At 37.3% G+C, this 59,090-nt stretch overlaps 1 protein-coding gene across 1 annotated transcript; it reads right to left on the bottom strand.

Annotated features, from left to right (window-relative positions):
* Positions 1-10,149: 10,149 nt before the first annotated feature.
* LOC128553265 (uncharacterized) lies at positions 10,150-53,967 on the bottom strand (the record flags this gene model as incomplete). Its single annotated transcript, XM_053534394.1, has 3 exons — positions 53,724-53,967; positions 25,959-26,134; positions 10,150-10,299 (listed from the first exon to the last, which is right to left on the bottom strand). Coding segments are annotated over exons 1-3 (337 nt in total), but the record flags the coding sequence as incomplete, so codon positions are not given.
* Positions 53,968-59,090: the final 5,123 nt, after the last annotated feature.

Raw genomic sequence — 59,090 nt, forward strand, 5'->3', positions numbered from 1 at the left:
GATCGCACGTGACCCAGTTTCGAAACTGACCTAGATATCATCAAGGTGAACATTCAGATCAATTTTCATGGAGATCCATTCACAAGTATGGCCTCTAGAGAGGTCACAAGGTTTTTCTATTTTTAGACCTGCTGACCTAGTTTTTGTCCGCACATGACCCTGTTTCGAATTTGATCTAGATATCATCAAGATGAACATTCAGACCAACTTTCATACAGATCCCATGTAAAATATGGCCTTTAGAGAGGTCACAAGGTTTTTCTATTATTTGACCTACTGACCTAGTTTTTGATGGCACATGATCCACTTTCGAACTTGACCTAGATATCATCAAGAAGAACATTCAGACCAACTTTCATACAGATCCCATGAAAAATATGGCCTCTAGAGAGGTCACAAGGTTTTTCTATTATTTGACCTACTGACCTAGTTTTTGAAGGCACGTGACCCACTTTCGAACTTGACCTAGATATCATCAAGGTGAACATTCTGACCAATTTTCATGAAGATCTCATGAAATATATGGCCTCTAGAGAGGTCACAAGGTTTTTCTATTTTTAGACCTACTGACCTAGTTTTTGACCGCACGTGACCCAGTTTCATACTTGACCTAGATATCATCAAGATGAACATTCAGACCAACTTTCATACAGATCCCATGAAAAAAATGGCCTTTAGAGAGGTCACAAGGTTTTTCTATTATTTGACCTACTGACCTAGTTTTTGAAGGCACGTGACCCAGTTTCAAACTTGACCTAGATATCATCAAGGTGAACGTTCTGACCAATTTTTATGAAGATCTTGTGAAATATATGGCCTCTACAGAGGTCACAAGGTTTTTCTATTTTTAGACCTACTGACCTAGTTTTTGATGGCACGTGACCCAGTTTTGAACTTGACCTAGATATCATCAAGGTGAACATTCTGACCAATTTTCATGAAGATCTTGTGAAATATATGGCCTCTAGAGAGGTCACAAGGTTTTTCTATTATTTGACCTACTGACCTAGTTTTTGATGGCACGTGACCCAGTTTCGAACTTGACCTAGATATCATCAAGATGAACATTCTGACCAACTTTCATAAAGATCCAATGAAAAATGTGACCTCTAGAGTGGTCACAAGCAAAAGTTTATGGACGGACGCACGCACGGACGGACGACGGACGACGGACACCGCGCGATCACAAAAGCTCACCTTGTCACTTTGTGACAGGTGAGCTAAAAATCCAAAAATCCATTCAGTGGTACATAACAAGAAATGTTTTTTTGTTTTTTTTCCCTATTTTTAACTTTGGTGGTTCCTAAATGGGCCAAGCAAAAACATTATAGAATGAATCTGTAAGTGGTCCATACAAGGAATTGCAACAGACTAAGCTAGAAGAACTATAAACATCCATTAGTTGATTCATGCACAAAAGTTTTCTATTTTTAGCTCCGACAGCCCATAAAAAAGTCCAAGTGCAGCCATTTGAATGTATTTTAAACAGCACCAAACAATGATGCTACAGTGGCTCCATCCTGTGGCTCATAAGAAGAGGTCATTTAAAGTTTCTTCTTCTATCTTTATCTATGGTGGCACCTGCTTGCTTCTCAAAGGGGACAAAAGTTTTGTTTTTTTCAGTTTCAGATAGATCCAAATAAGGATGTTAAAGACCACATTTGATGGAGATCCATCATCTGGATAATTTATAGGTTTTAGCTATGGGCCCCTGAAATAGTCCAAGAGGAACCATACAGCCCACCCGTGTATCAAACTCACAACCCTGTGATCCGTAGATCAAAGCTCTCCCTATTGAGCTAAGTGGATTGGTCATCCAAGCTTGATGAAGATTCACTGAGTTAGTTGGCGAGTAAAAGTTGTTAAAAGATATCTCTATTTTCAGTTAGAACAGCCATAAGCCCCCATTTGAACAAATGTAGGAGAGGACGTTATGATGATGCTGATGAAGATTCGTAGAAGTTAGCTCTAGGGGCCCCTAACCCATGGCCCATAGTTTTAAATGAATAAGAACGATTTGAATTGACCGAGTAGAGGGTCACCCAACAAACACTATGTATGTAACTATTTTAAAATTTGGCCAGCACTTTCAGAGGAGATTGGATTTTCAAAGTTTTCTATATAGCCATAACGAGAAAACTAGTCCTTCCCCCTGAAAGCCATGTTTTTTTAGCAAAAAAAGTATTGTTTGATACAATTTGGTAGAGGGTCAAAGTGAAAGTGTTCTAAATTAAGGCCAACAGTTTAAGAGAAAAAGTATTCCACACAGCCATAGTATCTATTAGCAGCAATGTTTTAATGAAACAGAATGAATTGAATGACTTTAACAGAGGGTCAACCAAAGAGCATTTTCAAATCGAGTCAACTGTTTCAGAGGAGATTTTCCAAGTTTTCAATATAGCCATATAGAGAAATAAGTGTCCTGTCCTCTGGAGGCCAAAAAATTGTTTGAAGCAATTATAGGTCAATTCAGAAACATCCTGCTGTAAAAATATATTTTCAGAGAAAAAGTTTTCCATAAAGTAATATAGCAGCAATGATTTTAATGAAACAGAATGATCTGATTAATTAAGCAGAGGGTCACCCCAAGGCGCATTTTCAATTCGAGCTAGCAGTTTCAGGTGAAGATTTTCAAAGTTTTCCATACAGCCACACAGGGAAAACTAGCCCCAACCCCCTGGTGCCCATGTTTTTTTAACGAAAAAGAACCATTTGAAAAATTTGGTACAGGGTCACTAAAATTACTTTAAAATTGAGCCAGCAGTTTCAAAGAAGGAAATTTTCAAAGTTTTTCATTTAGCCATATTGGGAAAACTAGCCCCACCCGCAGCAGCCATGTTTTTTTTACCAAACAAAATGGTTTGAAGGAATTTGGTAGAAGGTCAGCAAAATAACATTTTTGTGAAATTATTTCAAAATCAGGCCGGCAGTTTTTGAGAAGAAGATTTTACAAGTTTTTTATGGTAACCATGATTCAAGATGGATGGCCTAGATTTGAAAAACATCTGAAAGGAAACCACTCAAGGAACATTCCTGTGAAGTTTGGTTGAAATTGGCAGAGTGGTTTAAATGGAAAGATGATGGACATCCCACGATACTACTTTTGCTTTGGTGAGCTAATAACACAAGAGATCACAGAGTGATCTTGGCGCCCACTGAGCCATTTTTGAATGTTCCAAATTTCAAGACTAGCTCAAGGTCAAAATCAATGTCAAATTTCATTTCAGTACACAACACTGTGCATGTGGTCCATGCATGTGGTCCAAATTTGAAAGCTGTAGCTTGAGAAAGTAGGTCACAAGATCAATTTCAGGGTCAAAGTTCATTTCGGTATACAAAACTATGCATGCTTCAAATTTGGAGGCTGCAGCTTGAGAATTGTGAAAGTAGGTACTAGGTAAAAATCAATGTCAAATTTCAATTCAGAACACAAAAATATGCACGTGGTCCAAATTTGAAGCCTGTAGCTTCAGAAATGTGGAAGTAGGTCACTAGTTAAACCTCAAGATCAAAGTTCATTTCGGTACACAAAACTATGCATGTAGTCAAAATTTGAAGGCTCCCAGTGGGCATTCGACGTCGTAACGACGTTGATACGACGTCGGATATGGACGTCGATTCGACGTTGTGTTTTGGTTGAAAATGTAAGTTGTTTAGACGTCGAAACAACGTCGACACCCGACGTCGGGATTCCAACGTGTAAACAACCTATTTTTCATAATGGTTTTCTTCTAGAAGCTATAATTAAGCGCCAATACCAAAGTTTTCTAAATCAGGACTTTTATGTGAAACTTCCTTTGATTCCAATTTCTCTAGTGATAACTTTGTTGGATTTAGAAAGTATAACTGTTGACTTGTTTTTCGTTGTTTACAACCGGAAATGAATACAGCACGTGGGTTTTTGGCGCGTTAAGTAAAAAAAGTTGTTGTTTTTCATATTTTTAAAGTTTCTGTGATTCATTTAAGTTTAATTCATGATAAAAATGAGTTTAAAAAATATCTAATTTAAACAAGAGGACCATGATGGTCCTGAATCGCTCACCTCTTACCACATGACCCAGTTTTGAGTATGACGTCGTTTTTTCTATTATTTGACATAGTGACCTAGTTTTTGAGCTCATGTGACCCAGTTTTGAACTTGACCTAGATATTATCAAGATAAAAATTCTGACCAATTTTCATGAAGATCTATTGAAAAATATGGTCTCTAGAGATGTCAAAAGATTTTAATAATTTTAGACCTACTGACCTAGTTTTTGACCGCAGTTGACCCAGTTTCAAACTTGACCTAGATATCATCAAGATGAACATTCAGACCAACTTTCATACAGATCCCATGAAAAGTATGCCCTCTAGAAAGGTCACAAGGTTTTTTTATTATTTGACCTACTGACCTAGTTTTTTATGGCACGTGACCCAGTTTCAAACTTGACCTAGATATCATCAAGGTGAACATTCTGACCAATTTTTATGGAGATCCATTCACAAGTATGGTCTCTAGAGAGGTAACAAGGTTTTTCTATTTTTAGACCTAATGACCTAGTTTTTGAACGCACATGACCCTGTTTCGAACTTGACCTAGATATCATCAAGATGAACATTCAGACCAATTTTCATACAGATCCCATGAAAAATATGGCCTTTAGAGAGGTCACAAGGTTTTTCTATTATTTGACCTACTGACCTAGTTTTTGATGGCATGTGACCCACTTTCAAATTTGATCTAGATATCATCAAGATGAACATTCAGACCAACTTTCATACAGATCCCATGAAAAATATGGCCTCTAGAGAGGTCACAAGGTTTTTCTATTATTAGACCTAATGACCTAGTTTTTGTCCGCACATGACCCAGTTTCGAACCTGACCTAGATATCATCAAGATGAACATTCAGACCAACTTTCATACAGACCCCATGAAAACAAGAGCTCGTCGAACACGAAATGCCCCCCTTGATGCATTTAGTAATTGCACAAGGAACAGAAATTATATGCACACTGTAAATAAGTATATGTAAACCATGTGACCCACAGGGCGGAGCCATATTTGACCCTTGGGGAATAATTTGAATAATCTTAGTAGAGGATCACTAGATGATGTCATATACAAAATATCAAAGCCCTAGGCCCTGTGGTTTTGGACAAGAGGTTTTTCAAAGTTTTTTCCTATATAAGGCTATATAAACCATGTGACCCTAGGGGTGGGGCCATATTTGACGCCAGGGAAATAATCTGAACAATCTTGGTAGAGGACCACTAGATTTTGCTACATACCAAATATCAAAGCCCTAGGCCCTATGGTTTTGGACAAGAAGATCAGAAACCATTTAACTGTTCCTGGCCAATGTGACCTTGACCTTTGACCTAATGACCTCAAAATCAATAGGGGTCACCTGCTGGTCATGACCAACCTCCCTATCAACTTTCGTGATCCTAGGCCTAAGCGTTCTTGAGTTATCATCCGGAAACTGTTTTACTGTTCAGGGTCACTGTGACCTTGACCTTTCACATACTGACCTCAAAATCAATAGGGGTCATCTGCTGGTCATGGCCAACCTAACTATCAATTTTCCTGACACTAGACCCAAGTGTTCTCGAGTTATTGCCTGGAAACCATTTTACTGTTCCTGGTCTCTGTGACCTTGACCTTTGACCTCAAAATCAATAGGGGTCACCTGCTGGTCATGACCAACCTCCCTATCAACTTTCGTGATCCTAGGCCTAAGCGTTCTTGAGTTATCATCCGGAAACTGTTTTACTGTTCAGGGTCACTGTGACCTTGACCTTTAACATACTGACCTCAAAATCAATAGGGGTCATCTGCTGGTCATGACCAACCTCCCTATCAACTTTCATGATCCTAGGCCCAAGTGTTCTTGAGTTATCATCCGGAAACCGTTTTACTATTCAGGGTCACTGTGACCTTGACCTTTGACATACAGACCTCAAAATCAATAGGGGTCATCTACTGGTGATGACCAACCTCCCTATCAACTTTCATGATCCTAGGCCCAAGCGTTCTTGAGTTATCATCCGGAAACCGTTTTACTATTCAGGGTCACTGTGACCTTGACCTTTGACATACAGACCTCAAAATCAATAGGGGTCATCTACTGGTGATGACCAACCTCCCTATCAACTTTCATGATCCTAGGCCCAAGCGTTCTTGAGTTATCATCCGGAAACGGATAGGTCTACATTACGACCGACCGACCGACCGACCGACAGACATCTGCAAAACAATATACCCCTCCTTTTTCAAAGGGGGGCATAACTAGAGAGGTCACAAGGTTTTTCTATTATTTGACCTACTGACCTAGTTTTTGATGGCACGTGACCCAGTTTCAAACTTGACCTAGATATTATCAAGGTGAACATTCTGACTAATTTTCATGAAGATCTTGTGAAATATATGGCCTCTAGAGAGGTCACAAGGTTTTTCTATTTTTAGACCTACTGACCTAGTTTTTGAAGGCACGTGACCCAGTTTCAAACTTGACCTAGATATCATCAAGGTGAACATTTTGACCAAGTTTCATGAAGATCTTGTGAAATATATGGCCTCTAGAGAGGTCACAAGGTTTTTCTATTTTTAGACCTACTGACCTAGTTTTTGAAGGCACGTGACCCAGTTTCAAACTTGACCTAGATATCATCAAGGTGAACATTTTGACCAAGTTTCATGAAGATCTTGTGAAATATATGGCCTCTAGAGAGGTCACAAGGTTTTTCTATTTTAAGACCTACTGACCTAGTTTTTGAAGGCACGTGACCCAGTTTCGAACTTGACCTAGATATTATCAAGATGAACATTCTGACCAACTTCCATAAAGATCCCATGAAAAATGTGACCTCTAGAGTGGTCACAAGCAAAAGTTTACGGACGGACGCACGCACGCACAGACGACGGACACCGCGCGATCACAAAAGCTCACCTTGTCACTTTGTGACAGGTGAGCTAAAAAGATGAAAAAAAGTACAATGTTTACTTCAGAAAAATCGTCTCCTAGCGGTGACTCATACTTTATCAAGGGAGGTGAACTAGTGAATGCAGTTCCTGGAGAAATTGCGATGCAGCTTTTATCCATTTCCGATTAATTTATTAATTAAGAAAATGACTAAATTTTATTGTAAAACGTTAACCAGGTCCACTTGCAACAATTACAATTTCGACCAAAATTCAACGTCGATACAACGTCGAAACCTGACGTCGTACCGATGTCGCACTTTCGATGTCGGGAAGACATTGTATTTTGGTTGTCGACGTCGCGACCTAATAACAACTTAGAACCGACGTCGTTTCAACGTCGCATGCCCGCTGGGCTGTAGCTTGAGAAATGTAAAAGTAGGTCACTAGGTCAAAATCAAGGTCAAATTTCATTTCAGAACACAAAACTATGCATGTGGTCCAAATTTGAAGCCTGTACCTTCAAAAATGTGAAAGTAGGTCACTAGGTCAATGTCAAGGTCAAAGTTTTTTCGGTACACAAAACTATGCATGTGGTCCAAATTTGAAGGCTGTAGCTTGAGAAATGTGAAAGTAGGTCACTAGGTCAAAATCAAGCTCAAATTTCATTTCGGAACACAAAACTATGCATGTGGTCCAAATTTGAAGCCTGTACCTTCAAAAATGTGAAAGTAGGTCACTAGGTCAATGTCAAGGTCAAAGTTTTTTCCAGTGCACAAAACTATGCATGTGGTCCAAATTTGAAGGCTGTAGCTACAGAAATGTGAAAGTAGGTCAACGGTTCAAAATCAAGGTCAACTCATGTCAAGGTTCATCTTGCCACTCAAAACTATACATGTGGTCCAAATTTGAATGTTGTAGGTTATTGACAAGAAGATTTTAAAAGCTTTTCCCTATATAAGTCTATTTGCACCATCTGACCCCGAGGGCGGGGCCATATTTGACCCTAGGGGGATAATTCAAACAAACTTGGTAGAGAACCAGTAGATGATGCTACATTACAAATATCAAAGTCCTAGGCTTTGTGATATGGACAAGAAGATTTTCAAAGTTTTTCCCTGTATGTCTATGTAAACCATGTGACCCCCAGGGCGGGGCCATATTCGATCCTAGGGGGATAATTTGAACTATCTTAGTAGAAGACCACTAGATGATGTCACATACAAAATATCAAAGCCCTAGGCCCTGTGGTTTTGGACAAGAGGTTTTTCAAAGTTTTTCCCTTTATAAGTCTATATAAACCATGTGACCCCCAGGGCGGGGCCATATTTGACCCCAGCGAAATAATTTGAATCATCTTGGTAGAGGACCACTAGATGATGCTTCATACCAAATATCAAAGCCCTAGGCTTTGTGGTTTTGGATAAGAAGATTTTGAAAGTTTTTCACTATATAAATCTATGTAAATTATAACAAGAGATCACAGAGTGATCTTGGCGCCCACCATTGCGCCATTTTTGAATGTTCCAATTTCAAATCTAGATCAAGGTCGAAATCAAGGTCAAAGTTCATTTCGGTACATGTGGTCCAAATTTGATCTGTAGCTTGAGAAATGTGAAAGTAGGTCACTAGGTCAATTTCAAGGTCAAAGTTTATTTCTGTACACAAAACTATGCATGTGCTTTAAATGTGAAAGTAGGTACTAGGTAAAAATCAAGGTCAAATTTCAATCCAGAACACAGAACTATGCATGTGGTCGAAATTTGAAGTAACTTGAGAAATATGAAAGTCGGTCACTATGTCAATTTCAAGGCAAATTTCATTTCGGTACACCAAACTATGCATGTGGTCCGAATTTGAAGACTGTAGCTTAAGAATTGTGAAAGTAGGTCACTAGGTCAAAATCAAGGTCAAATTTCATTTCGGAACACAAAACTAGGCATGTGGACCAAATTTGAAGCCTGTACCTTGAAAAATGTGAAAGTAGGTCACTAGGTCAATGTCAAGGTCAAAGTTCATTTCTGTACACAAATCTATGCATGTGGTCCAAATTTGAAGGCTGTAGCTTAAGAATTGTGAAAGTAGGTCATTAGGTCAAAATCAAGGTCAAATTACACTTCAGAACACACATTTTTTGCATGTGGTCCAAATTTAAAGTCTGTACCTTAAAAAATGTGAAAGTAGGTCACTAGGTCTATGTCAAGGTCAAAGTTTGTTTCGGTACACAATCCTATGCATGTGGTCTAAATTTGAAGCCTGTAGCTACAGAAATGTGAAAGTAGGTCACTAGGTCAATGTCAAGGTCAAAGTTCATTTCTGTACACAAACCTATGCATGTGGTCCAGATTTGAAGGCTGTAGCTACAGAGATGTGAAAGTACACTAGGTCAATCTCAAGGTCAAATTTCATTTTGGTACACAAAACTATGCATGTGGTCCAAATCTGAAGGCTGTAGCTTGAGAAATGTGAAAGTAGGTCATTAGGTCAAATTTCATTTCGGAACATAAAACTATGCATGTGGTCCGAACTAAATGTGAAAGTAGGTCACTAGGTCAATGTCAAGGTCAAAGTTTATTTCAGTACACAAATTGGTGTCCATGTGGTCCAAATTTGAAGACTGTAGCTACAGAAATGTGAAAGTAGGTCACTAAGTCAAGATCAAGGTCAACTCATGTCAAGGTTCATCTAGCCACTCAAAACTATACATAAGGTCCAAATATAATTTTTGTAGGTTATGACAAGAAGATTTTTAAAGTTTTTCCCTATATAAGTCTATATAATTAAACCATGTGACCCCCGGGGCGGGGCCATATTTCACCCCAGGGAAATAATTTGAATCATCTTGGTAGAGGACCACTAGATGATGCTTCATACCAAATATCAATGCCCTAGGCTTTGTGGTTTTGGATAAGAAGATTTTGAAAGACGGACCACGGACGCACAGTGATTTGATCATCAGATGGTGGGCTAAAAATAAACAAAGGGCCATAACTCATTCAAAAATTGTTGAACCAGTCTGATTTTCAGGGGGACACAACTAGGCTACCAATACATCATTCTGACAAAAATTGGTCAAAATCCCCCTAGTAGTTTCTGAGGAGATGCGATAACGAGAAATTGTTAACGGACGGATGGACAGACGGACGGACCACGGACGCAGAGTGATTTGAATAGCCCACCATCTGATGATGGTGGGTTAAAAATATGAAAGAATGATGTCAGGAAAAATGACCTATACTTACTAATGTCTGTACGCAGTCTATATACTAGCACTGCCATGAATATCAAACAAAGAAATAGGATCACACATACAGCTACAATGGTCCAAGTCTTGTGAGCGTCAGGGCTATGGCTAGCTGCTGCAGTTGTTGCCTTTGTTGTACTCTCTGTTACTGATTAAAAGTAATAAACATGACATTGGTACCAATGAAACTTGTATTTTAACCTTTAGCCTGCTGGCGGCAAGTGATTCAGCCTTTGCGACCAGTGCAGACCAAGATCAGCCTGCACATCCGTGCAGTCTGATCATGGTCTGCACTGTTCGCTATTCAGTCAGTACATTTTCAGTAAACACCCCTAGTAATTATAAATGGTATTGCCCAAACTGAATGATGGACCAGTCCATTATAGAAATTTAGCAGGCTAAGGGTTAATTCCACATCTGCAAAGTTAATACCAATGTTTGTTAATGCAGAGACTGCATATCAACCTAATGTATCGCAATCATTATGATGCTGAATTTACATAAATATACCAATGTTTTAACTTGTGCCTGGGTTTGCATTCTAAAATTAGCTTCCTATCAATACCAAACATCTTACTTAAACATAATTTCATGTTTAAATTAGTGGGGAAACTGATAGAAAACCCATGTATTGTACTTTATCATATAAAATACAAGTAATGTGGTGAACAGTTGTGTCAAGTTTTTTTCAAAATCCTTCAAAGGGTTCAAGAGTTGCAGAGCAGATGCAAAATTGCTAATGGACAGACAGACAGACACCGGTGTCATAACAAAATATGCTCCATTTGGGCGTAACAATTCAAGACAGTCATGTTGACTCTATATTGCTCACCATAATTTCAAGGTACACATAAAACAAGAGGGCCATGAAGGCCCTGTATTGCTCACTTGACCTATTGACCTAAAGATCATAAAGATTAAAATTCTGACCAAGTTTCATTAAGATATGGTCATAAATGTGGCTTCTAAAGTGTTAACTAGCTTTTCCTTTGACTTGACCCGGTGACCTATTTTTTGACCCACATGACCCAGATTCGAACTTGACCTTAAGATCATCAAGATTAACATTCTGACTAAGTTTCATGAAGATACAGTCATAAATGTGGCCTCTAGAGTGTTAACAAGTTTTTCCTTTGATTTGACCTAGTGACCTAATTTTTCACCCCAACTGACCCAGATTTGAATCTGACCTAAAGATCATCAAGATTAACATTCTGACTAAGTTTTTTTATTAAGATATGGTCATAAATCTGGCCTCTGGAGTGTTAACAACCTTTTTCTTTCATTTGATCTGGTGACCCAGTTTTTGACCCCACATGACCCAGACTTAAATTTGACCTAAAGATCATCAGGATTAACATTCTGACTAAGTTTCATGAAGATAAAAACATAAATGTGGCCTCTAGAGTGTTGACAAGCTTTTCCTTTGATTTGACCTAGTGACCTAGTTTTTCACCCCATCTGACCCAGATCTGAATCTGACCTATAGATCATCAAGATTAACATTCTGACCAAGTTTCATTAAGATATGGTCATAAATGTGGCCTCTGGAGTGTTAACTAGCTTTTCCTTTGATTTGACCTGATGACATAGTTTTTGACCCTACAGGACCCAGATTCAAATCGGACCTTAAGATCATCAAGATTAACATTCTGACTAAGTTTCATTAAGATATGGTCATAAATCTGGCCTCTGGAGTGTTAACAACCTTTTTCTTTCATTTGACCTGGTGACCCAGTTTTTGACCCCACATGACCCAGACTTAAATTTGACCTAAAGATCATCAGGATTAACATTCTGACTAAGTTTCATGAAGATAACAAGAGATCACAGAGTGATCTTGGCGCCCACCAATGTGCCATTTTTGAGTGTTCCAAATTTCAAGACTTACTGACTAGCTCAAGGTCAAATTTCATTTCCGTACACAACACTGTGCATGTGGTCCAAATTCGAAAGCTGTAGCTTGAGAAATGTGAAAGTAGGTCACTAGATCAAATTGAAGGACGAAATATGAAAGTAGGTCACTAGGTCAAAATCAAGGTCAAATTACACTTCAGAACACACATTTTTTGCATGTTTCGGTACACAATCCTATGCATGTGGTCTAAATTTGAAGCCTGTAGCTACAGAAATGTGAAAGTAGGTCACTAGGTCAATCTTAAGGTCAAAGTTCATTTCGGTACACAAAACTATGCAAGTGGTCCAAATTTGAAGGCTGTAGCTCGAGAAATGTGAAAGTAGGTCACTAGGTCAAAATCAAGGTCAAATTTTATTTCGGAACACAGAACTATGCATGTGTTCCAAATTAGAAGCCTGTGCCTTCAAAAATGTGAAAGTAGGCCACTAGGTCAATGTAAAGGTCAAAGTTTGTTTCGCTACACAAAACTATGCATGTGGTCCAAATTTGAAGGCTGTAGCTTGAGAAATGTGAAAGTAGGTCATTAGGTCAAAATGAAGGTCAAATTCCATTTCGGAACACAAAACTATGCATGTGGTCCAAATTTGAAGCCTGTACCTTCAAAAATGTGAAAGTAGGTCACTAGGTCAATGTCAAGGTCAAAGTTTTTTTCAGTGCACAAAACTATGCATGTGGTCCAAATTTGAAGGCTGTAGGTACAGAAATGTGAAAGTAGGTCACTAGGTCAAAATCAAGGTCAACTCATGTCAAGGTTCATCTTGCCACTCAAAACCATGCATGTGGTCCAAATTTGAATGTTGTAGGTTATTGACAGGAAGATTTTAAAATCTTTTCCCTATATAAGTCTATATGAACCATGTGACCCCCCAAGGGCGGGGGCCATATTTGACCCTAGGGGGATAATTTGAACAAACTTGGTAGAGAACCACTAGATGATGCTACATTACAAATGCCAAAGCCCTAGGCTTTGTGGTTTGGACAAGAAGATTTTCAAAGTTTTTCCCTATATAAGTCTATGTAAACCATGTGACCACCGGGGTGGGGCCATATTTGACCCTAGGGGGATAATTTGAACAATCTTAGTAGAAGACCACTAGATGATGTCATATACAAAATATCAAAGCCCTAGGCCATGTGGTTTTGAACAAGAGGTTTTTCAAAGTTTTCCCTATATAAGTCTATATAAACCATGTGACCCCCGGGGCGGGGCCATATTAGACCCCAAGGAAATAATATGAATCATCTTGGTAGAGGACCACTAGATGATGCTTCATACCAAATATCAAAGCCTTAGGCTCTGTGGTTTTGGACAAGAAGTTTTTCCCTATATAAATCTATGTAAATTATAGAAATAAACAAAGGGCCATAACTCAATAAAAAATTGTTGAACAAGTCTGATTTTCAGGGGGACACAACTAGGGTACCAATACATCATTCTGACAAAGTTTGGTCAAAATCGCCCCGGTAGTTTCTGAGGAGATGCGATAACGAGAAATTGTTAACGGACGGAAGGACGGACGGACGGACGGAAGGACGACGGACCACGGACGCAGAGTGATTTGAATAGCCCACCATCTGATGATGGTGGGCTAAAAACATAAATGTGGCCTCTAGAGTGTTGACAAGCTTTTCCTTTGATTTGACCTAGTGACCTAGTTTTTCACCCCATCTGACCCAGATTTGAATCTGACCTATAGATCATCACGATTAACATTCTGACCAAGTTTCATTAAGATATGGTCATAAATGTGGCCTCTGGAGTGTTAACTAGCTTTTCCTTTGATTTGACCTGATGACCTAGTTTTTGACCCTACAGGACCCAGATTCAAACTGGATCTTGAGATCACCACGATTAACATTCTGACCAAGTTTCATGAAGATACAGTAAAAAATGTGGCCTCTGGAGTGTTAACTAGCTTTTCCTTTGATTTGACCTGGTGACCTAGTTTTTGATCCTACTTGACCCAGATTCAAACTGATTCTTGAGATCACCACGATTAACATTCTGACCAAGTTTCATGAAGATACAGTCAAAAATGTAGCCTTACAGTGTTAACAAGCTTTTTCTTTGATTTGACCTGGTGACCTAGTTTTTGACCCCAGATGACCCAATATCAAACTCGTCCAAGATTTTATATAGGGTAACATTCTGACCATGTTTCATTAAGATTGGGCCAAAATTGTAACCTCTAAAGTGTTAACAAGCTTTTCATTTGATTTGACCTGGTGACTTAGTTTTTGACCCCAGATGACCCAATATCAAACTCGTCCATGATTTTATTGAGAGTAACATTCTGACCAATTTTCATTAAGATTGGGCCAAAATTGTGACCTCTAGAGTGTTAACAGTCAAATTGTTGACGACGACGGACAGACGGACGACGGATAACGGACACAGGTCGATCGCATGAGCTCACCTTTGAGCACTTCGTGCTCAGGTGAGCTAAAAATCTATAAGAAGGTCTTTTGGAAGCACAAAAGCACAAAACCGAGAAAAATAATAGTGGACCTTGTTTGACTAAGTCTGTTCTTGATAGGAAACGGAAAGTGCAACACCTTTCACATCCCAAAGCGCGGCACAAGAAACCGAAAGTAAATTGGGGTGGTGTTAATGTGTGCGTGTGTGAGAGGTGTGTGTAGTGGGGGGAGAGGGGGGGGAGGGGGGGAGTAATGTAGCCTGTTGTACTTAATCTTGCGATCTTGACCTGTGACTTACTGACCTGGTTCATTATGTGCTCTGCACATTGTCTCATTGCAACCTACTTGTATGCAAAGTTTAAGGTCAATACCTTGAATTATTATTAAGTTTTGCTCTGGACACAGAATATGAGGGTCAAATTTGACCTTCAAGTTCCATTTGTGACCTTAACCTTTGACCTACCAATCTGGCACATCATCTAATCGCCATCTACAAATATATCAAGTTTAAAGTCAAAACCTCAAATGGTTATTGAGTTATGCTCCAGACACAAAGTTTAATAGGTGGACAGACAGACTGACAGCGGAGGGCATTCCTATATATATAGTCCCGCCCCCCTGTTCCAGAATCAACAGGGTCATCTACTCTGCATGTCCAATCATCCTATGAAGTTTCAACATTCTGGGTCAAGTGGTTCTCAAGTTATTGATCAGTGTTTTCTGGTTTAACGTCTTTTTCAACAATTTTTCAGTCATATAAACGACGGTGTCTACTTGTAGCAGTGAGCACAATGCCCAACTTTATAGTGCTGCCTCACTGGAATATCACGCTGTAGACACGTGGCATGATACCCCACCCAGTCACATTATACTGACACCGGGCTGACCAGTCCTAGCACTATCCGCTTAATGCTGAGCGCCAAGCGAGGAAGCTACTAGTACCATTTTTTACGTCTTTGGTATGACGCGGCCGGGGATTGAACCCATGACCTCCTGCACTCAAAGCGGACGCTCTACCACTAGGCTACCGAGGTGGTCAGAAATGGTTTTCCTAGTTCAGGTTCCTGTGACCTTGACCTTTGATGGAGTGACCCCAAAAACCATAGAGGTCGTGTACTCCATAAGCCCTGCCTATGAAGTTTGAAGGTTCTAGGTTAAATGGTTCTCCAGTTATTGATCGGAAATAAAGTGTAACAAACGGACAGACGGATGGGCAGGGCAAAAACTAGACCTATCAGGCTATCACTGAAGGTGATGAATGTACCCCCCACACGCACTGACACAGTACATTGCAATTTGACGCACACAAGACTGCATAATTATGTGGACTGTAAGTATAAAGACTCTATGTATATAGCATAGTAACAAAAAAAACAAAGTCCCATAACTCTGCAGAATATTTATCTAAAAGAACGTAACATGCACCATGCACAAGTAGAGTTAGTACTGATCACTTGTGTGAAGTTTCATTAAATTGTGTGCAAGGGTTTGGGAGATTAGGCGCGCACAAGACTTCATATGCAGACTGTATGTATATAGTATATTAACAAACAAGAGGGTCATGATGACCCTGGATCCCTCACCAATGTAATCTATATGAGCTACATGTTTCAAATGTCAAACTGATGATGTTTAGAATTTTTTTGGAAGATTTTCCAATGTACATTAAAGTAACCCCTGGGGCAAGGCCAATTCTACCACGGGGGTCATGATTTGAACAAAGTTTGTAGAAGTCTACTAAGCATATAGATCAATGTTACATATCAAATATCTAAGATCTAGGCCTTCTGGTTTATTTTAGCAAATATATGAAGATTTCCCTATGTGGGTGGTTTTCAAAATAATGAAGCAAAAGTGTGACATAGGGGTTAAAAATTCAAACTCATTTTTTATGGTGGTCACCTATTTTTTATGATAGCAAATACTTCAGAGTTGAAGGAAATAACTTTAGGAAAGTGTTGAGAAATGCCAATCAGAAAATATTTCAGCCTTTAATTCAAAAGTTCAGTGAATTTCCAGTAAGATGGGTGAAAAATGTTGCATGGTTTTATGACAAGGAAATATGTATAACAGTATTTTTTTCAACATAAATGATATGTAATGGGTGTATGTGTATGGTCTGAATCTTATTTAATCATATGTTTGTGGACATTGGTTTTTAAAATCACCCTTTCTGCACAAATCTGACATGAAAATAAAACTTTACCTAGAAAAGTTGTTGCTGAATGCAATATAACTAACATATAATTATAAAACCTATTTTTTTTCTCACATTTTGCATGTTTATAAACCACATGCAAAATTTCAAGCATGTCCAGTAATTCTAATTTCTAGAATTGTCAACTCAAAATTGAGTTATTTTACAGATGCACAGGGGACACTTACTGAAGATTGTGTAATATTCATCCATTATTAGTTTTCTATTTATAAAAAGACTAATGGTAATCAACTTTAGACAAATGCTATTGAAAAATTAGTTTATTCCACAAAATAACTACAAAATCGAACATTTTCACTACAGAAACACGAAAAAATTTAACAGAATGTAATGCTTTAAATGAAAAATAAGTGACTTTAAACATAACTAACACGTTGAAATCATTTAGTTTACATGAACTGCTTATTCAGAGTAGAAAAATGACAAAATGCCATGCATGATAAAATGGAATAGTAAAATTCATACATACTTTTTAATTTTACTAAAAAGGGTGCACAGGGGACAAATTGTGTCAAAATTTTATTCATAGAATATGTTAATGGTAAGTAAATTCTTTTAACTACACAATATTTACTAGTGAACATTTACATATGTAGGTAAACTTAAGAGCTTAAGATGCAATAAAATTGATGTTTTCACTTTTAAACTTGAAAATTGGCAACTTAAGAAAAAAATGCAAACAATGAATTTTAAATTGTCCAGGGTTTCTTATATAATGCTAAATTATCAAGTAATGCCTAAATTTTGCATTCACACTGCTAAGAATATAGAACTTCCACCACAAATTACTGGAATGCTATGATAATTGATATATGTAAAAAAAAAGGGTGCACAGGGGACATCACTTTTGGCTTTGTGAATATTTAGCAGCCTGTAATATGTGAAGTTGAATGCTGCTTTTGTATCTATTGTAACTCCCTTTCAAGGAAAATAAAGTAAAAATCCCATTTTACTTAAAGAATAAAAGAAATCTGACACTTAACAACTGAAAAGGTGCACAGGGGACATTTTTAGGTGTATAGAAATTCATCAAGTTTCTGAGAAAGTTGATTTATTAAAGAAATAAATCATACTGTGTCTTCACAGCTGAAAGGATAAAGATCTTAGAAAAACATTAAGACTTTAGAAAAGTAATAAGGTTATGAAATTGTAGTGTTCAACATTTTAATTTAGTATTTTTTCCACTATTTTTTGTGAAGGGGGTTCCATCACAAGATGTGAAATCTTGGTAACAATAAGATGTATGTAATGAAAAAGAAGTATTTTATTTAAATGTGCAGAGTTTAAGTTACATAAAAAAGTCAAAGCTGTAACAATAAAGCATGATTTTAAAAAGTAAACCACAGTTGAAAACTATACTTCATGTAAAATGTCACACTTTTTTGGGTGCACAGGGGACAAAATTGGCTATATAATTTGATATAACTTTAAAACTGCTTGAGCCATCAAGATAAAATTGCACACACTTATTGATTACATTGATTTGGATATAATTTGCTCCAAAACAAATTCTAAAACTGAACTGAATTAAAGTAAGGTGAGGGAGAAGAAAAAGCTTCATTATTTTGAAAACCACCCATGTACAATCAAGTAACCCCTGGGCCTGGGTCAATTTGACCCTGGGGGTGGGGGGGGGGGGGGGGGGTCAAGATTTGAACAAATTTTGTAGAGGTCCTCTAGGCAATGCTATATTTGACATATCTAAGCTCTAGGCCTTCTGGTTTATTTTTAGAAAATTTTGAAGATTTCGCTATGTACAATCAAGTCACCCTATGGGGCAGAGTCAATTTGACCCCGGGGATCATGATTTGAACAAATTTTGTAGAAGTCTACTAGGTAATGCTACATGTCAAATATCTAAGACCAAGGCCTTCTGGTTTATTTTTAGAAAATGTTTGAAGAATTTTCCTATGTAAAATCAAGTGACCCGTGGGGCGGGTTCAATTCTGGCCCCTGGAGTCATGATTTGAACAAATTTTGTAGAGGTCCACTAGGCAATGCTACACGTCAAATATCTAAGTTCTAGGCCTTCTGGTTTATTTTTAGAAATTTTTAAAGATTTTTCTATGTACAATCAAGTAACCCCATGGGGCAGGGTCAATTTGACCCCAGGGGTCATGATTTGAACAATTTTTGTAGAGGTCCACTAGGCAATGCTACATGTGAATATCTAAGCTCTAGGCCTTCTGGTTTATTTTTAGAAAATTTTTGAAGATTTTCCTATGTAAAATCAAGTAATCCCCTGAGGCGGGGCCAATTTTACCCCGGGAGTCATGATTTGAATAAAGTTTGTAGAAGTCTACTAGGCAATGTTACAAACCAAATATCTAAGCTCTAGGCCTTCTGGTTCATTTTTAGAAAATTTTAAAGATTTTTCTATGTACAATCAAGTAACCCCATGGGGCTGGGTCAATTTGACCCTGGGGGTCAAGATTTGAACAAATTTTGTAGAAGTCTACTAGGCAATGCTCCATGTCAAATATCTAAGCTCTAGGCCTTCTGGTTTATTTTTAGAAAATTTTTGAAGATTTTCCTATGTAAAATCAAGTAATCCCCTGGGGCGGGGCCAATTTAACCCCGGGAGTCATGATTTGAATAAAGTTTGTAGAAGTCTACTAGGCAATGTAACAAACCAAATATCTAAGCTCTAGGCCTTCTGGTTTATTTTTAGAAAATTTTAAAGATTTTTCTAAGTACAATCAAGTAACTCCATGGGACGGGGGGGGGGGGGGGTCGTCATGATTTGAAAAATTTTTGTAGAGGTCCACAAGGCAATGCTACATATGATATATCTAAGCTCTAGGCCTTCTGGTTTATTTTTAGAAATTTTTTGAAGATTTTCCTATGTAAAATAAAGTAATCCCTGGGGCGGGCCAATTTTACCCCGGCAATCATGATTTGAACAAACTTTGCAGAAGTTCACTAGGCAATGCTACATGTCAAATATCTAAGCTCTATGCCTTCTGGTTTATTTTTAGAAAATTTTGAAGATTTTTCTATGTACAATCAAGTAATCCCATGGGGCGGTGTCAATTTGACCCCGGGGGTAATGATTTGAACAAATTTTGTAGAAGTCTACTAGGCAATGCTACATGTCAAATATCTAAGATCTAGGCCTTCTGGTTTATTTTTAGAAAATGTTTGAAGATTTTCTATGTAAAATCAAGTGACCCCTGGAGCGGGGTCAATTTTGACCCCGGGGGATATGATTTGAACAGATTTTGTAGAGGCCCACTAGGCAATGCTACATGTCAAATATCTAAGCTATATGCCTTCTGGTTTATTTTTAGAAAATTTTGAAGATTTTTCTTTGTACAATCAAGTAACCCTATGAGGCGGGGTCAATTTTACCCCGGGGGTTACTATTGGAACAAATTTTGTAGAGCTCCATTAGGCAATGCTACATGTGAATATCTAAGCTCTAGGCCTTCTGGTTTATTTTTAGAAAAAATTTGAAGATTTACCTATGTAAAATCAAGTGACCCCTGGGGCGGAGTCAATTTTGACCCAGGGGGTCATGATTTGAACAAATTTAGTAGAGGTCCACTAGGCAATGCTACATGTCAAATATCTAAGCTCTAGGACTTCTGGCTTTTGAGAAGAAGATGTTTTAAGATTTTCCTATGTAAAATCAAGTGACCCCTGGGGCAGGGTCAATTTTGACCCCGGGGTCACGATTTGAATAAATTTGGTAGAGGTCCACTAGATAATGTTTCACACCAAATATCTAAGCTCTAGGGCTTCTTGTTTTTGAGAAGAAGATTTTTAAAGTTTTTCCTTTCGGTTGCCATGGCAACCAGAGTTCTGCATGGAATTCAATTCTTTGAATAATTTTTGTAGAGCTTCACCCAAGGAACATTCCTGTGAAGTTTGGATGAAATTAAACCTAGCGGTTTATGAGGAGATGTCGTTTAAAGTAAAAGTTTACGGACGCCTGACGCTGGACAGTGAGTGATCAGAATAGCTCACCCTGAGCCTTTGGCTCTGGTGAGCTAAAAACAAAGTCCCATAACTGTGCAGAATTTTTTTCTGAAAGAACCTAACATGCACCATGCACAACTTGGGTTACTACTGATCACTTGTGTGAAGTTTCATTAAATTGTGTGCATGGGTTCAAGAGATTATGCGCGCACAAGATTGCATATGCAGACTGTATGTATATAGTATAGTAACAAAAATCAAAGTCCTGTAACTCTGCAAATTTTTTTTCTGAAAGAACCTAACATGCACCATGCACAATACTGTTGTTACTGATCACTTGTGTGAAGTTTCATTAAATTGTGTCAAGGGGATGAGGAGAGTTGGTGCGCACAAGATTGCATATGCAGACTGTATGTAGTATAGTATAGTAACAAAAATCAAAGTCCCATAACTCTGCAATTTTTTTTTCTGAAAGAACCTAACATGCACCATGCACAACTACAGTTGTTACTGAACACTTGTGTGAAGTTTCAATAAATTGTGTCAAGGGGATGAGGAGAGTTGGTGCGCACAAGATTGTGTCTACAGACAGACAGATGGACGGACAACCTGAAACCAGTATACACCCCACCCTTACAAGTTTGTTGTTGGTGGGTACAACAATATATCAACCCCCATAAACTAGAATGTATCTGTAGGACACAGGGTGTGCCCCCCACTGTTACATTTGTCATAAATAAGGGGAAATAATTCAAATGTTTGCAGTCTTAATGGGGTATAGCCTAAACAAACATTTTATGAAAAGGATTCATTATTCTAGGCCATATACCTTTTAAGCTATGAGCACCACAAACAACAAGAGGACCATGATGGTCCTGAATCGCTCACCTATCCCCACATGACCCAGTGTTGAACTGAGTATGACGTCGTTATTTCTATTATTTGACATAGTGACCTAGTTTCTGAGCACATGTGACCTAGATATCATCAAGATAAAAAATTTAGACCAATTTTCATGAAGATCCATTGAAAAATATGACATCTAGAGGTCACAAGGTTTTTCTATTATTTGACCTAATGACCTAGTTTTTGAAGGCACGTGACCCACTTTTGAACTTTACCTAGATATCATCAAGGTGAACATTCTCACCAATTTTCGTGAAGATCTCATGAAAAATATGGCCTCTAGAGAGGTCACAAGGTTTTTCTATTTTTAGACCTACTGACCTAGTTTTTGACCGCACATGACCCAGTTTCGAATTTGACCTAGATATCATCAAGCTGAACACTCTCACCAATTTTCATGAAGATCCATTGAGAAATATGGCCTCTAGAGAGGTCACAAGGTTTTTCTATTTTTAGATCTACTGACCTAGTTATTGACCAAACGTGACCCAGTTTTGAACTTGGCCTAGATATCATCATGGTGAACATTCTGACTAATTTTCATAAAGATCCCATGAAAAATATGGCCTCTAGAGAGGTCACAAAGTTTTTTGATTTTCAGACCTACTGACCTAGTTTTTGATCGCACGTGACCCAGTTTCAAACTTGGCCTAGATATCATCAAGTTGAACATTCTGACCAATTTTCATGAAGATCCATTGAGAAATATGGCCTCTAGAGAGGTCACAAGGTTTTTCTATTTTTAGACCTACTGACCTAATTTTTGACCCCACGTGACCCAGTTTCGAACTTGTCCTAGATATCATCAAGATGAACATTCTGACCAACTTTCATAAAGATCCCACAAAAAATGTGACCTCTAGAGTGGTCACAAGCAAAAGTTTACGGACGACGGACGCTGCGTGATCACAAAAGCTCACCTTGTCACTATGTGACAGGTGAGCTAAAAATCCACTATTTTGGCTATTTCAAGGGCCATAACTCCATAATAAGCACTAAGATTCTCTAAGCACTAAGAAGAACAAGAGGACCATGATGGTCCTGAATCGCTCACTCTTCCCACATGACCCAGTTTTGAGTATGACGTCGTTTTTCTATTATTTGACATAGTGACCTAGTTTTTGAGCTCATGTGACCCAGTTTTGGACTTGACCTAGATATTATCAAGATAAAAATTCTGACCAATTTTCATGAAGATCTATTGAAAAAATATGGTCTCTAGAGAGGTCACAAGGTTTTTCTATTATTTGACCTATTGACCTAGTTTTCGAAGGTACGTGACCCTGTTTTGAACTTTACCTAGATATCATCAAGGTGAACATTCTCCCTAATTTTCATTAAGATCTTATGAAAAATATGGCCTCTAGAGAGGTCACAAGGTTTTTTCATTATTTGACCTACTGACCTAGTTTTTTAAGGCACGTGACCCAGTTTCATACTTGACCTAGATATCATCAAGGTGAACATTCTGACCAATTTTTATGGAGATCCATTCATAAGTATGGCCTCTAGAGAGGTCACAAGGTTTCTATTTTTAGACCTACTGACCTAGATTTTGACCGCACATGACCCTGTTTCAAGTTTGACCTAGATATCATCAAGATGAACATTCAGACCAACTTTCATACAGATCCCATGAAAAATATGGCCTCTAGAGAGGTCACAAGGTTTTTCTATTATTTGACTTACTGACCTAGTTTTTTATGGCATGTGACCCACTTTGGAACTTGACCTAGATATCATCAAGATGAACATTCAGACCAATTTTCATACAGATCCCATGAAAAATATGGCCTCTAGAGAGGTCACAAGGTTTTTCTATTATTTGACCTAATGACCTAGTTTTTGATGGCACGTGACCCACTTTCAAACTTGACCTAGATATCATCAAGGTGAACATTCTCACCAATTTTCATGAAGATCCATTGAAAAATATGGCCTCTAGAGAGGTCACAAGGTTTTTCTATTTTTAGACCTACTGACCTAATTTTTGACCCCACGTGACCCAGTTTCGAACTTGTCCTAGATATCATCAAGATGAACATTCTGACCAACTTTCATAAAGATCCCACAAAAAATGTGACCTCTAGAGTGGTCACAAGCAAAAGTTTACGGACGACGGACGCTGCGTGATCACAAAAGCTCACCTTGTCACTATGTGACAGGTGAGCTAAAAATCCACTATTTTGGCTATTTCAAGGGCCATAACTCCATAATAAGCACTAAGATTCTCTAAGCACTAAGAAGAACAAGAGGACCATGATGGTCCTGAATCGCTCACCTCTTCCCACATGACCCAGTTTTGAGTATGACGTCGTTTTTTCTATTATTTGACATAGTGACCTAGTTTTTGAGCTCATGTGACCCAGTTTTGGACTTGACCTAGATATTATCAAGATAAAAATTCTGACCAATTTTCATGAAGATCTATTGAAAAAATATGGTCTCTAGAGAGGTCACAAGGTTTTTCTATTATTTGACCTATTGACCTAGTTTTCGAAGGTACGTGACCCTGTTTTGAACTTTACCTAGATATCATCAAGGTGAACATTCTCCCTAATTTTCATTAAGATCTTATGAAAAATATGGCCTTTAGAGAGGTCACAAGGTTTTTTCATTATTTGACCTACTGACCTAGTTTTTTAAGGCACGTGACCCAGTTTCATACTTGACCTAGATATCATCAAGGTGAACATTCTGACCAATTTTTATGGAGATCCATTCATAAGTATGGCCTCTAGAGAGGTCACAAGGTTTCTATTTTTAGACCTACTGACCTAGATTTTGACCGCACATGACCCTGTTTCAAGTTTGACCTAGATATCATCAAGATGAACATTCAGACCAACTTTCATACAGATCCCATGAAAAATATGGCCTCTAGAGAGGTCACAAGGTTTTTCTATTATTTGACTTACTGACCTAGTTTTTCATGGCATGTGACCCACTTTGGAACTTGACCTAGATATCATCAAGATGAACATTCAGACCAATTTTCATACAGATCCCATGAAAAATATGGCCTCTAGAGAGGTCACAAGGTTTTTCTATTATTTGACCTACTGACCTAGTTTTTGATGGCACGTGACCCACTTTCAAACTTGACCTAGATATCATCAAGGTGAACATTCTCACCAATTTTCATGAAGATCCATTGAAAAATATGGCCTCTAGAGAGGTCACAAGGTTTTTCTATTTTTAGACCTACTGACCTAGTTTTTGACCGCACGTGACCCAGTTTTGAACTTGACCTAGATATCATCAAGATGAACATTCAGACCAACTTTCATACAGATCCCATGAAAAATATGGCCTTTAGAGAGGTCACAAGGTTTTTCTATTATTTGACCTACTGACCTAGTTTTTGAAGGAAAGTGACCCACTTTCGAACTTGACCTAGATATCATCAAGGTGAACATTCTGACCAATTTCCATGAAGATATTGTGAAATATATGGTCTCTAGAGAGGTCACAAGGTTTTTCTATTTTTAGATCTACTGACCTAGTTTTTGATGGCACGTGACCCAGTTTCGAACTTGACCTAGATATTATCAAGGTGAACATTCTGACCAATTTTCATGAAGATCTTGTGAAATATATGGCCTCTAGAGAGGTCACAAGGTTTTTCTATTTTTAGACCTACTGACCTAGTTTTTGAAGGCACGTGACCCAGTTTTGAACTTGACCTAGATATCATCAAGATGAACATTCTGACCAACTTTCATAAAGATCCCATGAAAAATGTGACCTCTAGAGTGGTCACAAGCAAAAGTTTACGGACGCACGCACGCACGCACGCACGGACGACGGACACCGCGCGATCACAAAAGCTCACCTTGTCACTTTGTGACAGGTGAGCTAAAAATAGGAGGTGCGCAAGTTCATATCATGATAATGACTCATGTAAGGTTTAATCAATTTATACGTAATACTTTTTGAGTTAGGCGCGTCACAAGAAGAAAATGTGCATTTTTGACTATTTCTGGGCCATAACTCAATAAATAGGGGGCAGACCCAGATGAAAAATAGGAGGTGCGCAAGTTCATGTCACAATAAAGACTCATGCAAGGTTTCATCAATTTATATCAAATACATTTTGAGCTAGGCGCGTCACAAACTTCAGACGGACTGATGGACGTCCAGCCGAAATGAAAGTGGGGGCCATTTCTTTTGTTTGAGTAGGGGCCCTGGCCCTTTATTCTATTGTTAATGGATTGAAGCTATTGTTCTGTTTTGTTCTCTTTACTGTTAGATGGCCCTCTCATTTTGGCCGCCCGCACAGACGGACAGACACGCACGGACAAGACTCATGTGGGGGCACAAAAAACAATATGTCTCCCCCCATAAAAATTCTTGACTCCAAGGAAAATCCCATTCCCCTAGCCACAACCCCAACCCACCAAAGTTCAAATCTGTTTTTACTTACATGAAGACAGATAACTGCCACACTTCTCTTCACAGTCTTCTTCTGTCTTTTGCATCCTTCTATTTAAACATATATCTGAGCATGGAGCACAGCTATCCGTTACATTATCAAAATACATGTCTGTGGAACATTTAGCTGCTGCTGATACTGCTCCTGCTGCCAGCATCATAGGTAAGCTGTAATAAAAGATGAAATTATGTTTGTATACCAAAAATGTCACAATATATGCTTGTCACATAAAATTTCATTTGATAAAAATTGTTTATTCTGCCAAACTGGCCATTCTGTTTGGAAGATAGAGGATATTACACGAGTGTCTTTTCATATTGAATTTAATAAACGAGTTGAATAAAATAATAAAATGCGAGGCTCTGCCGAGCATTTTATCAATTTTATTCAACTAGTTTAATAAATGCAATGTGGAAAGGCACAAATGTAATATTCTTTTTATCACATGTTAGCCTTTCCTGTCAAAACATCAAACATTCTTCTTTCTTTTACTATATAAAGAAGTCAATTTGAACAACGTCTCTTATACTATAAACGACGTCGACGTCAAAGCTTTATTACACTAGTGTATTATCATTTTTATTTAATGGCTTTATTACACTCCCGCGACGTCAAACATGTGATAAAGGATCTTATATGATGCTACAGACAAGGTTCATGAAAAGAAGTCTTTTCAAGCTATCTCTACTTTAAGCTCTAGTGGCCCCAAAAAGAGGACAAATACCACCATTTGAAAAAATTGGGAAAGGACCTTATAATGATGTTTCAGACAAAGTTTGATGAAGATCCATCAAGTGGTTTATGAGAAGAAGTACTTTAAATGTATTTCTATTTTAAGCTCTAGTGGCTGCTAAAAGGGGTCAAGTGCCCCTAACTGAACAAATATTGTAAAGGCCCTTATAATGATGCTCGAGACAGGGTTTGATGAAAAGTGACCAATCAAGCAGTTCATGAGAAGAAGTTATATAAAGGTATTTCTATTTTTAACTCTAGCAGCCCCTAAAAGGGGTCAAGTGTCACCCATTGAACAGATCTGTTAAAGGACCTTATAATGATGCTACAAATCAAGTTTGATACAGATCCAGCAAGCAGTTATGAGAAAAAGCCATTTAAAGGCATTCCTATTTTTAACTCTAGTGACCCCTAAAAGGTCCCAGCACCCAAAAATTGAATAATTTTTGGAGGACCTTAAAATCGTGCTACAGACCAAGTTTGATGAAGATCCATCAAGCAGTTCATAAGAAGAAATCGTTTACAGGTCTTTTTATTTTTAGACCCAGTGGTCGCTACAACAGGTGCCAACAATACCGCCATTTGAACAAATTTGCGAGAGGACTTTATAATGATGCTACAAACCATGATTGATGAACCATCCAGCAGTTCATGAGAAGAAGTCGTTTTAAGGTATTTCTAATTTTAGCTCTAGCGGCCCCTACAAGGGGCCAAGTGCTCCCATTTGGAATAAAACTGGGAGAGGATTTCATAATAATAATGCTACAGACCAAGTCTGATGAAGATCCATCAAACGGTTCATGAGAAGAAGTCCTTTAAAGGTACTTTTATCTCTAGTGGCCACAAAAGCAATCAAGTGACCCCATTTGAACAAAATTGGAAGAGGACCTTATAAAGATGCTACAGACCAAGTTTGATGAAGATCCATCAAAGTTCATGAGAAGAAGTATTTTTAAAGGCTTTTCTATTTTCAGCACTAGTGGCCCCAAAAAGGGGTAGGACTTCATAATGTGAACTGCTACTAATCAGGTTTGATGAAGATGCATCTAGCAGTTCAGGAAAGGAAGTCGTTTAAAGGTATTTCTAATTATAGCTCTAGTAGCCCCTAAAAGGGGCCAAGTGCCACCATTTGAACAAAATTGGGAGAACACAGACCAAGTTTGATGAAGATCCATGAAATGGTCCATGAAAAGAAGTCTTTTAAGGCATCTCTATTTTGAGCTGTAGTTGCCACCAAAAAAGGAGCCAAGTGCCCACATTTTAACAAAATTGGGAGAGGACCTTAAAATGATGTTTCAGACAATGTTTAAATGTATTTCTAATTTTAGTTTCTGCGGCCCTTAAAAGGAGCCCAAGTGTGCCCATTTGAACACTAGAAATGCATTCTGCAAGCCCACGGGCTGCCAGCTGTCTAAAAAAGTAACATTTATTATACTATTTGGCATTGTCAGATCCGATTTACAGTAGCACCTGTATTTGCATATGGAATTTTTTGACCAACAAGAGCTGTCTCCATAGGATGACATATGCCCCCGATGGCACTTTGAATGAGTAGTTATGGCCGATGTTTAAAAGTTTAGGACCTTTGACCTACGGAGCTGGGTCTTGCGCGCGACACGTCGTCTTACTGTGTCACACATTCATGCGTAGTTATTTTAAAATCCATGCATGAATGACAAAGATATGGACCGGACACGCCCATTAATGCACTATCATGAAAAATGACCTTTAACGTCTACGTGTGACCTTGACCTTTGAGCTACGGATCTGGGTCTTGCGCATGACACGTCGTCTTACTGTGGTACACATTCATGCCAAGTTATTTGAAAATCCATCCATGGATGACAAAGATATGGACCGGACACGCCCATCAATGCACTATCCTTTAATGTCTAAGTGTGACCTTGACCTTTGAGCTACGGACCTGGGTCTTGCGCGCGACACATCGTCTTACTGTGGTACACATTCATGCCAAGTTATTTGAAAATCCATCCATCGATGACACAGATATGGACCGGACACGCCCATCAATGCACTATCCTTTAATGTCTAAGTGTGACCTTGACCTTTGAGCTACGGACCTGGGTCTTGCACGCGACATGTCGTCTTACTGTGGTACACATTCATGCCAAGTTATTTGAAAATCCATCCATCGATGACAAAGATATGGACCGGACACGCCCATCAATGCACTATCCTTTAATGTCTAAGTGTGACCTTGACCTTTGAGCTACGGACCTGGGTCTTGCGCGCGACACGCCGTCTTACTGTGGTACACAATCATGCCAAGTTATTTGAAAATCCATCCATCGATGACAAAGATATGGACCGGACACGAAAATTGCGGACAGACTGACAGACTGACAGACCGACAGACTGACAGACGGTTCAAAAACTATATGCCTCCCTTCGGGGGCATAATTATAAAAAAAAAATCTATATAATTAATATAAGTCCACATAAAACTCCATACCAGGTAGAGATAGGTCAAAATACACCTAAATATTGGATGTAATATGCATGTTGTACCACAGAAAAGTGGTCTCAATTTTTCCTGACAGCCAGTAATAATCAAAGGCCTGAAGGGCCTGAGAGTCGGCTAATGATTGATGTACTGGTAGTATAGTCTACCAGTTTCAGTTTGTTTTTAGTTTTTTTCCCCCAACTAAACATAGATTTTGTTACAATAAATGAAATGAACATTCAGTCAATGCCTAGTAAAACTTTGATTGACATTATACAAGTATTTAAACCCAATATATTTCTCTAAAATTGAAGAGTGTTTCGCAGAAATAAAAATGTTGAAAGTACAAACTACAGTTTGACAGCTGACACTAAGATACTGCCCATGACTATATATATTTTTCCAGTAAACATTTGCCTCCGGCATTGCCAAAAGAGGCAATTATCGGCTGGTATATATTCGCACATGATAAAATTTGAATATGACAATTTATATATTAAAATTTTACAGCGCGGATTGCCACATACAATTTGTACGGCTGGACGAAAGAACTGTTCAGATATTTTACAAATAACGGGCCTGGCGATAACCGTGTCATATATTAGGTATTGTTCAATCATATTATGTGTGATGTGAATTTAAAGTATACTTACTTTTGCGTTTAGAGATATGTAAATGTTGCCGAGTGTCAACATAATAGTGTCATAAATGTTTACACTGACAGGAAAATTGCGCATTCAAAACTAAGGGAAATTACTCAGACTAGCTACCAATTTCGGAAAAGATAACCGATATTAATAAATGGAGTTCTTTTTTAGTTAAAACCATCTTTTATTCTATTTCAGACCTGTTAACCCTTTCAAAACCATGTCAGTAATCCCGAAGTCCATGCACTTTCAATTCTCCATTTTGATTCATGTAGACAGACAGGCCCAGACTGGGCTGAAAATTAAATTGCAGTCAGATTTTAAAATGGGCATTGTGGCAGGTGGTTAAAGGGCAAATGCATCAAACTGTAAAGTGGCAATATGGGGGGAGGGTGTGGGAGGATACCCCCTCCTGCAAGTAGGGTTTGGGGTATCACCACAAGAAATTTTTTAATATGTAGACCCTTGATACAGCCTTTGGTGTGATTTCTAACTGAAAATTTTATGTTTCAATGTCTAAATATTACCAAGATTCTTTTTAGTATTACAATATCCAAAGTATGAATGACTGTCACTTCATTTTTTTACTTTCAGATCATGCCTCAGGACTAGAATATGAGTCTGATATAGATTCTATGTATGTGTTATAAAAATAAATTCTAGAATCATTTCTGTTACAATAATATCTATTATGTCTGTTACTTGAATGTTAAAATTTCATAACACAGCTCGATATTTACCCAAAATATTATATCCGGATACGATTACACTTCTAAATCTCCAGTTTCAACAATATGTTTTACAAATTGTGATGATACGAAGACATTTAGCAGCAATTGGCAGTATCTGACATTGAAGTTTACGGTGAAATTACCTCTTATTTAAATCATTTCATAAAAAAAGTTTTTTCGTTTCGTCAAAGCAGCCTAACATAGACAATCTACTTTCGATTTCAAAAACTACAAGAAAATACAATTTAATGTTTCGCCGATTTGTTTATTTCTCGAAAAATAAGAAATAAAATCATTTTTATTATCAGTAGTAATTAAACAAACCAGTAAGAGCTTCTTCTCCCGATATTTTGTCCGCTTACTGACTGCAAAATTCAACCCACGCAAAGTCGTAGAGCGTTGTTATAAACAGGTCACGCGTGTTCGCCGACAAGTGTCCAGAATGTAAAGATTCATCCGCGAAGTCTCGCGGAAGAATAAACGTACTGCACATATCTTATTAGGGTCATTTAAAATGAAGCTGTCATAATTTAATTTCATCGATGTGGTAAACTCTTTGATAAGAGACATTCCAATGCTTTCAGAGGTACCCGACTCAATAAAATACTAGCAGTATGTTCTAGAACTATATTTTGTCTTTCGCTGATGTTACGCAATTCATAAAATGCACAGCACAATAAATTTGTTATTTGCGCTTATTTTTTTAAACGGACGGGGTAACAAATGGATAATTTGGCTAATAAGTTAATATGCAGTTTTTATCTGAATTTGTGAACATCATATTTGCTATTTTGTGACAAAAGGGCATAAAATTCGTCACCATAATCATATGTACAAATGTATTACCAATTTTATCCCGCAGAATCGTTATATGTGTTTTTGCTTAATGAGTTACCGCGGAAGAAAATAGGTGGCTTTATTCGAGTAGTGCACAATTACAAGTCATAAATTTGAAAGATTACATTGTATATTGGTCATAGCAAATGGGACTGACATAACTGAACTTCATTCTATCAATGAACTCTTTGAAATTAGAGACAATCTACTGGAACTACATCACTTCGCTGTGTTGTGAGGCCATTTAATAAGAATGAGAAATCAGGCGATAGCAAGGACTCGTCAAACGCTTGAAAGCGTTTAGCCGACTCAAAAAAGTTACAATATAAGCTATTTATAGTAAAACAAAAGGAAGTAATTCTAAAAACAAGGTTGCCTCATGGTGTTGAACATAATTATGTGCCAAGTTACATCAAAATTCCCTTATGCATGAAGAAGACATGCTCGACAATGTCATTCTTGTATCTGACCTTTGGCCTCTAAATGTGACCTTGACCTTTGACCAAGGGACTTGGTTCTTGTGCAGGACACTGTCTCATAAAGGTGAACATTCATGCCAAGTTACATCAAAATCCCACCATGCATGAAGAAGAAATGTTCTGGACAAGCTTCAATTTGACCTTTGGCCTCCAACTGTGACCTTGACCTTTGAGACAGGAACATGGGGTTTGTGCACGACACTCCTTCTCATCGATGTAAACATTCATGCCAAATACAAACAAATTTGGTCCATGCATGTCAAAGTTATGGTCCGGACAAGCTTCAATTTGACCTTTGACCTCCAATTGTGACCTTGACCTTTGAGATAAGAACATAGGGTTTGCGCATGACACACCTCCTCATTGAGGTAAACATTCATGCCAAATATAAACAAGATTGGCACATGCATGTCAAAGTTATGGTCCGGACAAAATCCACATGACCCAGATTCAAAATCATCCAAGACTTTATATGATAATAAACATTCTGACCAAGTTTTATGAAGATAGAATAAAAAATGTGGCCCCTATAACGTAAACAAGCTTATTCTTTGATTTGCCTGGTGACCTACTTTTTAACCCCGTGTGACCCAGATAAAAATTAATCCGAGATTTCATGCAGACAAACATTCTGACAAAGTTTCATGCACTTAAAATGAACAAGAGTGCCATGATGGCCCTATATCGCTCACCTGAGAAACACACCATAACAGTGTAAACATGTTTGACTGAGTGATTTCATGGAAAAAAAATATTCTGACCAATTATCATTAAAATTGGAGCAAAAAATCTTGAGTATAAATAAGTGTTTTCTTTGATTTGACCTAGTGACCTAGTTTTTGACCCCAGATGACCCATATTCGAACTTGACCTAGATTTCATCAAGGCTATCATTCTGACCAAATTTCATGAAGATCAATTGAAAAATACACCCTTTATCGCATATACAAGGTTTTTCTATGATTTGACCGTGTGACCTAGTTTTTGATCCACGACTACCCATATTTGAACTTGACCTAGATTTCATCAAGGCAACCATTCTGACCAAATTTTATGAAAATCCAGTGTTAAATGCAGCCCCTATTGCATACACAAGTTTTTTCCTTGATTTGACCTAGTGACCTAGTTTTTAAACCCAGATGACCCATATCAAAACTTGACCTAGATGTCATCAAGGCTATCATTCTGACAAAATTTCATGAAGATTAGTTGAAAAATACATACACATACACAAGGTTTTTCTTTGATTTGACCTAGTTTTTGATCCCACATGACCCATTTTCAAACTCGGCCTAGATCTCATCAAGATAATCACTCTGACCAAAATTTATGGAGATTTATTGAAAAATACAGCCTCTATTGCATACACAAGGTTTTTCTTTGATTTGACCTAGTGACCTACATTTTGACCCAAAATGACCCATATTTGAACTTGACCTAGTTTTTGATCACAGATGACCCATTTTCAAACTCAGCCTAGATTGCATCAAGGTAATCAATCTGACCAAATTTCATGAAGATCAGTTGAAAAGTACAGCCTCTATCGCATACAAAAGGGTTTCCTTTGCTTGGACCTAGTGACCTACTTTTTGATCCCAGATGACCCATAATCAAATTCAACATAGATTTTATCAAGACAATCATTCTGACCAAATTTCATGAAGATCAATTGAAAAATACAGCCTCTATCGCATACACAAGGGTTTTCTTTGATTTGACCTAGTGACCTACTTTTTGATCCAAAATGACCCATATTTGAACTTGACAAGGCAATCATTCTGACTTAATTTCAGGTAGCGTGTGTGTTTGGGTTTATCATCTTTTTCAACAATTTTTCAGTCATACAAACGACGGTGTCTACTTGTAGCAGTGAGCACAATGCCCAACTTTATAGTGCTGCCTGACTGAATATCACGCCGTAGACACGTGGCATGATACCCCGCCCAGTCACATTATACTGAATCCGGGCTGACCAGTCCTAGCACTATCCCCTTAATTATGCCGAGCGCCAAGCGAGGAAGCTGCCAGTACCATTTTTTACGTCTTTGGTTAATTTCAGGTAGATCAATTGAAAAATACAGCCTCTATCGCATACAAAAGGTTTTTCTTTGATTTGACCTAGTGACCCAATTTTTGACCCCAGATGACCCATATTCAATCTTGACCTTGATTTTATCAAGGCAATCATTCTGACCAAAATTCATGAAGATCAATTGAAAAATACAGCCTCTATCGCATACACAAGGTTTTTCTTTGATTTGACCTAGTGACCTACTTTTTAACCCTAGATGACCCATTTTCAATCTCAGCCTAGATTTTGTTAAGGTTATCATTTTGACTTAATTTCAGGAAGATCAATTGAAAAATACAGCCTCTATCGCATATACAAGTTTTTCCTTTGATTTGACCTAGTGACCTACTTTTTGACCCCAGATAACCCATTTTTAAACTTGACCTAGATTTTATCAAGGAAATCATTCTGACCAAAATTATGAAGATCACTTGAAAAATACAGCCTCTATCGCATACACAAGGTTTTTCTTTGATTTGACCTAGTTTATCACCCCAGATAACCAATTTTCAAACTCGGCCTAGATTTCATCAAGGTAATCATTCTGACCAAAATTCATGAAGATTAATTGAAAAATACAGCCTCTATTGCATACACAAGATTTTTTTTTATTTGACCTAGTGACCTAGTTTTTGACCCCAGATGACCCATTTTTAAACATGGCCTAGATTTCATCAAGGTTATCATTCTGACCAAAATTCATGAAGATTAATAGAAAAATACAGCCTCTATCACATACACAAGGTTTTTCTTTGATTTGACCTAGTGACCTAGTTTCTCACCCCAGATAACCCATTTTCAAACTCGGCCTAGATTTCATCAAGGTAATCATTCTGAACAAAATTCATGAAGATTAACTGAAAAATACAGCCTCTATTGCATACACAAGGTTTTTCTTTGATTTGACCTAGTGACCTAGTTTTTGACCCCAGATGACCCATTTTTAATCCTGGCCTAGATTTCATCAAGGTTATCATTCTGACCAAAATTCATGAAGATTAATTGAAAAATACAGCCTCTAACGCATACACAAGGTTTTTCCTTTGATCTGACCTAGTGACCTAGTTTTTAACCCTAGATAATCCGTTTTCAAACTCGGCCTAGATTTCATCAAGGTAATCATTCTGACCAAAATTCATAAAGATTAATTGAAAAATACAGCCTTTATAGCATACACAAGCTTTTTCTTTGATTTGACATAGTGACCTAGTTTTTGACCCCAGATGACCCATTTTCGAACTCGGCCTAGATTTTATCAAGGTCATCATTCTGACCGAATTTCATGAAGATCAGTTGAAAAATACAGCCTCTATCGCATACACAAGCTAAATGTTGACAGACAGACAAACGCCAGACACCAGACGACGGATGCCGGACATCGACTGATGAGAAAAACTCACCTGAGCATTGCTCAGGTGAGCTAAAAACAAAAAGAAACAAGAGGACCATGATGGTCCTGAATCGCTCACCTCTTCCCACATGACCCAGTTTTAAGTATGACGTTTTTTCTATTATTTGACATAGTGACCTAGTTTTTGAGCTCATGTGACCCAGTTTTGAACTTGACCTAGATATTATCAAGATAAAAATTCTGACCAATTTTCATGAAGATCCATTGAAAAATATGGTCTCTAGAGAGGTCACAAGGTTTTTCTATTATCTGACCTATTGACCTAGTTTTCGAAGGTACGTGACGCTGTTTTGAACTTCACCTAGATATCATCAAGGTGAACATTCTCACTCATTTTCATGAAGATCTTATTAAAAATATGGCCTATAGAGAGGTCACAAGGTTTTTCTATTTTTATACCTACTGGCCTAGGTTTTGACCGCACGTGACCCAGTTTCGAAACTGACCTAGATATCATCAAGGTGAACATTTAGATCAATTTTCATGAAGATCCATTGGAAAATATCACCTCTAGAGAGGTCAAAAGATTTTCCTAATTTTAGACCTACTGACCTAGTTTTTGACTGCAGTTGACCCAGTTTCAAACTTGACCTAGATATCATCAAGATGAACATTCAGACCAACTTTCATACAGATCCTATGGCCTCTAGAGAGGTCACAAGGTTTTTTTATTATCTGACCTACTGACCTAGTTTTTTATGGCACGTGACCCAGTTTCAAACTTGACCTAGATATCATCAAGATGAACATTCTGACCAATTTTCATGCTAGATATCATCAAGATGAACATTCAGACCAACTTTCATACAGATCCTATGGCCTCTAGAGAGGTTACAAGGTTTCTTTATTATTTGACCTACTGACCTAGATTTTTACGGCACGTGACCCAGTTTCAAACTTGACCTAGATATCATCAAGGTGAACATTCTGACCAATTTTCATGAAGATCCATTCAAGGGTATGGCCTCTAGAGAAATCACAAGGTTTTTTTATATTTCAAAACCTACTGACCTAGTTTTTGATCGCAGTTGACCCAGTTTCAAACTTGACCTATATATCATCAAGATAAACATTCAGACCAACTTTCATACAGATCCCATGAAAAATATGGCCTCTAGAGAGGTCACAACGTTTTTTCATTATTTGAATTACTGACCTACTTTTTGACGGCACGTGACCCACTTTCGAACTTGACCTAGACGGAAAGACGGATGGAAGGACGACAGACCCAGAGTGAATTGAATAGCCCACCATCTGATGATGGTGGGCTAAAAAGCAGCAGTAATTTAAATACATTGAGTAACACGATTTTTTGGGTAAAAAGGTTTCTGTTAGTGCGGCGGAATAGGTTACGTGACCTCGTGAACGTAAATAGAAATTTGGTTTTAAAATAAAACAAGAGATCACAGAGTGATCTTGGCGCCCACCATTGAGCCATTTTTGATTGTTCCAAATTTCAAGACCAGTTCAAGGTCAAAATCAAGGTCAAATTTCATTTCAGTACATATCACCGTGCATGTGGTCCATGCACGTGGTCCAAATTTGAAAGCTGTAGCTTGAGAAATGTTAAAGTAGGTCACAAGATCAATTTCAAGGTCAAAGTTCATTTTGGTATACAAAACTATGCATGTGGTCCAAATTTGAAGCCTGTAACTTGAGAAATGTGAAAGTAGGTCATTAGGTCAATCTCAAGATTAAAGTTCATTTCGTTACACAAAACTATGCATGTGGTCCAAATCTGAAGGCTGTAGATTGAGAAATGTAAAGTAGGTCACTAGGTCAATGTCAAGGTCAAAGTTTTTTTCGTTACACAAAACTATGCATGTGGTCCAAATTTGAAGGCTGTAGCTTGAGAAATATGCAAGTAGGTCACTAGGTCAATGTCAAGGTCAAAGTTTTTTCGAATACAAAACTATGCATGTGGTCCAAATTTGAAGCCTGTACCTTCAAAAATGTGAAAGTAGGTCACTAGGTCAAAATCAAGGTCAAATTTCATTTCGAAACACAAAACTATGCATGTGATCCAAATTTGAAGGCTGTAGCTTGAGAAATGTGAAAGTAGGTTACTAGGTCAAAACAAGGTCAAATTTCATTTCGGAACGCAAAACTATGCATGTGGTCCAAATTTGAAGCCTGTACCTACAAAAATGTGCAAGTAGGTCACTAGGGCAATGTTAAGGTCAAAGTTTTTTTCGTTACACAAAACTATGCATGTGGTCCAAATTTGAAGGCTGTAGCTTGAGAAATGTGAAAGTAGGTCAGCTAGGTCAATGTCAAGGTCAAAGTTTTTTTTTCAGTACACGAAACTATGCATGTGGTCCAAATTTGAAGGCTGTAGCTTGAGAAATGTGAAAGTAGGTCACTAGGTCAAAATCAAGGTCAAATTTCATTTCGGAACACAAAATTACGCATGTGGTCCAAATTTGAAGCCTGTACCTTCAAAAATGTAAAAGTAGGTCACTAGGTCAATGTCAAGGCTTCCAGTCCAATCCAGAATTTATGTATGTAAATAATCATTTGATATGTACATATTGGGAAATAAATGTTTAAACCAAGGTCAAAGTTTTTTCCAGTGCACAAAATTATGCATGTGGTCCAAATTTGAAGGCTGTAGCTACAGAAATGTGAAAGTAGGTCACTAGGTCAAGATCAAGGTCAACTCATGTCAATGTCCATCTTGCCACTCAAAACTATACATGTGGTCCAAATCTGAATGCTGTAGATTATTGACAAGAAGATTTTAAAAGCTTTTCCCTATATAAGTCTATATGAACCATGTGACCCCCGGGGCGGGGCCATATTTGACCCTAGGGGGATAATTTGAACAAACTTGATAAACAACCACGAGATGATGCTACATAACAAATATCAAAGCCCTAGGTTTTGTGGTTTGGACAAGAAGATTTTCAAAGTTTTTCCCTATATAAGTCTATGTAAATCATGTGACCCCCAGGATGGGGCCATATTTGACCCTAGGGGGATAATTTGAACAACCTTAGTAGAAGACCACTAGATGATGTCACATACAAAATATCAAAGCCCTAGGTCCTGTGGTATTGAACAAGAGGTTTTTCAAAGTTTTTCCCTAAATAAGTCTATATAAACCATGTGACCCCCAGGGCGGGGCCATATTTGACCCTAGGGGGATAATTTGAACAATCTTAGTAGAAGACCACTAAATGATGTCACACGCAAAATATCAAAGCCCTAGGTCCTGTGGTTTTGGACAAGAGGTTTTTTAAAGTTTTTCCCTTTATAAGTCTCTATAAACTATGTGACCCCCAGGGCGGGGCCATATTTGACCCCAGGGATATAATTTGAATCATCTTGGTAGAGGACCACTAGATGATGCTTCATACCAAATATCAAAGCCCTAGGCTCTGTGGTTTTGGACAAGAAGATTTTCAAAGTTTTTCCCTATATAAATCTATGTAAATTATAAAAATAAACAAAGGGCCATAACTCACTCATAAATTGTTGAACCAGTCTGATTTTCAGGGGGACACAACTAGAGTACCAATACATCATTCTGACAAAGTTTGGTCAAAATCCCCCCAGTAGTTTCTGAGGAGATGCGATAACGAGAAATTGTTAATGGACCACGGACGCAGAGTGATTTTAAAAGCCCACCATCTCATGATGGTGTGCTAACAAGAGATCACAGAGTGATCTTGGTGCCCACCATTGAGCCATTTTTGAATGTTCCAAATTTCAACACTAGCTCGAGGTCAAAATCAAGGTCAAATTTCATTTCGGTACACAACACTGCGCATGTGGTCCATGCATGTGGTCCAAATTAGAAAGCTGTAGCTTGAGAAATGTGAAAGTAGGTCACTAGATCAATTTCAAGGTCAAAGTTCATTTCGGTATAAAAAACTATGCATGTGCTTAAATTTGGAGGCTGTAGCTTGAGAAAAGTGAAAGTAGGTACTAGGTAAAAATCAATGTCAAATTTCAATTCAGAACACAACAAGAGATCACAGAGTGATCTTGGCGCCCACCAATGTGCCATTTTTGAGTGTTCCAAATTTCAAGACTTATTGACTAGCTCAAGGTCAAATTTCATTTCCGTACACAACACTGTGCATGTGGTCCAAATTCGAAAGCTGTAGCTTGAGAATGTGAAAGTAGGTCACTAGATCAATTTCAAGGACAAAGTTCTCTGTACACAAAACTATGCATGCGGATCAAGTTTAAAGGCTGTAGTTTGAGAAATTTGAAAGTAGGTCACTAGGTCAATCTTGAGGTCAAAGTTTATTTTGGTACACAAAACTATGCAAGTGGTCCAAATTTGAAGGCTGTAGCTTGAGAAATGTGAAAGTAGGTCACTAGGTCAAAATCAAGGTCAAATTACACTTCAGAACACAAATCTATGCATGTGGTCTAAATTTAAAGCCTGTACCTTCAAAAATGTGAAAGTAGGTCACTAGGTCAATGTCAAGGTCAAAGTTTGTTTCGGTACGAAACCCTATGCATGTGGTCTAAATTTAAAGCCTGTAGCTACAGAAATGTGAAAGTAGGTCACTATGTCAATCTTAAGGTCAAAGTTCATTTCAGTACACAAAACTATGCAAGTGGTCCAAATTTGAAGGCTGTAGCTCGAGAAATGTGAAAGTAGGTCACTAGGTCGAAATCAAGGTCAAATTTTATTTCGGAACACAGAACTAAGCATTTGGTCAATGTTTGTTTCGGTACACAGAACTATGCATGTGGTCCAAATTTGAAGGCTGTAGCTTGAGAAATTTGAAAGTAGGTCACTAGGTCAAATTCAAGGTCAAATTTCATTTCAGAACACAAAACTATGCATGTGGTCCCAAATTTGAAGCGTCTACCTTCAACAAGAGGGCCATGATGGCCCTATATCGCTCACCTGTTATCATTGCACTTGAGGACAAGAAGGTCCTCAGTAAAATATCAAAGTCCAAAGGACAGGAACAACAAAGGGAAGAAATTTAACCAAAAAGAAAAACAAGAGCTCGTCGAACACGAAATGCCCCCCTTGATGCATTTAGTAATTGCACAAGGAACAGAAATTATATGCACACTGTAAATAAGTATATGTAAACCATGTGACCCACAGGGCGGAGCCATATTTGACCCTTGGGGAATAATTTGAATAATCTTAGTAGAGGATCACTAGATGATGTCATATACAAAATATCAAAGCCCTAGGCCCTGTGGTTTTGGACAAGAGGTTTTTCAAAGTTTTTTCCTATATAAGGCTATATAAACCATGTGACCCTAGGGGTGGGGCCATATTTGACGCCAGGGAAATAATCTGAACAATCTTTGTAGAGGATCACTAGATTTTGCTACATACCAAATATCAAAGCCCTAGGCCCTATGGTTTTGGACAAGAAGATCAGAAACCATTTAACTGTTCCTGGCCAATGTGACCTTGACCTTTGACCTAATGTCCTCAAAATCAATAGGGGTCACCTGCTGGTCATGACCAACCTCCCTATCAACTTTCGTGATCCTAGGCCTAAGCGTTCTTGAGTTATCATCCGGAAACTGTTTTACTGTTCAGGGTCACTGTGACCTTGACCTTTAACATACTGACCTCAAAATCAATAGGGGTCATCTGCTGGTCATGGCCAACCTAACTATCAATTTTCCTGACACTAGGCCCAAGTGTTCTTGAGTTATTGCCTGGAAACCATTTTACTGTTCCTGGTCACTGTGACCTTGACCTTTGACATACTGACCTCAAAATCAATAGGGGTCACCTGCTGGTCATGACCAACCTCCCTATCAACTTTCGTGATCCTAGGCCTAAGCGTTCTTGAGTTATCATCCGGAAACTGTTTTACTGTTCAGGGTCACTGTGACCTTGACCTTTAACATACTGACCTCAAAATCAATAGGGGTCATCTGCTGGTCATGACCAACCTCCCTATCAACTTTCGTGATCCTAGGCCCAAGTGTTCTTGAGTTATCATCCGGAAACCGTTTTACTATTCAGGGTCACTGTGACCTTGACCTTTGACATACAGACCTCAAAATCAATAGGGGTCATCTACTGGTGATGACCAACCTCCCTATCAACTTTCATGATCCTAGGCCCAAGCGTTCTTGAGTTATCATCCGGAAACCGTTTTACTATTCAGGGTCACTGTGACCTTGACCTTTGACATACAGACCTCAAAATCAATAGGGGTCATCTACTGGTGATGACCAACCTCCCTATCAACTTTCATGATCCTAGGCCCAAGCGTTCTTGAGTTATCATCCGGAAACAGATAGGTCTACATTACGACCGACCGACCGACCGACCGACCGACATCTGCAAAACAATATACCCCTCCTTTTTCAAAGGGGGGCATAAAAAATTCTTACAAGGTATAGATATGTCAAAATACACCTAAAAATTGGAGGTACCATCCATGTTGTACCACAGAAAAGTGGTCTCGTTTTTTCCCTATGGCCAATAATAAAAAAGTTACTGAAAATAAGCTATTTATAGTAGCGTAAAAGGGAAGTAATTAAAAAAATAAATATTGTAAGTGAACAAAAGAAGGATCTGCCAAATAAATCTGTTGACATAAAAGAAATTTCAGATCAGTATCTTCATTAGTTATGGAGATATACCCATTTTAATTTGAAACAAGAGATCACAGAGTGATCTTGGCGCCCACCAATGTGCCATTTTTGAGTGTTCCAAATTTCAAGACTTATTGACTAGCTCAAGGTCAAATTTCATTTCTGTACACAACACAAATCTATGCATGTGGTCCAAATTTGAAGCCTGTACCTTCAAAAATGTGAAAGTAGGTCACTAGGTCAATGTCAAGGTCAAAGTTTGTTTCGGTACACAAAACTATGCATGTGGTCCTAAATTTGAAGCCTGTAGCTACAGAAATGTGAAAGTAGGTCACTAGGTCAATCTTAAGGTCAAAGTTCATTTCGGTACACAAAACTATGCAAGTGGTCCAAATTTGAAGGCTGTAGCTTGAGAAATGTAAAAGTAGGTCACTAGGTCAAAATCCAGGTCAAATTTTACTTCGGAATACAAAACTATGCATGTGGTCCAAATTTGAAGCCTGTACCTTCAAAAATGTGAAAGTAGGTCACTAGGTCAATGTAAAGGTCAAAGTTTGTTTTGGTACACAAAACTATGCATGTGGTCCAAATTTGAAGGCTGTAGCTTGAGAAATTAAAGTAGGTCACTAGGTCAAAATCAAGGTAAAATTTTATTTCGGAATACAAAACTATGCATGTGGTCCAAATTTGAAGCCTGTACCTTAAAAATGTGAAAGTAGGTCACTAGGTCAATGTAAAGGTCAAAGGTCATTTCAGTACACATAACTATGCAAGTGGTCCAAATTTGAAGGCTGTAGCTTGAGAAATGTAAAAGTAGGTCACTAGATCAAAATGAAGGTCAAATTTTATTTCAGAATACAAAACTATGCATGTGGTCCAAATTTGAAGCCTGTACCTTCAAAAATGTGAAAGTAGGTCACTAGGTCAATGTCAAGGTCAAAGTTTTTTTTCGGTACACAAAACTATGCATGTAGTCCAAATTTGAAGGCTGTAGCTTGAGAAATGTGAAAGTAGGTCACTAGGTCAAAATCAATGTCAAATTTTCATTTTGAAAACACGAAACTATGCATATGGTCCAAATTTGATGCCTGTACCTTCAAAAATGTGAAAGTAGGTCACTAGGTCAATATAAAGGTCAAAGTTTTTTCCAGTGCACAAAATTATGCATGTGGTCCAAATTTGAAGGCTGTAGCTACAGAAATGTGAAAGTAGGTCACTAGGTCAAAATCAAGGTCAACTACTGTCAAGGTTCATCTTGCCACTCAAAAATATACATGTGGTCCAAGTTTGAATGTTGTAGTTACTGACAAGAACATTTTAAAAGCTTTTCCCTATATAAGTCTATATGAACCATGTGACCCCGGGGCGGGGCCATATTTAACCCTAGGAGGATAATTTGAACAAACTTGGTAGAGAACCACTAGATGATGCTACATTACAAGTATCAAAGCCCTAGGCTTTGTGGTTTGGACAAAAAGATTTTCAAAGTTTTTCCCTATATAAGTCTATGTAAACCATATGACCCCCAGGGCGGGGCCATATTTGACCCTAGGGTATAATTTGAACAATCTTAGTTGAAGACCACTAGATGATGTCACATACAAAATATCAAAGCCCTAGGCCCTGTGGTTTTGGACAAGAGGTTATTCAAAGTTTTTCCCTATATAAGTCTATATAAACCATGTGACCCCCAGGGCGTGGCATATTTGACCCCAGAGAAATAATTTGAATCATCTTGGTAGAGGACCACTAGATGATGCTTCATACCAAATATCAAAGCCCTAGGCTCTGTGGTTTTGGACAAGAAGGTTTTCAAAGTTTTTCCCTATATAAATCTATATAAATTATAGAAATAAACAAAGGGCCATAACTCACTCATAAATTGTTAAACCAGTCTGATTTTCAGGGGGACACAACTAGGGTACCAATACATCATTTTGACAAAGTTTGGTCAAAATCCCCCCAGTAGTTTCTGAGGAGATGCGATAACAAGAAATTGTTAACGGACGGACGGACGGACCACGGACGCAGAGTGATTTTAATAGCCCACCATCTGATGATGGTGGGCTAATAAAGGGAGGTAATTTGACATAAAACCAGTCCATAGTTATCTACCCTGACTGTCTCTGTCCAACTAATAACAAGAGGACCATGATGGTCCTGAATCGCTCACCTCTTCCCACATGACCCAGTTTTGAGTATGACGTCGTTTTTTCTATTATTTGACATAGTGACTTAGTTTTGAACTTGACCTAGTATTATCAAGATAAAAATTCTGACCAATTTTCATGAAGATCCATTGAAAAATATGGTCTCTAGAGAGGTAACAAGGTTTTCTATTATTTGACCTACTGACCTATTTTCGAAGGTACCGTGACCCTGTTTTGAACTTTACCTAGATATCATCAAGGTGAACATTCTCACTAATTTTCATGAAGATCTCATGAAAAATATGGCCTCTAGAGCGGTCACAAGGTTTTTCTATTTTTATACCTACTGCCAGTTTTTTGACCGCACGTGACCCGGTTTCGAAACTGACCTAGATATCATCAAGGTGAACATTCATATCAATTTTCATGAAGATCCATTGAAAAATATGGCCTCTAGAGAGGTCAAAAGATTTTAATAATTTTAGACCTACTGACCTAGTTTTTTACCGCACGTGACCCAGTTTCAAACTTGACCTAGATATCATCAAGATGAACATTTAGACCAACTTCCATACAGATCCCATGAAAAGTATGGTCTCTAGAGAGGTCACAAGTTTTTTTTTATTATTTGACCTACTGACCTAGTTTTTTAAGGCACGTGACCCAGTTTCAAACCTGACCTAGATATCATCAAGGTGAACAATCTGACCAATTTTCACGAAGATCCATTCAAAAGTATGGCCTCTAGAGAGGTCACAAGGTTTTTCTATTTTTAGACCTACTGACCTAGTTTTTGACCGCAGTTGACCCAGTTTCGAACTTGACCTAGATATCATCAAGATGAACACACAGACCAATTTTCATACAGATCCCGTGAAAAATATGGCCTTTAGAGAGGTCACAAGGTTTTTCTATTATTTGACCTACTGACCTAGTTTTTGAAGGCACGTGACCCACTTTCAAACTTGACCTAGATATCATCAAGATGAACATTCAGACTAACTTTCATACAGATCCCATGAAAAATATGGCCTCTAGAGAGGTCACAAGGTTTTTCTATTATTTGACCTACTGACCTAGTTTTTGATGGCACGTGACCCACTTTCGAACCTGACCTAGATATCATCAAGATGAACATTCTGACAAATTTTCATGAAGATCTCATGAAATATATGGCCTCTAGAGAGGTCACAAGGTTTTTCTATTTTTAGACCTACTGACCTAGTTTTTGACCGCACGTGACCCACTTTCGAACTTGACCTAGATATCATCAAGATGAACACTCAGACTAATTTTCATACAGATCCCATGAAAAATATTGCCTTTAGAGAGGTCACAAGGTTTTTCTATTATTTGACCTACTGACCTAGTTTTTGATGGCACGTGACCCAGTTTCGAACTTGACCTAGATATCATCAAGGTGAACGTTCTGACCAATTTCATGAAGATCTTGTGAAATATATGGCCTCTAGAGAGGTCACAAGGTTTTTCTATTTTTAGACCTACTGACCTAGTTTAAGAGGCACGTGACCCAGTTTCGAACTTGACCTAGATATCATCAAGGTGAACATTCTGACCAATTTTCATGAAGATCTTGTGAAATATATGGCCTCTAGAGAGGTCACAAGGTTTTTCTATTTTTAGACCTACTGACCTAGTTTTTGAAGGCACGTGACCCAGTTTCGAACTTGACCTAGATATCATCAAGATGAACATTCTGACCAACTTTCATAAAGATCCCATGAAAAATGTGACCTCTAGGGTGGTCACAAGCAAAAGTTTACAGACGCACGGACACACTGATGCACGGACAACGGACACCGCGCGATCACAAAAGCTCACCTTGTCACTTTGTGACAGGTGAGCTAAAAATAATGAAATTTCAAATAAGTCCTATAAGTACTTACTGATATAAATCCATTTTGATTACAATCAGGGGAGGTAATCAGATATAAAATAACTCTGGAACCTACGATTGGATCTGAATTGTCATGGAATCCAAGATTTATTGTTGTTGAAGATATTTTGGAAGTTTGTATCAAATAAAACCATAAATGAAGTCTCTATATGGCTGCAAAGGCCAAAATAGCAAGTTTTGGACATTTAAGGGGCCATAACTCTGGAACCCATGATGGAATCTGGCCAGCTGAAGAAAGGAAGCAAGATCTCGTGGTGATACAAGTTGTGTGCAAGTTTGGTTAAAATCAAATCATAAATGAAGCTGCTATTGTGCAGACAAGGTCAAAATAGCTCATTTTGGCCCTTTAAGGGGCAATAATTCTGGAGCCCATTTTGGGATCTGGCCGGATCAACAAAGGAACCGAGATCTTATGGTGACACAAGTTTTGTGCAAGTTTGATTAAATTCAAATCATAAATGAAGTTGCTATTGTGCAGACAAGGTCAAAATAGCTAATTTTGGCTCTTTCAGGGGCCATCACTCTGGAACCCATAATGGAATCTCGCCAGTTCAAGAAAGGAACCAAGATTTTATGGTGATACAAGTTGTGTGCAAGTTTGGTTAAATTCAAATCATAAATGAAGCTGCTATTGTGCAGACAAGGTCAAAATAGCTAATTCTGGCCCTTTAAGGGGCCATAACTCTGGAACCAATAAAGAAATCTGGCCAGTTCAAGAAGGAACCAAGATCTCGTGGTGATACAAGTTGTGTGCCAGTTTGGTAAAAATCAAATCATAAATAAAGCTGCTATTGTGCAGACAAGCTCAAAATAGCTTATTTTGGCCCTTTCAGGGGCCATAACTCTGGAACCCATAATGGGATCTGGCCAGTTCAAGAAAGGAACCAAGATCTCGTGGTGATACAAGTTGTGTGCCAGTTTGGTAAAAATCAAATCATAAATAAAGCTGCTATTGTGCAGACAAGGTCAAAATAGCTAATTTTGGCCCTTTCAGGGGCCATAACTCTAGAACCCATAATGGGATCTGGCCAGTTCAAGAAAGGAACCGTGACCTTATGGTGATACAAGTTGTGTGCAAGTTTGGTTAAAATAAAATCATAAATGAAACCACTATCGTGCAGACAAGGAATTGTTGACGCACGGACGGACACATACATGGACGACGGACGAAGGGTGATCACAAAAGCTCACCTTGTCACTATGTGACAGGTGAGCTAAAAATGTGAAAGTAGGTCACCAGGTCAATGTCAAGGTCAAAGTTTGTTTCGGTACACAAAACTATGCATGTGGTCCAAATTTAAAGGCTGTAGCTTGAGAAATGTGAAAGTAGGTCATTAGGTCAAAATCAAGGTCAAATTTCATTTCGGAACACAAAACTATGCATGTGGTAAAATTTGAAGCCTGTACCTTCAAAAATGTGAAAGTAGGTCACTAGTTCAATGTCAAGGTCAAAGTTTTTTTCAGTGCACAAAACTATGCATGTGGTCCAAATTTGAAGGCTGTAGCTACAGAAATGTGAAAGTAGGTCACTAGGTCAAAATCAAGGTCAAGTCATGTCAAGGTTCATCTTGCCACTCAAAACCATACATGTGGTCCAAATCTGAATGTTGTAGGTTATTGACAAGAAGATTTTAAAAGCTTTTTCATACGTAAGTCTATATGAACCATGTGACCCCCGGGGCGGGGCCATATTTGACCCTAGGGGGATAATTTGAACAAACTTGGTAGAGAACCACTAGATGATGCTACATTACAAATGCCAAAGCCCTAGGCTTTGTTGTTTGGACAAGAGGACTTTCAAAGTTTTTCCCTATATAAGTCTATATAAACCATGTGACCCCCGGGGCGGGGCCATATTTGACCCTAGGGGTATAATTTGAACAATCTTAGTAGAAGACCACTAGATGATGTCACATGCAAAATATCAAAGCCCTAGGCCCTGTGGTTTTGAACAAGAGGTTTTCAAAGTTTTTCTCTATATAAGTCTATATAAACCATGTGACCCCTGGGGCGGGACCATATTAGACCCCAGGGATATAATTTGAATCATCTTGGTAGAGGACCACTAGATGATGCTTCATACCAAATATCAAAGCCCTAGGCTCTATGGTTTTGGACAAGAAGATTTTCAAAGTTTTTCCCTATATAAATCTATGTAAATTATAGAAATAAACAAAGGACCATAACTCACTAAAAAATTGTTGAACCAGTCTGATTTTCAGGGGGACAGAACTAAGGTACCAATACATCATTCTGACAAAGTTTGGTCAAAATCCCCCTGGTAGTTTCTGAGGAGATGCGATAACGAGAAATTGTTAACGGAAGGACGGACCAACGGACAGACGGACGACAGACCACGGACGCAGAGTGATTTGAATAGCCCACCATCTGATGATGGTGGGCTAAAAATATGCATGTGGTCCAAATTTGAAGCCTGTAGCTTCAGAAATGTGAAAGTAGGTCACTAGGTCAAGCTCAAGATCAAAGTTCATTTCTAGTGTTTCCTGCAGACTCTTAGAGGGGCATGGTGCTTCCCAGGAAAAAGGGCACTTTTAGGGCGCGCTTTGGCATCAAAGGGGCATTCAACCAAGTGCGCTTTCCGGTGTCATTTTCAAACTATTTTCACATTGCATCTGAGAATCTTTCAGACCTCATGGTATATATGTAGTATTATTAGATAATGCCTATAATGTGAACAAGTTTTCCTTTTTCTTTTCATACTTTTTAAACATTCTCATTCTGTTACCCTCATGAAGTATTGGCTTGCATTTTTGAGAGACAAATATAACAGTTAATACCCAACAACTTTTAATTGAAGTTTAAATAATGTAAATCTTTAACACATATAATAGAGTCTGCTGCAGTTATATTCATGCTAAAATATTGCATAGACTTAAAGTATGTTTATCAGATTAATACTTATCATAAATTAATTCTTTATCTGGGTTGAGCAACAAGCATGGGAAAACCAGATTTTAAAAATACTTCCAGTTAAAATCTTACATGTATGAAAGTAAAACACACACAAATGAGTGTAATACAGCAGTTATATTAATGCTATTGCATAGACTAAGTATGTTTATCAGATTAATATTTATTCTAAACAAGAGATCACAGAGTGATCTTGGCGCCCATCAATGTGCCATTTTTGAGTGTTCCAAATTTCAAGACTTATTGACTACCTCAAGGTCAAATTTCATTTCCGTACACAACACTGTGTATGTGGTCCAAATTCAAAAGCTGTAGCTTGAGAAATGTGAAAGTAGGTCACTAGGTCAATGTGAAGGTCAAAGTTCATTTCTGTACACAAAACTATGCAAGTGGTCCAAATTTGAAGGCTGTAGCTTGAGAAATGTAAAAGTAGGTCACTCAGGTCAAAATCAAGGTCAAATTCTATTTCGGAATACAAAACTATGCATGTGGTCCAAATTTGAAGCCTGTATCTTCAAAAATGTGAAAGTAGGTCACTAGGTCAATGTAAAGGTCAAAGTTCATTTCGGTACACAAAACTATGCATGTGGTCCAAATTTGAAGGCTATAGCTTGAGAAATGTAAAAGTAGGTCACTAGGTCAAAATCAAGGTCAAATTTTATTTCGGAATACAAAACTATGCATGTGGTCCAAATTTGAAGCCTGTACCTTAAAAATGTGAAAGTAGGTCACTAGGTCAATGTAAAGGTCAAAGTTCATTTCGGTACACAAAATTATGCAAGTGGTCCAAATTTGAAGGCTGTAGCTTGAGAAATGTAAAAGTAGGTCACTAGGTCAAAATCATGGTCAAATTTTATTTCGGATTACAAAACTATGCATGTGGTCCAAATTTGAAGCCTGTACCTTAAAAATGTGAAAGTAGGTCACTAGGTCAATGTGAAGGTCAAAGTTTTTTTCGGTACACAAAACTATGCAAGTGGTCCAAATTTGAAGGCTGTAGCTTGAGAAATGTGAAAGTAGGTCACTAGGTCAAAATCAAGGTCAAAGTTTTTTCCAGTGCACAAAACTATGCATGTGGTCCAAATTTGAAGGCTGTAGCTACAGAAATGTGAAAGTAGGTCACTAGGTCAAAATCAAGGTCAACTCATGTCAAGGTTCATCTTGCCACTCAAAAATATACATGTGGTCCAAATTTGAAGGCTGTAGCTACAGAAATGTGAAAGTAGGTCACTAGGTCAAAATCAAGGTCAACTGATGTCAAGGTTCATCTTGCCACTCAAAAATATACATGTGGTCCAAATTTGGATGTTGTAGTTATTGACAAGAACATTTTAAAAGCTTTTCCCTATATAAGTCTATATGAACCATGTGACCCCCAGAGCGGGGCCATTTTTGACCCTAGGGCGATAATTTGAACAAACTTGGTAGAGAACCACTAGATGATGCTACATTACAAGTATCAAAGCCTTAGGCTTTGTGGTTTGGACAAGAAGATTTTCAAAGTTTTTCCTTATGTAAGTCTATGTAAACCATATGACCCCCAGGGCGGGGCCATATTTGACCCTAGGGGTATAATATGAACAATCTTAGTTGAAGACCACTAGATGATGTCACATACAAAATATCAAAGCCCTAGGCCCTCTGGTTTTGGACAAGGGGTTATTCAAAGTTTTTCCCTCTATATAAGTCATTATAAACTATGTGACCCCCAGGGCGGGGCCATATTTGACCCCAGAAAAATAATTTGAATCATCTTGGTAGAGGACCACTAGATAATGCTTCAAACCAAATATCAAAGCCCTAGGCTCTGTGGTTTTGGATAAGAAGGTTTTCAAATTTTTTCCCTAGATATAAATCTATGTAAATTATAAAAATAAACAAAGGGCCATAACTCACTCATAAATTGTTGAACCAGACTGATTTTCAGGGGGACACAACTAGGGTACCAATACATCATTCTGACAAAGTTTGGTCAAAATCCCCCCAGTAGTTTCTGAGGAGATGCGATAACGAGAAATTGTTAACGGACGGACGGACGGACGGAATGACGGACGGACGGACCACGGACACAGAGTGATTTTAATAGCCCACCATCTGATGATGGTGGGCTAAAAATTTCGGTACACAAAACTATGCATGTGATCCGAATTTGAAGCCTGTACCTTCAAAAATGTGAAAGTAGGTCACTAGGTCAAAATCAAGGTCAAATTTCATTTCAGAACACAAAACTATGCATGTGGTCCAAATTTGAAGCCTGTACCTTCAAAAATGTGAAAGTAGGTCACTAGGTCAATGTCAAGGTCAAAGTTTTTTTCGGTGCACAAAACTATGCATGTGGTCAAAATTTGAAGGCTGTAGCTTGAGAAATGTGAAAGTAGGTCACTAGGTCAAAATCAAGGTCAAACTTCATTTCTGAACACAAAACTATGCATGTGGTCCAAATTTGAAGTATGTACCTTCAAAAATGTAAAAGTAGGTCACTTCGTCAATGTCAAGGTCGAAGTTTTTTATAGTGCAAAAAAACTATGCATGTGGTCCAACTTTGAAGGCTGTAGCTACAGAAATGTGAAAGTAGGTCACTAGGTCAAAATCAAGGTCAACTCATGTCAAGGTTCATCTTGCCACTCAAAACTATACATGTGGTCCAAATTTGAATGTTGTAGGTTATTGACAAGAAGATTTTAAAAGCTTTTCCCTATATAAGTCTATATGAACCATGTGACCCCCAGGGCGGGGCCATATTTGACCCTAGGGGGATAATTTGAACAATCTTAGTAGAAGACCACTTGATGATGTCACATACAAAATATCAATGCCCTAGGCTTCGTGGTTTAGACAAGAAGATTTTCAAAGTTTTTTCCTATATAAGTCTATGTAAACCATGTGCCCCCCAGGGCGGGGCCATATTTGACCCTAGGGGAATAATTTGAACAATCTTAGTAGAAGACCACTTGATGATGTCACATACAAAATATCAAAGCCCTAGGCCCTGTGGTTTTGGACGAGAGGTTTTTCAAAGTTTTTCCCTATATAAACCATGTTACCCCCGGGGCGGGCCTATATTTGACCCCAGGGAAATAATTTGAATCATCTTGGTAGAGGACCACTAGATGATGCTTAGCATACCAAATATCAAAGCCCTAGGCTCTATGGTTTTGGACAAGAAGATTTTCAAAGTTTTTCCCTATATAAATCTATGTAAATTATAAAAATAAACAAAGGGCCATAACTCACTCAAAAACTGTTGAACCAGTCTGATTTTCAGATGGACATAACTCAAATTCACCCCCCCCCCCCCCAGTAGTTTCTGAGGAGATGCGATAACGAGAAATTAACAGACGGAAGGACGGACGGACGACAGACCACGGACGCAGAGTGATTTGAATAGCCCACCATCTGATGATGGTGGGCTAACAAAATGATGTTGTTGCAGTTTTTAATAAGTTTTAAATGAATCTTTGTACATGCACTTTTTGATAAAATATTCTTCTCAAACGATAATGTAAATTCCTTGAGGGCAAATAGGTCACAGAGGTAGGATTTCCACTATTATGGTTTGAGACATTTACTTGTCAGTTTATACGCGATATTGCACATTTGCCTTAATAACAAATTAAGGAATTTTTTTTTATCGATTTCTGCTTCTCATCAATTTTAAGAATCAAGGCGGTACGATCAGACAGTGATGTGTCACATGGCGTGAAAACTGTAATTGTGATGTAATGTCATGCCAATCTCGTGCAACAATACCCCTTTGACCTCCACTTCAGATGTCATGATACCAACACACTTCTTTTAGCTCTTTGAGAGGATGTCAATTGATGATGAAAACAAGGACAATTACTTAGTTTATCAACAGAATAATTACCGATGATTGTCAACTTTTTTTTTCGCTTTCAAGATGGGTAGGATGATTTATTTTTCGGGAAATGAGTCTTGAGAAAATGAAAATAACTGGTATTTAATACTTTCCTGACACTTTGGGAAAGTATGGTAGGGGTTAGACTTTGTTTATTATTACAAAACGTCCTACCCCCAAAAAATGCTTGGCCAAAACATCCTACGCCGAAAGATCCTACGCCAAAAGTCCGGGCCAAAACGTCCGCTGGCCAAAACGTCCTACATTATAAAATTTATTTTCATAACTCTTTTGGTTTGTTGTAAATGGCAAATATTTTCACAAACACAAACACATGTATATGTTTATATGTATACATATATAAAAAGATTATGAAAATAAAAATAAAATACCATGAGTACGTTTTATCATTAGTTCATATAAATATGGTAGAATTTGATTTGACACACTATATTACAATATATTAGTTTCTAGTTTCTGAAGCAACATAAGAAAAACAGTGATTTTTCAGTATTTTACACTACTAATTATACAATAGTTACATCATGTCACTAATTAAGAAATAATATATCTCATCCAGTGATTTGTCGTTGAATAAATCACTGCTTGGAGTTCAGATGCAAAGGAATTATATCAGCCATCAATTTGCAACTGTCTAAATACCTTTGGTTACATTCTATATGTCTTTGGTTACATTCTTAACATAGAAACATTAATATTTATAATTATTAATCTTTGAGAATAATTACATTGAATAAAATTTGGGAAAAAATGTGTTGTTAATTTTCTTTAAATGTACAGCTTGAAATATTACATCAGCTTTCTATTGTAAACTAATATTATATCATTTCTATACTGTAATCTATTGCAATATTACATCAGGTTTCTAGGGTACAAGTATGCAAATACCTTACCAAATATAACTTACCAAATTAAAGAAAGAGAAGAACAATAATAGAATGTAAATTTTCGGCAAAAAATACCTGGAATCCATATCTCAATGCGTTTCTGACTTCTAGGTGTTGGGGGAAGGGTTTGGAGTAACCTTGTTATGCTGCCACTCGCATCAAGTTCAAAGAAGAAAATAATGTACCAAAATCTATCTTCTTGGCACTTTCAGTACGGCTGGAAGATAAGAAGAACTATACTGTATATGAATAGAATAGAATTAATTCAGAATACCACATGTATTAATATACAATATGTAAAATCTCGACGAAATGTTTGGTGCGTAAATAATCGAGTCTTACCTGTATTTTCTTCCCGTCTTTGGCAAAGGTGACAAACAGTAAGGAAATAGCAGTAAAACACTAGTTAACGTCTATTGGTCGACGGAGATAAAAATGTACGGCACAGACTCTTTCAATTTCTCGTGTATAGGCTGATCACTACCAAATAGAATGTAAGCCTCCGCAGGTCTATCACAAGTAGTCCAAATATAAATAGTACTAATCTTTTTCCTTTCCTAGTGCATTTTCTCGGCAGCAACGTGCTTACTTTTACCCTACCGCGTTTCAGTATGTATCACTTTGCATTCGAATGAAATCGGCATGTTCCTATCGCATGCTAGATAAAAATGGCGGCGTAAGAATTTAATGTCACGAAAAGAGAAATTGAAAGAAGCGAAAAGTAGTAAATTCAGCGGGTTGTATTTAACGAACTGTAGTTTTCTTATATAAAAGTTAACACCCCCTTTTCTTTTTGTTTTTCTAAAGTAGCGATCTAGTTCTTTATGGGAAGTGTCTGAAAATCTGATATGCTAGAAAATGTCGAAACACCGTTATGAAGTGAGTGGATTTTATATGAAATAAAGAACAGCTGGATTTAGTGGTGTTCAGCCTATACATCATTTTACAGATATTTATAGTCTCTTTCAAATTCATTATGACCCAGGTTTCTTTCTTTGGTATGAATTAGGTAGTTCATTCAACCTTCTTTGAGAATGCCGTTAGGAACACTTTTGATCAGGCAAAAGATTCTCTATTAGGTTTATCTTCAATATCATATATACATTTTTGAATGTATTTTGCCTAATTTTGGGATTTAAATGGGAGAATACGTAGGGGGCACGAAGATACAGGAAAAGGGCATATAGCATTTTAAAGGTATTTATACTGTCTTTCAAATGCATTAAGGCCCGTGTTCCTATTTTGAAGATGAATTCGGTATATTATTCGATCTATTACCTTGATGATTCCTGAAAAAACGTCGTAAGGAGCATTTTGAACAGCCAACAGACTCTGTATTAGGGAATGTGACACCACTTATAATACATCATTTTAAAGGTATTCAACTCTCTTTCAAATGCTAAAAGGCCCATGTTTTCTACCTTGTGGATAATAATAGTAATAATAATAATAATAATAATAATAATAATAATAACATAATAATGATAATAACAATAACTTTATTTAAAGAAGGTAACACATAAAGATATATAACAGTGTTAGAACATATTAAATATCTTAAGTTTCAATGTGGCCTTCTATAATATTACACACAAAAATAGATTAAAACTGATTATCTAATTATAATATAAGACAGAATTAGAATGATGAATATTTAAATACAGCATTCACTCTTGACAAACACTGATCCATTTAATTAGAAAAAAAAAAATATGTATATATACAGTCAAAAAGTAAAATCACTCAGATATGCATTCGCCCATTAAAATAAAATAAATAAATAGCAATTAGAGACTCTATAGTTCTCACTTAGTTTTATCAACGTTTCGGCCTTAAGGCTTTTATCAAATGACAAATTCCGAGAATTTCTCTACATCATGGCGTCTCATAATATAACAACATTTGAAATACAAAACCGGAACTGACGTAACGTTATTAAACGTCAACGTCAAATCCCGCTAAAAAGCGATGACTGTGACTCAATGCAGACTTGGAGCGCCGGTATAAATTATAGACTCCGGTACATACCGGATTAACTAAATTTGAACGAAAATATCTTAAATGTATATATTTTATAACCATGGTGATACTAACCCTAACCTTTAGTCAGTATTTTATGCATATTGTACACTAAATGAATGCGGACATGCAAAAATATGCATATTTTTGCCGTGCGCTACAATTGATAATCACTATCGGGCATGCGCAGAAGACCGCTCCAAGTCTGCAATGAGTTACATCGAAAAGGGATACATATTTTTGATGCACAAGGACTGTCTTCTGGCCTAATGAAGATATGATTAAAAAGTAAAGGACTTAATGTGCAGAAACACATCAAGCTAGTCCCTTTTTGCTATCACAGGAGACAAATTAAAATTATATCCTAATCAATTCGTTGGTAGGACAATGAAAGTTTATATACCATAGATATATTACAAACAAAAAGCTAAAACAAACAAAGATACTCATAAAATTTTGCATTCAACCATTTGATTATTACTAAAATGAACAAAATAAATTTAAAAACGAATAGATATAAATTAAATAGCAATTGAAGAAAAAAAAAGTTGTAGCTTATTCAGATCCTAATAAGTATTTTTTTTGTATTTGCTTTTGAAAGAAGTAAGTGAATCCACACAACGAATATTTTGTGGAATGATATTCCATACTTTAGCACTATTATAGCCAAATGATCTTTTCATATAATTCGTGCGACATTTAGGTATTATAATATCATTATGTACAACTGATCCAAGGCCATAAATTTCATTGCTGGAAAATGTTAAAATATCAGATATGTAAGATGGTACCAGATTTTTTTGTAGTTTTAAATATCATTACTCCAGTATGGTATTTGCATCGACCAGAAAATTTCATCCATCCGAGTTCTTTTAACAGTTCAGATTTATTTGTCTGCAGTTTTTTATTTAAAACAATTCTAGCAACTCTTCCTTGAAGTGCAAAAATCTTATTTAATGAGCCTTTACTGCATGTAGACCAAATTGTACAGCAGTAATCTAAAACAGACAAAATATATGCATTGTAGAATAATTTGTTCATATCCTCTGTTAAAAAATAAAGAACCCTCTTCAATAGTGCAATTTTTGAGTTAACTTTCAAACATAATTTATCTATTTGTATATTCCACGAAAGTGTATTGTCGATATAGATTCCTAAAACTTTTTGAACTGTTACATTTTCTATGATAGATCTATTAATCGCGTAAGAGCTGTTTGGCATGAATGATTGGGTCTAATTCCTGACTGAGTTTCGTGAATGATGTTAAATGTTTTGAAAAAAGATTGCATTTGAATCGCTATATGTCTTTCAAATATTTTAGATATTTTCGGTAAAACTGAGACAGGGCGATAATTGTTTGGATCTTCTTTGTTTCCTTGTTTAAATACTGGAACAACAAATGCCTCTTTTAAAGAATCTGGAAACGTACATGTGTCGATACTTTTTGTTTATCAAAAATGCAATTGCAGACGTGATATAGTCACCACAATATTTAAGTATATTAGGACCAATGCCGTCTAATCCCGTTGATTTATTAGTACCTAATTTGTCTATAATTATTTTTTAACTTCAAATGCCGATATTGGTTCAATATTAAATATGTTAAATTTCAATTTGTTGTCTAGATACTTTTCCAAAATTGAGAAATTATTTGTTACAAATTCTGTCTTTTTAACGATATTTGATATATTAATGAAATGATTGTTCAGTGCATTCAATATATTTGAAGGCTCATCGATAATTTTTTCATTTATAACCAGTTTTGATGGCAATGATATGCCATTTTCTTCTGTATTGTTATTTGATATATTTCTTATATTTTTCCATAAATAGCTTGGATTTTTATTATCTTTTATTGCAATGTTATATATATTCTTTTTACTTTTCTTTATCATGGATGAAATTTTGTTCCGCAAAATCTTGTATTCATTAAAATTTTTATCCTTATGTAGCTTATCCCGTTGAACAATTGCTTTTTTGATATCTTCTGTAAACCACGAAGGTTGTATGACGCGTTTTACCCTTTTCGTTTTCATAGGTGCATGTTTTATCAGGATGTTGTTTAATATAGAATAAAGAAAATGTAGTGATTTATTGGGGTCAGAGAGAATGTTTCTATCAAGTGAAATGGTGCAGTTGATAAATCGTCCCGAAAACTGGCTTCATCAAACTTTTTGAAAGACCTGTATGTTATTGTTTTGTGACTATCTTTATTTTCATTAGTGTGTTTCATCGATCTCGTGAAACACATTGGGTAATGATCACTGATATTGTAGATTGGCACCAATATTTCACTTATATATTCACATTGTGTAGTATATATATGATCAATAATAGTAGAACTTAGTTTTGTTATTCGTGTTGGGATTTTAATAAGTTGGTTAAGACCGAATTTCATTATTACATCCTGCCATTTTTTATTTGTGAATTTTTCATACTTATTTTCCGGCAAGTAATTGATGTTGAAATCTCCCAGGATATGCGCTTCTAAATTTAGCAGGTCGAATTTTTCAAATTGAGCTTCAAATAAATCTATCCACGCCTGATTTACATCTGGTGGTCTGTATACGAATTTCACTAGAAATGGTTTACAATTGGCATAATTTACTTGAATGCAGATTGACTCAATATCATCATGTTCTAGGTCATACCGCCGTGTGTACATTTTTTTTTGCTAGGTATACTAAAATTCCACCACATTTTTTATTAAGTCTGTCTTTTCTCTCAAATTATTGATACTTAAAATTGGTTTTCAACGTTTTCAGTGAGAAAAGTTTCACACAGTCCAATAATATCACTTGAATTTGGTAAACTTAAAAGATACTTAATTTCATCAAGTTTAGGAAGAACATGTTGAATATTTAAACTAGCAGTATGAATGCCCTTTTTATTATGTAAAAAATACCGCCATTTGCGTTTTTTGCAAATTCTACTTGAGAATCTCTGTACTTATACTTTTCATTTGTATTTTTTTGTAGTACAGTTTTATTATTAATTTTATTATCGTTATCGTTATCGCTTTCATCATCATCATCATCATAATAATCATTATCGTTATCGTTATCGTTGACGTTGTCGTTATAATTATTATTAGTATTATTATTATCATAATTGAAAGTGTTATAATTATTCTCATTTTTAGATGATGGTTCCAGCAATGAAAAATATTGGCACTTACATATTATATCATTACAATCGCTGCATAAATATAATCTGAAAAGTAGAGTTTAATTGTAACAATGAAAATTTGTTTTCATCTTCATAGGGCTGGAGTATTTGTCTTCGCTGTCCTATGTTCTCATGAAGTCCCTTCTGTCGTACATTTTTCTCCCGTAGTTGTCTGAAATTGAGTGTTTTCTACAGTTATTTGTATAATGATTTGTTAAACCACAGTTTTGACAAGACCGTGTCATATCTCGATAT

The sequence above is a fragment of the Mercenaria mercenaria genome, unplaced genomic scaffold (genome assembly GCF_021730395.1).
Source record: "Mercenaria mercenaria strain notata unplaced genomic scaffold, MADL_Memer_1 contig_3653, whole genome shotgun sequence".
In the NCBI taxonomy this organism is placed as follows: Eukaryota; Metazoa; Mollusca; class Bivalvia; order Venerida; family Veneridae; genus Mercenaria; species Mercenaria mercenaria.